This window comes from Anguilla anguilla, chromosome 10 (genome assembly GCF_013347855.1).
Source record: "Anguilla anguilla isolate fAngAng1 chromosome 10, fAngAng1.pri, whole genome shotgun sequence".
Taxonomy (NCBI): Eukaryota; Metazoa; Chordata; class Actinopteri; order Anguilliformes; family Anguillidae; genus Anguilla; species Anguilla anguilla.
This window is the reverse complement of record NC_049210.1, coordinates 42,954,963-43,020,335: the sequence shown is the minus strand read 5'-3', so window position 1 is coordinate 43,020,335 and position 65,373 is coordinate 42,954,963. Positions and strand designations below refer to the sequence as shown.

At 47.7% G+C, this 65,373-nt stretch overlaps 10 protein-coding genes across 17 annotated transcripts in view; 5 read left to right on the top strand and 5 right to left on the bottom strand.

Moving 5' to 3' along the window:
• smyd1b (SET and MYND domain containing 1b) overlaps positions 1–3,580 on the bottom strand; it is a 7,718-nt gene extending 4,138 nt beyond the window's left edge. The window contains exons 1-4 of the mRNA XM_035435582.1: positions 3,395–3,580; positions 910–1,086; positions 212–425; positions 1–67 (exon numbers count right to left, since the gene is read on the bottom strand). The exon at positions 1–67 is cut by the window's left edge and continues 64 nt beyond it. Coding sequence (XP_035291473.1) covers positions 1–67; positions 212–425; positions 910–1,086; positions 3,395–3,516 — 580 coding nt within the window. The 5' untranslated portion in view covers positions 3,517–3,580. The remainder of the gene's footprint in view (positions 68–211; positions 426–909; positions 1,087–3,394) is intronic.
• Positions 3,581–7,159: 3,579 nt separating this feature from the next.
• On the top strand, positions 7,160–18,140 carry LOC118237269 (leucine zipper putative tumor suppressor 3-like). The gene is made up of 6 exons (XM_035435801.1): positions 7,160–7,405; positions 12,031–12,609; positions 12,859–13,464; positions 13,790–14,110; positions 14,541–14,771; positions 15,003–18,140. Exons 2-6 carry the CDS (start codon positions 12,070–12,072, stop codon positions 15,957–15,959), a joined length of 2,655 nt encoding a protein of 884 aa, XP_035291692.1. The 5' UTR covers positions 7,160–7,405; positions 12,031–12,069; the 3' UTR covers positions 15,960–18,140.
• Positions 18,141–18,821: 681 nt separating this feature from the next.
• Positions 18,822–22,930, top strand: ubox5 (U-box domain containing 5). 2 transcript variants are annotated; one of them, XM_035435815.1, is made up of 6 exons: positions 18,822–18,986; positions 20,008–20,079; positions 20,641–21,931; positions 22,129–22,275; positions 22,466–22,662; positions 22,707–22,930. In XM_035435815.1, the coding sequence occupies exons 2-6, from the start codon at positions 20,026–20,028 to the stop codon at positions 22,710–22,712; spliced, it is 1,695 nt and encodes a 564-aa protein (XP_035291706.1). In that variant the 5' UTR covers positions 18,822–18,986; positions 20,008–20,025; the 3' UTR covers positions 22,713–22,930. The 2 variants fall into 2 exon arrangements, with proteins under 2 accessions (XP_035291706.1, XP_035291707.1); XM_035435816.1 differs by having other exon boundaries at positions 18,822–19,001; positions 22,466–22,930.
• A 274-nt stretch (positions 22,931–23,204) lies between these two features.
• On the top strand, positions 23,205–26,237 carry ccl27a (chemokine (C-C motif) ligand 27a). The gene is made up of 3 exons (XM_035379842.1): positions 23,205–24,072; positions 24,654–24,771; positions 25,201–26,237. Exons 1-3 carry the CDS (start codon positions 24,000–24,002, stop codon positions 25,313–25,315), a joined length of 306 nt encoding a protein of 101 aa, XP_035235733.1. The 5' UTR covers positions 23,205–23,999; the 3' UTR covers positions 25,316–26,237.
• A 135-nt stretch (positions 26,238–26,372) lies between these two features.
• LOC118206759 (YLP motif-containing protein 1-like) lies at positions 26,373–29,125 on the top strand. 2 transcript variants are annotated; one of them, XM_035379803.1, is made up of 4 exons: positions 26,373–26,698; positions 27,284–27,408; positions 27,640–27,992; positions 28,800–29,125. In XM_035379803.1, exons 1-4 carry the CDS (start codon positions 26,647–26,649, stop codon positions 29,077–29,079), a joined length of 810 nt encoding a protein of 269 aa, XP_035235694.1. In that variant the 5' UTR covers positions 26,373–26,646; the 3' UTR covers positions 29,080–29,125. The 2 variants fall into 2 exon arrangements, with proteins under 2 accessions (XP_035235694.1, XP_035235692.1); XM_035379801.1 differs by having other exon boundaries at positions 26,374–26,698; positions 27,224–27,408.
• Positions 29,025–33,116, bottom strand: LOC118206757. Its single transcript, XM_035379799.1, has 9 exons — positions 32,843–33,116; positions 32,217–32,451; positions 31,975–32,051; positions 31,672–31,760; positions 31,441–31,558; positions 31,048–31,184; positions 30,642–30,802; positions 30,140–30,257; positions 29,025–29,821 (listed from the first exon to the last, which is right to left on the bottom strand). Exons 2-9 carry the CDS (start codon positions 32,417–32,419, stop codon positions 29,558–29,560), a joined length of 1,167 nt encoding a protein of 388 aa, XP_035235690.1. The 5' UTR covers positions 32,420–32,451; positions 32,843–33,116; the 3' UTR covers positions 29,025–29,557.
• Positions 33,117–33,589: 473 nt separating this feature from the next.
• Positions 33,590–36,730, bottom strand: cenph (centromere protein H). Of its 2 annotated transcripts, none has more exons than XM_035379804.1 (10): positions 36,599–36,730; positions 36,009–36,154; positions 35,839–35,894; positions 35,683–35,728; positions 35,510–35,578; positions 35,031–35,087; positions 34,853–34,916; positions 34,564–34,615; positions 34,062–34,222; positions 33,590–33,798 (listed from the first exon to the last, which is right to left on the bottom strand). In XM_035379804.1, the coding sequence occupies exons 2-10, from the start codon at positions 36,128–36,130 to the stop codon at positions 33,706–33,708; spliced, it is 720 nt and encodes a 239-aa protein (XP_035235695.1). In that variant the 5' UTR covers positions 36,131–36,154; positions 36,599–36,730; the 3' UTR covers positions 33,590–33,705. The 2 variants fall into 2 exon arrangements, with proteins under 2 accessions (XP_035235695.1, XP_035235696.1); XM_035379805.1 differs by having other exon boundaries at positions 36,009–36,200; positions 36,599–36,725.
• A 126-nt stretch (positions 36,731–36,856) lies between these two features.
• On the top strand, positions 36,857–40,524 carry mrps36 (mitochondrial ribosomal protein S36). 4 transcript variants are annotated; one of them, XM_035379809.1, is made up of 6 exons: positions 36,857–36,962; positions 37,166–37,232; positions 37,599–37,699; positions 38,655–38,718; positions 39,170–39,387; positions 39,934–40,524. In XM_035379809.1, the coding sequence occupies exons 3-6, from the start codon at positions 37,649–37,651 to the stop codon at positions 39,949–39,951; spliced, it is 351 nt and encodes a 116-aa protein (XP_035235700.1). In that variant the 5' UTR covers positions 36,857–36,962; positions 37,166–37,232; positions 37,599–37,648; the 3' UTR covers positions 39,952–40,524. The 4 variants fall into 4 exon arrangements, with proteins under 4 accessions (XP_035235700.1, XP_035235698.1, XP_035235699.1 ...); XM_035379807.1 differs by having other exon boundaries at positions 36,858–36,962; positions 37,166–37,308; XM_035379808.1 differs by having other exon boundaries at positions 36,897–37,232.
• Positions 40,525–40,670: 146 nt separating this feature from the next.
• Positions 40,671–43,439, bottom strand: LOC118206758 (pyridoxal phosphate phosphatase-like). The gene is made up of 2 exons (XM_035379800.1): positions 42,590–43,439; positions 40,671–41,724 (listed from the first exon to the last, which is right to left on the bottom strand). Exons 1-2 carry the CDS (start codon positions 43,188–43,190, stop codon positions 41,393–41,395), a joined length of 933 nt encoding a protein of 310 aa, XP_035235691.1. The 5' UTR covers positions 43,191–43,439; the 3' UTR covers positions 40,671–41,392.
• A 485-nt stretch (positions 43,440–43,924) lies between these two features.
• mier3b (mesoderm induction early response 1, family member 3 b) lies at positions 43,925–54,159 on the bottom strand. Of its 2 annotated transcripts, none has more exons than XM_035435544.1 (13): positions 54,090–54,159; positions 53,283–53,307; positions 52,529–52,674; positions 51,777–51,911; positions 51,406–51,529; positions 51,007–51,080; positions 50,853–50,925; positions 50,288–50,433; positions 49,976–50,048; positions 49,785–49,879; positions 49,334–49,461; positions 48,869–49,020; positions 43,925–48,418 (listed from the first exon to the last, which is right to left on the bottom strand). In XM_035435544.1, the coding sequence occupies exons 1-13, from the start codon at positions 54,096–54,098 to the stop codon at positions 48,012–48,014; spliced, it is 1,587 nt and encodes a 528-aa protein (XP_035291435.1). In that variant the 5' UTR covers positions 54,099–54,159; the 3' UTR covers positions 43,925–48,011. The 2 variants fall into 2 exon arrangements, with proteins under 2 accessions (XP_035291435.1, XP_035291436.1); XM_035435545.1 differs by lacking the exon at positions 54,090–54,159 and adding an exon at positions 54,027–54,067.
• Positions 54,160–65,373: the final 11,214 nt, after the last annotated feature.

Here is a 65,373-nt window from a genome sequence, read left to right as displayed (position 1 = left end):
GAAACAGACCAACGCCCACTGCCTGGATGCCTCTTTGATCGCTCACCATAAACCCATTGCAGTTTATCTGATTAGAGAGAGAGAGAGAGAGAGAGAGAGAGGGAGGGAGGGAGGGAGGGAGAGAAGGAAGAAGAGAGAATGGAGAGATGGAGGCGTATTCAAAAAAGGAGAAGGAGAATGAGGATGAGGATGAAGAGGGAGACACACTGACCACTCCGAAGATGTGTGAGATGTCGTCCACCCTGTACTGCTTGCTGTTGCGCGGCCAGTAGTCCAGGAAGTTGTGAATGTCCACCTTGAGCTCCTTCAGGTCGTCCTCCGCCATGTCCGACACGTGGTCCTCCAGGTCTGTCAGGGTGGTCAGCTGCGTGTCCGACGCCACCTCCCCCTCCTTCTCCACCCGCCACAGGATCCGAGCCGCTAGCCTGCGGGACACACACACACACACGCCATCAACACGCTCACACACTGCACGTCCTCTTCGTCCTCCCTCTTCCCTCCTCTCCCTCCCTCCCTCCCTCCCTCCCTTCCTCCTTCCCTCCCTCCCTCTCTCTGTCCCTCCTCCCTCTCTCCCTTTTCCCTCACTCTCTCCCACCTCCCTCCCTCTCCCTCTCTGTCTCCCTCCTTCCTCCCTCTCTCCCTCCCTCTCCCTCCCTCTCTCTGTCCCTCCTCCCTCTCTCCCTCTCTCACTCCCTCCCCCTCTCCCTCCTCCCTCCCTCCCTCTCTCCCTCTCTTTTCCCTCCCTCTCTCCCACCCTCCCTCCTCCCTCCCACCTCGCTCCCTCCCTCCCTCTCTCCCTCCCTCCCTCACTCCCTCCTCCCTCCCTCCCTCCCTCCCTCTCCCCATCCCTCCCTCTCTCTCTCCCTCCCTCCCTCTCTCCCTCCCTCCCTCCCTCCCTCCCTCTCTCACCGGATGTTCTCGTTGGGCACCTTGCCGTAGGTCTTGACGGCTCCGCACTCCTGCTTGTGCTCGCTCCAGCCGGCCCGCTGGCAGGTGCGGTCGCAGTACTGCGCAAACTTGCACTGACCGCAGCGCTGCAGCTTCTGCTGCCGCCGGAAACAGCTGTGGCACACGTGATCCACCATGCTGCGGGGAGAGAGAGGGAGAGAGAGAGAGAGAGAGAGAGAGAGAGAGAGAGAGAGAGAGAGAGAGGGAGAGAGAGAGAGAGAGAGAGAGAGAAGACAATTATAAGGCAAAAAAAATATCCATGTTTTCTCAAAGCAGTGACAGAGGGAGGCGGGGCATTGAATGAGGGAGGAGGGGCAATGATAGAGGAAAGAGTGGCAGTAACAGAGGGAGGAGGGGCAATGATAGAGGGAGGAGCGGCAGTAACAGAGGGAGGAGGGGCAATGATAGAGGGAAGAGTGGCAGTAACAGAGGGAGGAGGGGCAATGATAGAGGGAGGAGCGGCAGTAACAGAGGGAGGAGGGGCAATGATAGAGGGAAGAGTGGCAGTAACAGAGGGAGGAGGGGCAATGATAGAGGGAGGAGCGGCAGTAACAGAGGGAGGAGGGGCAATGATAGAGGGAAGAGTGGCAGTAACAGAGGAAGGCGAGGCAGTGACAGAGGGAGGTGACTGACACAAGCACACACACACAGACACACACACACACACACCCATTCCTGAAGGCAGAAACAAATGACCTTGAGACTGTAAAACACACATGTCCATCAGCGGTGCTCACAGGTTGCTGTACAGGGTGAATGAGGACAGGAACTCGTCTCACTCAAACATGGTCTATCCAATTAGTGCACGGGGTATTTATGGCTATTACAGACCAACTCATTCAAGGTTTCAGGGGCTGATATTGACCCTGTGGGTGCGTTTGCTGTTTATTTGACCCCTGCAGTAAAACTGGAGCGTTTCCATCACGGGACAAAAGGTCCAAAATGTTAGTGAGTTGCGTGGGTGCAATCAATCGTTTTTTTATTCCTCAGTGTTTTTATCTCGCTCGTGAAGCCATGGCAGAACTTGAGCACTGGCTTGGACAGTGTTCCTGCACAGCCAATTTGCGCTTTGATTGAACGGACCCCCAGGGTTTCGGGCAGCCAAGGGGGGACTCCTGTACCTGTTTGAGAATGCTAGAACAGGTCAGGCACAGGTGGACTAATGCGCTGGCCTGCTGTCAGTCTGGACTCCCATCTCATGGGCTCACCACTAATGCAACCGCCAAATACCATAGATAAAAATGCCATGGATCCCCTCCATCAGAGCACCATAGATATCCTGTGACTAAAAACACACCACAAAGCGCTCTCGTTGAAGGGCTAAGGCTGTGGGTGGGTCTTGCAATACAGCCTTTTCATCTCGTCTCTCTGATAGGAGTTTCTCGTTCTCTGTAAGTGACCATTTTGTCATCTTCTCCTCCCCGTCCATGCGGTGGTCCCACAGGGCTCAGTTCTTGGGCCTATCTTTTTTTTACTTTCATACGCTTCCTATTTGTGAGATTAAGAGCTTCACCATTGTAACATGGAAGATACTCAACTGTACCTCTCCTTTAAACCTAATCAGCTAGACGGGTTTCCTTTCTCGCAAGACTGCTTCGCTGCCATTAAAGGTTTGGATGGCTAACAATTTCCTACAGGCAAACTGTGATAAAACCGAACTTCTTATCGGCCCTGATAGCATGACATCCACGGTACGTTTGAACTTCGGCTTGCTAGCAGATCTTATGCAAGATCTCGCTCGAAGAATTCACGAGTCATGCCGGACGAGTACATGAGCCTTGATCGGCGTGTAAAGACAGCGACTCCTTCCCGTTTTTTCATCTTAGAAATATTTGAAAACTTCAAAAAAAAACTGTCATCTCCCATTAAGAACTTGAATCAGTTACCCATGCTTTAACAACAATCCATGCGTTTCACACCGGCTGAATTATTGTATTTCTCTTTTCAGCGCCCTCAACAAATCAGCTGTGGAGAAACTACAATTAGTTCAAAATTCCACAGCAAGTTTCCTCCGTAGGACAAGCCACACAGCTCCCATTATTCCCGCTTTGGCCTCTCTGCACTGGCTACCAGTGAAAAATAGGATTGATTTTTTATAATATTGCCAGTCGCTTTCAAGGCACACCATGACCTGCCTCCCTTTTACATTTCTGATCTCCTGTCCCTGCATCTCACTAGCAGGACTCCTGGGTCACCAAGTGTGTGTGTAAGTATGTGTGCTTATGTCAGTGTGTGCGCACGTGTGTAAATAAGTATGTGTATATAAGTATGTGAGTGTGTGTATGTGTGTATGAGCATGATATGTGAATGCGTGTGTGAATGTGCATGTATCCAAGTGTGGGCAGTCACATGTGCGTGTGCGTGTGTAAGTATGCGTGTGCGTGTGTAAGTGTGCGTGTGCGTGTGTAAGTGTGCGTGTGTGTGAGTCGGTCGGGTCTGTCCCTACTTGTCGAAGACGACGGCGGCGAAGCTGGGCTCAGAGAACAGCACGTCCCCGGCCCACATCTCCTTGGCAGCCCGAAGGCCGCGACCCTTTCCCGGGGAGTCGAACACTTGCACGTTCTCCATGTTCCTGTCGCGGTTCGGAAAGACCCCCTGTGCCCCTCGGTCCTCCAAATCAAACCCCTGCTCATTCCACACCCCCAAGTCGCCCCCCCCACCCGTCTAAAATAGACTCCTGTCTTGGGCCGTACCACCTCCGGAGCAAACGTGGGGGTGGCTGGGGGGGTCCTGATGTGGAGATAGATCAGGGGGGAGGCGGAGGGGCTCTGAGGGTCTCCCACTCTGGGGGGGGGGAATTAGACTGTCCCGTCGGTATTTTTATCGGCCAGCTGTTCCTGTTCATCTGGGCGTGGTCTGCCTAAGCGTTCCTCTACTCTCTCTTTCACTCCCTTTCCTTTCGCTCTCGTTCTCGCACTTTCCCTTCCTCTTGCTCTCACTTTCTCCAGTTTCCTTCTGGACTCCTCTACCTCTTTCTATTTGCCCCTCCTTTTTCTTTCTTCCTTCCCCCCCCCCAAAACACTCAGTTTAGCGAGTTTTCCTTGGATATCTACCCCCCCCCCTTACAGTTTTAATAAAAAGTGTGAATATTGACTTTTTTTAATTAATTCAGCTTTTATAGTAGCCATTCAGTTCTGAGGCTTCCAACTGGCCAATTATCATTTTAACAACTGTCTGCATCTGCATCTACAGTCTGTCTGTGTTTACCTTATTTGTCTGTGTCTCTGTTTCCCGTCTGTGTCTGTGTTCAACATCGGTGTCTGATGTCAGTGTAGAGTAAGGACAGGGAAACCTTTAGCTGAAATGTCTGAGTGAACACAACGAAAAAGCACACAGATTACCTTTGACCTTTTGAGGTCAGAGGTCACCTGCACCTTCCACAGCCTGTGAAAGTCCCTTCCCTCATAAAGTAAGTGTGAGTTTGAGTAAGGCTCAAGTATTTCCTGTTTGGTCTTAAATACAGTTTACAGTTTTCTGCGAACATTGAAACACGAAAAGTGGATAGATACAACAGGCTAACCACACGGTTGGCTCAGTATTCTTTAGCTACAGACTGCACACACACACACACAGACACACACACACACACACACACATGCACAAATGCACACAGGTACTCACCCACAACACAGGGCATCAGTTCTTGCTTCAGTAGACGTAGGACTGTTGCTTGTGTTTATTTCCTGCATGTCTAAACACTGCCATCTACTGGTTGGAAATGTACATTGCAGAGTAGTGGTAGGTGGACCAGATTGGCAGTGGTGGACAGGCTTATTGTCATCACAGACATACATACACACCCCAAGAGCAGCGCCAGATGAGTCACAACATGTGTTTGTCACGTTCTCAGGTAGCAGCAGAATCATTAAAAATCTCATCATACAATAGGGAGTATAAAGATGGAGTAATGTGGGCTGCAAGTTTAAGTCCTGATAGGTGATAGGGGCAAAGCAAACCCAGATACTCAACTTGTGCCCCATCAGTTGGTCACCTTGGACACAGCGCCAGCCGTGAGAATCTCTGGGGAAAATTTCACGTTTAAAATTTTAAATAAATTTGCTTTCCCAAATATATTGTTGCCAATGGCATATACTAGACTTTCAGAAAAACAAAATCAAATATTGCCTAGTTCTGGATGATATTGTATGCAGTATATCCCTGGTAATATTTGGATCATTGCAATTCATTCAGTATTTTTAGTGTATCAAATACACACCTGATTTAGATCCATAAAATATGACATCACACTTTAGACATGCTTTCATACACAGTACTAGTGTGCTAAGTAGCCAGGACTCTGCAGACTGCAGGGGGTGTCTGATTGAGGTGTGAAAGTGCAGTTTCGTTAAGATGGGGTTCCTTAACCACGGGGTGGTCATTTTAAGGGCACTGACTGCATAACTGTGCTAAGCGGGTTGGATAATGAGAGGTTGCCTGCTTCTGTTTTGCTCTAGTAAAAGAGGTACATCTGGTACTCTCCTTGGGTATTCTAAGTACCCAGCTCTGTTTGACAACAAAAGCATTCATGTTTAACGCTGACTCCTTTCTTGCTGAGGCTAAGTGATCTTTTCAATAGAGCCTAGAAACGAGCGTGTTCCAAATATGTGCTCATCTCTCTCCCTCTCTCTCCCTGTTCTACAGCACAAGCACTTTTACCTCTCTCCATCACATGATATGAGCCAAGCTTCACATTGGATGGAGCACATCGCCATAGCAACTGTGACCCACTGTAAATGGCATCAGTGAATTTGTGAATGGAGAAGGAAGGCAGGGTTTTGGAAGATTTCCTGTGTGTGTGTGTGTGTGTGAATGTGCATATGTGTTTGTGTATGTGTGTGTGTGTGTGTGTGTGTGTGTGAGTGTATGTGTTTGTATGTGTGTGAGTGTGTGTGTGTGTTTGTGTCTGTGCATATGTGTGTGTGCATGTGTATGTGTTTGTGTATGTGTGTGTGTACGTTTTTGTGTGTGTACTTGTGGTGTATGTGCGTGCGTGTGTGTGTCGGTGTGTGCATGACTGGGAATTCCAAACTCAAGAGATGTGTGGAGAAAAATTCTAAATGTCCCTTCAGAACACTCTCATCATCAGATGCTGTATCTCAGGATGATATAACTCAGAAGACGTACCTCTCTCTCTCCACCTACACATCACATGATCTGCAAATACATTAATAAATTGTTTTTGAACACTGCAATTTTGTAAACAGGTTTTTTCACAGTCCATCACATTTGGACTAGCAAGGCCAGTAGTTGTGTAAGCACAACAAGACCCAAGTTGGGCGTATATTTGTATTATAGGTGTCTTTCCTGAAGACCTTGACCTCGGTGAGATCAGGCAAGTTTCCGACTCGTATCCCAGAGTAAAGTACCGTTCCAGCAGCGCGGTCAACAGGTACCCTCTCCTGCCGAAAACTCCCTCGCACCTCCCCCCTCTTTCAATCCTGTGTCCCTCTCTTTGCCTCTCTCATCTCTTCATCTTTCACCGCCATTTTCTTTCTCTACCTCCGTTCGGACTTAATTAGCCTGATAAACCAAAGAAATGTCTCAAACAATATGGAATAAGCAGTGTGTCATAAACCATATGGGGGGGGGGGGGGAACTGTGTCATAACCCGTATGAAATAAGCAGTGCTATAGACTATATAAAATCTGTGATCCAGGGACCTTTTTTACTCCCTGCAGTCCCTACAGTTTGAAAGGGGGGAGCCGAGGAAGCGTAGCGATATGGTGGGCACCCGGTGCGTCACTGCTAAGGAACTAATGCAGCAGCGAGCCAAGGAATCCCAGCCTGCCCGAGGTGAGATGAGGTCATCCTCACGCTCCGGTTATAATGTGCTCAGAAGGGCCAGAAACGAAACAGCCCACAAAGAATCCAAGCGCGCATCACAACCACGCCGAAATACTCCAACGCATATTACCCACATACGCAGAATTACTCAAGCACGCATTGCACACACATACACACACACACACACACACACATATGGACACAGAGAAACACTCAAGCACACATTACGCACAGAACTCAAGTGCATTTTACACCCACACACCGCAGTGCTTTTTCAAACGCTACTGGAGTATGGAACACAGGTACATAGACGATGTGGTCCAAAAGACAGACATCGTGTACAGACACCGTGGTCCAGGAAACCGGTCACGTGACGGGACTGAGGCAATGCGGCGGCGGCGCAGGCGCAGTGAGTCTAATCGGGAGGGAGGGAGGAGGTGTTGGCGTGCGCCGGGAGGCGGGACTGAGGTGGGTGTGTGGAACAGCTGATGCTCTCTCCATCATCCGATCGCAGCCACGGGCGACAGCAGCTGCGTTCGGAGCGACCTGCACGCACACCGCCTTCGACAACCGCCCTGCAACCTCCGAACCGGACCGGACCTCGGACAGTCGGCGAACCGGGACCGACCGTGGAAATTGGAATCACGCATCGCCGACGGTGGTGGTGAAACCAGTGAGTACACTAATGAGCGCGGAGCAACTGGACAGGGTGTCAGCTGGTGCAGAAATGCATAACCGTGAAACTGCCTTTTCGTTCCATTTGAAAATATGGACCGCTTCGTTTTCGCTCTCCAACAGACATTGCAGCGGCGCTGGTGATGAGGAATAAAGCTGATGCTCTAGGAGGGAGAGAGAGAGCGAGAGCGAGAGAGGGAGAAAGATATATCTTGTGTGTAGATGGGAGGGAACGCTGTATTTGTTAATATTACCCATCCGAGTGTAAGTAAAGAAAATGACGATGTAAAGATGATGGAGATATGAAAACGTCGCAGTGTGTGTATGCGTCTCTGTGTACGTGTGTGAGAGCGATTGTGATTGTGGCGCGTTCTCTCTCCCGGATCGAGGCACCGCGAGCGGCTGAGCGGTGGTGGTGGTCGGCGACACGCATTATGTAATGCGTTAACGGGGAAAAGACGGAGGAGAAAAAAAAATAGACCCGTTCATTCCTCCTCCCTTGCGGCGTCCTCTCTTCTGTTTTCGCGTGCCGTGTGTTAGGCCACCGTGGGGTCTGTGCGCCAGGATTACTGCCGTCGTATCGCATGTGTGTTTCACCGTGAAATTACAGACTGTGTATGTGTGCGTGCGTGTATGTGCGTGCGTGCATGTGCGTGTGTGTTTTTGCAGTGTGAGTGCATTAGTGTGTGCTTGTGAAACGAGGACGTTGAACAGTTATTTTGTAAGGGATGCTCTATCTACTGTGCATACGAGATGCAGCATGTAGTAAGCAGTGAGTGGGGCGATCAGCGTGTAGTAAAAAACGTGTAATGGGGGCAGTGTGCTGGAGTGGTTGTGTAAGGAGAGCATTGTGCAGTAGGTAACGTGTGAGTGGAGGAGTGTGTAAAAAACAGCAGTGTGTAGTAGTAAGTGTCCCGGTGTGTAGTAGAGGATGTGTAACGTCAGCAGGTGTGGTATCATTGTGGTTCAGTCACGCTGTATTGGGGACGGGTGTGAAAGCCGTGTCTTGGGCAGTGGATATTTTAGACGATCAGGTCTGAGGGGCAGGGAGCTGGGCCTGTGTACAGTGCTATGGGTGGGTGAAGAACTGCGAGCTGTAGCCGACATGGTGAAGGTTACTAAGATACCGTTGCCATGGCATAGGGAACAAGGTAGGATATTTTTAAGAGCAGTGACAAGCTGTACATTTACGGGACTAACTGCGGAGCCTGCAGGGCAGATTTTGATGTGAAGCACGCAGCAGACTGTGTCAGGTAGCGTACTGTGTTGTGTACACACACGGAACATACTACGGATGTTTCCGAAATGGAAGTAGAATTTTCACAGACGGAGCACACGAGGTTTGGGGTGACCCCCATGTATCACTAGAACAGGCTGATTCATGAGAAGGATGCACACACACACACGCACACGTACATGCCCACACACACACACACGTATACGACCATCGCCCTTCTGTTCAGCAATACAAAAATACTCCCCTTCTCACTGCCACGTGCTCTGGCAACATTGTGTGCGTCTGTGCATGTGTGCGTGCCTGTGAGTATGTGCATACCTGCGTCTGTGTATATGTGCGTCCGCAATACGTGTACGGTGCACGCAAAAAAAAATCTTTAAGGAGCGTGTTTGAGAATGTGTGTGTGTGTGTGTGTGTACTTGTGTGTGTGTGTGTGTGAGAGAGAGCATGCGCCCGGTGAGCAGTGTGGAAGGGATGACGTAATGCTTGTAAGACAGCAGAGGAGAGAGAGGAGGCAGATCGTAGAGCGAGGACACATGGCCACAGGCTGGACACCTGGGGGGGGGGGGGGGTGGCAGGGGCAGGGGGTGTTACACTATGCTGAATTTTGGGACCGAGGGGTTAACCCAGACAGCCCAGGCTTCCCAACCCCCTCCCAGCCAGCCAATCAGAGGGCAGCCTCCCTAGGTACAGTGCAGGTGAACTGAGCTAAAGAGAGAGAGGGAGGGAGGGAGAGAGAGAGAGAGAGAGAGGGAGAGTTAGAGAGAGAGAGGGAGGGAGGGAGGTAGAGTGAGGGAGAGAAAGAAAGAGAAAGCAAGAGAGAGATGCAACTACCTGCCATAGCATGCGAGACAGTGTAGGAAACCTGTTCAATGCTGGTGCAAATGCTGCAGTTGCATAAGTCATTCAATTTAATGTATCTATTTTTTGTTAAAATGTATAATTATATTCTTTTGTTAAAATGTATAATTATATCGTTTAATTGCAAATAGCATTTGCACATTATTTGACACCGTACCGTATTGCACATTTTTAATTGTGTGTGTTATGTCAAAAGCATACCATTGGTGTAAGTTTTAGTATATATATATTTGGTAATATATTCTAATGTGTCATGCAGTGAAGCATTTTTTAATTTAAAGAGGGGGGGGGGAGCAAGAGAAGGGGGGTGTGGAAAAAAGCCAGGGAAAGACAGAGTGGCGGAAAAGAGAAATGTTTTTTTCGTCTCAAGGCCGCCATTTCCACTTGTGAGGAGGGTAGTTCTGGGATTAATAAAATCTAATTCAACGACCTCCCTCTCACTTCTCTTAATGAGCTTGTGTGGCAGTTCTGTCTCTGAGACAGATTCACTGGGACGGTGTGTATGGGACAGGTTCACTGGGACAGTGTGTATGGGACAGGTTCACTGGGACGGGGTGTATGTGACAGGGTCTATGTGACAGTGTGTATGGGACAGGGTCTATGGGACAGTGTGTATGTGACAGGGTCTATGTGACAGTGTGTATGGGACAGGTTCACTGGGACGGTGTGTATGGGACAGGTTCACTGGGACGGTGTGTATGTGACAGGGTCTATGTGACAGTGTGTATGGCACAGGGTCTATGCGACAGTGTGTATGGGACAGGGTCTATGGGACAGTGTGTATGGGACAGGGTCTCTGGGGACAGGGTCTCTGGAACAGTCTGTGTGGGACAGAAAAAAAAAACAATTGTCAGGAAAAAAATACACTGCGTTCTATAACCCAGACTTGAACCGCAACAAAATAATTACTCCTGTTTGTTTCTTTGAGCCAAACGTCTGTCAGTGCCTGCCATACGTGTTGTTTATTGATCATATTCACACAAACGTTAGCATCACAAGATTCAAAGTAAAAGTGCTCAATTTGAATGAAAAGTCAAAAACGAGATGTCACGCTCTGGCTAGCTTGCTCAACATGAGTAAATTAAAACAGAAATCACTCCGAAGTTTTTAAAACATATTATTTGCCTGGGTGGCAGAAAATCTGTTTTGATCCGAAGGCCAAAACATTACTTGTAGCCTTTTTCATTCAGCTAATCCCACTATTTCATCCTGCTCCTGTCATAATAAAATTATGAGCGACATACATTTATTGCATTATTATTGTATGTTGGCATATTGTGGTAAAAATAGTTACTTTTATCACGACGCAATTCATTCCAAAGATGCAGCATTCCATGGGCTAATGTGACTAGTCTTGCAAAACTTTGAGAATATTCAGGGGTGGAAACTTTCCATGGGAATTAATGGGAATATAAGGGAATTAACTGGAATAAAAGGCAAATTGTGAAGGGTATTTGTGAGGGTCAAGTCTCTAAAGATGCTTCATTTTTTGTGGGGAGGGGGGCCTACCTCAACGGGCCTCATTTGATGTGTAACCAACTGAGACTTTAACAAAACACAGATATGTGTACATATGGACAGATCTCTCTATGTGCCTCTCTCTCTTGCTTTCTCTCAATCAGCTGCTGTCAATTCATTACATTACATTACATTATAGATTCTTAGCAGACGCTCTTATCCAGAGCGACTTACAACAAGTGCATTACAAAACTCAGAGACAAGCGCTTTACAACATTCCTGCAAGAGAGCTACAATAGGTATAACTTTGCAAAAAGTGTGAATTGTACCCCTTTTTTTTTTTTTTTTTTTTTTTTTTTTTTTAAATATATATAAATTCCCACCCCCCACCCACCTAGTTGTAGATGAACCTAACCTAATTCAAATTCAAATTCAAACTGAACATTATTGGCTTGACAACATGGCAGTTAACAAATTGTGTTTCCAAAGTAGTTCATTTACAAAATAGACAAAGTAGGCAAGCGACAATGTAGACAATGCTGCACACACACACACACACACACGCAAGCATGCATGCACGCACACCTCAGGTTATTGCTGTCTAGTGAACATTTTTGTTTGTTCTCTTCAAACAGGAGTGGGTTTTAACTTGAACGTTTCTTTTGTTATGAAGCAGGGCTTACATAATGTTCAAATTATTTCGAAGAGCATGGCCATGCACATAAATACATGTGCATACTGCATATAATAATTACATATAGTGTACAGCTGCAGGGGTTTGGTCTCCAAAATACAACCCCCTCTGTCTTGGGATATGGTTTTGATTTTCTTTATAAATATTGACCAAATACTGTAACAGCAGTGTAGTGGAGCTCAAATGGCGCTGGTTGGCATTTTTGTGTTGGTGCAGATGTCAGTTTGTGTTTGACTGTTAGTGTGGGTAAGTTGGTGTTAATGTGTTAGTAAAACAGCAAAACTGAAAATAATAAATATGACTTGCGCTCCTTCCCTCCCTCTCTCTCCCCCCTCCCCTCTCTCTCTCCTCTCCCCTCTCCTCCCCCCCTCAGTGGGCGTGGTTACTGGCTGGCATTGTGGGCTGGCTCAGTATGCCGGGTGTGTCCTGCGGGGGGCGGAGTGAGCAGAGCGTGATGGGCAGTGTGGGCAGTGGTGTTGCAGGCGAGCAGGAGTTCGCCATGAAGAGCGTGGGCACACGCACCACCCTCCCCCGAGCCCCGCCCACTTCCCGCCGGGGCCCCACCCACCGCAGCTGCAGCAGCGAGCGCGCCGCCCCCGCCCCCGCCCCCGCCCCGCCCTCCGAGACCACAGAGGGCGGGGCCTCCAGCGATGGGCGGAGCTGCAGCACCGACCGACCCCAGCTCACCTCCGACTCCGCCTCCTCTGCGATCGTCTCCAACGGCGACCGGCTGCCCTCGTCAAACTCCGCCTTCCAGAATGGGGCGGGGCGGAGGGAGGGGCCTCGGGAACGCGTAACCGTGGACACCTGCGGAAACAACGTGGGTCTCGGCAGCGAGAAGACGAGCGGGGGCGGCGGACCTGTGACCCAGTACAGGGAGGGCCCCCCAGTGGCCAAAACCGACAATCACAACCCTCCCAAAATCCTGCCCGTGTCCGGGAAACTGGAACAGGTATGGTGGCGTTGGTGTGGGTGTGGACAGTTCGCGTTTGAAGGTGTATTTTGCGAGTGTCTAAAATAACGGAATACTGAAGCGCTTGTTTTTTTGGAACTTAGAATTCACCAAGCATTCTGATTCCCAGTTCTTCTCAAGGCTGTGTGCCAAGTTAACCATAGCCTGTTTGTCTGCTTCCCCCTAACTCCACCCCACACCACCCCACCCCACCCCACCCTACCCTACCCTACTGTATCCCCTCTACAGAACAATGCTGGATTAGTTCGTCCATCAGCCTTCAAGCCAGTGGTGCCCAAGAGCTTCCACTCCATGCAGAACCTAGTGGGACAGAGTGGGGGGGCCGGTGGAGGGGGGCGCAACGTTGCAGGCGGCGGGGGCGGGGCCGCAGGCGGAGGCGGCGCAGGGAGCGGTGCTCCCCCGGCGCCGGGGGCCCACGGGGAGCAGGACAGCCCCGGAGGGGGCGGTGGCGGGGGCGGAGGCGGCGGCGGCGCGGGGGCCGGAGGGGGCCAGGGGGGCCTGTCGGACTCCGGGCGGAACAGCCTGACCAGCCTGCCCACCTACTCGGGCTCGGGTTCGGGGTACGCGCCCCCCCACGCCCTGCCCCCCCTCAGCGCCTCCACCAGTCACATCAACCGGCTGGGCACGTCGGCGGCGGCGCCCCCCCTGGAGAAACCGGGGTACCAGAACGGGCTGAGCGCCTCGGACAGCGGCCGCTCCTCCTCCGGGAAAAGCTCCTCCTCCTACCAGCGGCTCAGCCACCTGGGCGACGCCCCTCTGCCGCTGCGCCCCTCCCCGTCTTCCGACGACGTCATCCAGGACCTGGAGGACCGCCTGTGGGAGAAAGAGCAGGAGGTGAGGAGACGGGGGTCAGGGGTCATGGTGGCGATAATGGTGAGGATGGTGAGGATGATGACGGTGATGACGGTTATGGTGATGATGATGCTGATGATGGTGGTCATCATGATGATAATGGTGAGGATTATGAAGGTGATAATGATGAAGATGGTGTTGATGATGATGATGATAATGGAGGTGATGATGCTGATGATGAAGGTTATTGATGATCACAGTGATAGTGATGATGATGGTGATGATGATGGTAGTGATGATGGTCCGGATGATGAAGGTGACGATGGCACTCCCGATGAAGGCTAAGTGGCACGCGGGTTCCCCCCAGGTGCTGCACATGCGGCGGAACCTGGACCAGAGCGAGGCGGCCATCGTGCAGGTGTTCGAGGAGAAGCAGCGGGTGTGGGAGCGCGACATGGAGGAGCTGCGGCAGAACTACGCCGCGCGGCTGCAGCAGGTGTCCCGCCGCGCCCAGCGCATGCAGCAGGCCCTGCAGGCCCAGATCGCGCGGCTGCAGCAGGACAAGCGTCGGCTGCAGGACGAGATCGCCGCCCTGCTGGCCCACCGCGAGGACCTGGAGAGGAAGTGCCTGGACTACAGGAAGGAGCAGGCCGACATCCTGCCCCGGCTGGAAGAGACTAAGTGGGAGGTGAGGGGGGGGTTTGTCTGGAAGAGACCAAGTGGGATGTGAGCAAGGGGGTTTGCTTGGAAGAGACCAAGTGGGAGGTGAGCAAGGGGGTTTGCCTGGAAGAGACCAAGTGGGAGGTGAGCAAGGGGGTTTGCCTGGAAGAGACCAAGTGGGAGGTGAGCAAGGGGGTTTGCCTGGAAGAGACCAAGTGGAAGGTGAGGGGGGGGTTTGTCTGGAAGAGACCAAGTGAGAGGTGAAGAGGGGGGTGGGGAATTTGTTTGGAAGAGACCAAGCAGAAGGTAAGGTAGGGGAGGAAGGAGAAAGCTTTTGTTTGGAAGAGACCAAGTAGTTTACTACTTACCTTTTAACCCACATTTATCCGGAGTGGTTAACTGACAAATAAATATTTTCCACATACCGAAAACTGACTGCCCCCCCCCCCCCCCCCCAGGTGTGTCAGAAGGCCGGGGAGATCTCCCTGCTGAAGCAGCAGCTGAGGGAGAGCCAGGCAGAGGTGACCCAGCGGGCGGGGGAGATGGTGGCCCTGAGGGGCCAGCTGAAGGAGGTGTCGGCCCAGCTGCGGGAGAGGGAGGAGCTGGTCCTGGGGCTCAAGGACTCCTACAGCAACAAGAGCCTGAAGCTGGAGCACTGCCAGGGAGAGCTGAAGAGAACCCTGACAGAGGTCTGTCTGCCCCCCCCTCTCTCTCTCTCCCCTTCTTCATTTCACTCTCACACTCTCTATATCCACCTCTCCCTCTCCGACTCTCTCTTGCATCTCTCTTTTTTGCGAGCAGTCACTGTGGAGAACGGCAAGTTAATCTCTCTCTGCCTTTGTCCCTCTCTCTCTGACTCTCTCCCTCTCTCTCTGCCTCTCTCACTCTCTCGCTCTGCCTCTTTCTCTCTCTTTCTGCAGGTATCTCTGCTGAGGGATAAGTTGGGCGGGTTCGAGGCCGAGGTGATGGGCCTGAAGCAGGCTCTGGGAGAGCTGAGTGGGGGCGGAGCGGGCGGTGGGGGCGGGGCTAGGGGCGGGGCCTGGAGCGAGCTGTCCTCCCCCAGCAGCTCCTCGGGCGGCGCCCCCCAGGCCTCGCCGGACAACCTCCTGAGCCTACAGAGCGACGAAGCCAAGGCCCAGAGGCAGGAGGCGGAGCGGCAGGAGGCGGAGTTTAGACAAGCAGAGCGGCGGGAGGCGGAGCTTAGAGAGGCAGAGCGGCGGGATGCCGAACGTCAGGAGGTGGAGCGGCGGGAAGCAGAGCGGAGGGAAGTGGAGCGGCGGGAAGTGGAGCGGCGGGAAGTGGAGCGGAGGGAAGCAGAGCGGCGGGAGGCGGAGCGGCGGGAAGCCGAGTGGCGGGAAGCAGAGCGGCGGGAGGCGGAGCGACGGGAAGTTGAACGGCGGGAAGCAGAGCGGCGGGAGGCGGAGCAACAGGAAGCAGAGCGGCGGGAGGCGGAGCTCCAGGAGGCCGGCGAGCTGCGGCGGCAGCTGGAGCTCCTGCAGGGGGAGCTGCGGCTGGAGCGGCAGCAGCGGCAGAAGCAGTCGCTCACCTTCGCGCAGGAGCGTCACATCTGGCAGGACGAGAAGGAGCGGGTGCTGCAGTACCAGGCGCAGCTGCAGCTCAGCTACGTGGAGACGCTGCAGCGCAACCAGGCCCTGGAGCTGCGCATGGGCCAGCTCCACGACAAGCTGACCTCCTCCACCTCCCCTGCCTCGCCGCCACCCCTGCCCTCGCTCTCCTTGCCCCTCTCCCTCACCCTCTCCCCACCCCCCCCAGCCGAGGAGGAGAACCCCTCCGGCCCCGCCTCCACGCCCAACCAGCTGGCCCCGCCCTGGCCCGCCCACTCCCGCCTAGAGAGGATCGAGTCCACGGAAATATGACTCTGAACGCCCGCCGTCGCATGTCCGCACACACAGACCGCTCCCCTCAAGTTTAAAAAAAAAAAGAAACCCAGATACCAAACCACTCGGCTCTCAGTATCATCCACTAGCATCCACAAAGCCCACGGGGTCTGTCCGAGGAGACTCCCAGACAGGGGGACAGAGACAGACGCCAAGCACACGGACACACAGCCTACACCGTCGCATTAACACACTCACAATCTAACGCCAAACACACCGATACATTAACACACTTACGCTGACACACTCAGAGAGACGTGCGAACACAGACAGACTCACAGTGACACTGGTGCTCTGTCCCCAGCAGCACACAGAGACACCCCAGAGGGCCCAGGATCTCTGACAGAGCCCAGATCTAATGGTCAGGGACTCAGGGCCCTCTCTATACCAGCTGGTCAGAGAGACTGAGGAGGAGGAGGAAGAGGTGGAGAAGAAAAGGGGGCTGGGGGAAAGGAAGTGTGTGGGTGTGTGTGGGTGTGTGTGCGTGTGAGGAGAGAAACACTGTTGTGATGTGGAGGGACAGGAGCGTTCTATGTGGGATGGCGGAGGGAGGCGGACTTCTGCGCGCAACTGAGGGGTTGGGAGAGGAACAGAGAATTTCAGGGAGAAGAGGGGGCTTTTGAAAAAGCGTGGGGGTGGAGGTGGACACCGGTGGTCATCAGGAACATGGGAAAGCCAAGCTCCCCATCACCGCCAGTGGCTGCAGTTACTGAAGACAGACACCAGGGGGCAGTGCCGACACAGAGCTGACCAATCATACACAGAGACTTGACTCCAGGTCGACTTTTACATTTCCTTTTACATTTTGAACTGTGAAAGCAAACAGGACAAGAGAGAAACCTTGAAAGAGGTTCGACTTTGTTTGTGGATTGCTCTCGGGATGATTTTTGTGGAAAGGAGAGTTGAGGTTAGAGCAGGATGGCGGGTCTATGAAGCTGCTTCAGTATGTAAAGGCAGCAGAGACTGAGGTGCTACAGACATAAATATCTGTACTGTAGGGAATGAGTGTGTGTGTGTGTGTATGTGTGAGAGAGAGAGAGAACATGAGAGAGAGAGAAAGAATGCATGTGCTTGCATGTGTGCATACATTATAGTATGTTTGTGTGTGGATGAGTGTGTGGGCATGTGCATGTGAGAATGTAGGCACACATTCATGTATGTGTATTTGCGTGTGTGCGTGTGTGTGTGAATGCCGGTAAGTGTGTGCACTATTGTGTGTCTGTGTGTTTGGAGAGACTTTGGACAGTCAATCAGGGCGGGGCTGTTGGCATTTCTAGAACTAGGGTTTATTTAAAAGTTACAAGAGATTTCTTTTTAAATTATTTAAATGTTTTTAGAAAAAAATTCTAAACACTTACTGGTGTATATCTGCTGTGTGTGTTATTTTCAGTGAAACATTTCATCATTTTTTTTCCTTAAAGGAGAAGTTTAACTTCTAACCTGCTGTCTGCATTCAGGAAGAAGGCTGGGCTGAGTATGACATCACAACCAGGAGCAGCACAGACAACGCCACAGAGAAAGAGCAGGGGAAAGAGTGAGAGAGAGAGAGAGAGAGAGAGAGTGTGAGAGAGAGAGAGAGAGAGGAGATAATGCGGGGAAATTTTGTTTTAAGTTTTGCCAAATTTAAAATGAGAGAGACAATGCATAAGTGCTGCCCCCTCTGGTTGGAGGCTATAATTGCTGCTAAGTACTGCTGTCATGCTCAACTGCAGCCTTTGTAAAGATAGGTGCAATGGACATGGATATAGATATCATTGTTATTTCTGTGTATATATTTATTCCAGTATACTGATATATTGCGTGTGAATAATTTAAGAAGATTATTATTAACGTGAATGAATTAAACAGACATCTCAGCTTTTATTTTTTTTAACTAAGCAAATATATATAAATATATATCAACATAAGTATATTCAATTTTGATCTACCACATGGTACAAATTAAACAAACATATCCAAAAAAAAAAAACTTTTACGTCCATTTGTTTCCTTTTGTTGTTACTCTGAATAGATGTTTTTATCGTGAAGTTCAAGGGAAGAAAATGCTACCAATTGTTTCTTTTTATATTTTATTTTGGTATTTATGTTACTGTAATGGCTTAATGAAAACATACCCTTGTGAATATTCATTTACACAATAAAGACGCAAGTAAAACAACATTACTACATTTCCCAGAATTCTGTGAGTGAATTGGTTCCCTTCTTTTTTGTGATTATTTGCATACAGTCACAGAGAATGCTTGCTGTCAGACCCAGTTCCTATCTCATTTTAGGTTCAAAAAGACTTAATTCTACGTTTATATTTGATAATTATGTTTTGTCATATTCACAAAACCTATGTTAAAATATTTCTTTATTTATTCAATAAAATACTTAATTAAAGAATTAACGTCATTTCCAACTTTATCATTGTATATGCCGTACAGCGTGCTGGAAATATGGGGTTCATTTAGTGGGTGTCAAAATCAGCCATGTACTCTGCGAAATTCTGCAAAATGCTTCCACAGAGATGCTGCAAACGCTTCTGGAATCACACACCGGTTTTGCTACGGTCGATGAAAGATAAGCAAAACATTAAGGTGGTGGTGAAACACGATGATGTAAGCAAACGTTCTGATGTTAACGCCACCTGTTACATTTTGAGTACTCAATTTTTGGAGATTGATACACTGTATACAATGGAAATAGAATTAAGAATATCTTTTTAAGGTTCGTTGTCCGTTTTAAAATTTAAATTTCACAGTACCCCGTCAAAAATCATGAGAACAGGACGAAATATTCTCGTGAGTCCATTCGGAGCGTTGACACAAGGCGTTAGCTTTATGTGCGCGGCTCAGTTTGTCCCTGTAGAGCTGCCTTAGTACTTCCACTGATGCCTCATGCATCTGTCCCACAGGCCACAGGACTGTAGTTCTGTGATCTGTGTTCGTATAAAATCCAGACTGGATGAGCATGTCTGGGAGGCGATAGCAGCCCCTGGTGCAGCAGGACACCACCGATGTGCAGGTCGGTAGCTCGCAGGTAACACCAGCAAGCTAAGTAGCCACATGCTAGGCTACGTTCATAGCTAGCAGCCGCGCTTGTTTAGAGGAAATACAATGGGAACTTCCTAGCTACTGAAAGATAATTACCTTAGCTACCCCGTCTATTGAGCCATTTCCAGACGATGGTTTCTGAGCGAGTGAATGTTAATACTGCACAATCCCCCACCTGATTATCAAAAACTTTACATTTTTTGCTGCACACAACACAATATTGCGATACCAATGCACTACTGAACAATAGCAACTCAGTTGTTGGGTATTCAGCTGGTTTACTAAGCTCACGTTAAAAACGAGAGAGATTTGTGACACCAGATATTGGTGCTTTACGCCAAGGTCTGCAGGACACGGGGACATTTGTTTCGGGAGGGTTTACGATATCATCACTCCTCCACCACCTGCACGAGCAGTGCACTGTCATGGTAACACCGTCTAACCAAAATAGGGCGAAACAGGCAACAAAATGGTCGCAGCATGTTCACATTTTTAAATATTATTTCCTCCGAAGTGTCTTGTTAATCTACTATTAGTCCGCCACGACAAGGTGTCAGAAAACATAAATCCGTCAAGGAAAGAGAAATCTGTTCAGTCAAGAAAAATATCTATTTCGTGCCACCCGGATAGAAATGTCATGAGTGCTACAATCAGGCTTTCAGTGGCTTTTCATGTGCAAAAAAGACTGTCTCTGCAGGCACCCAGTGTGTACTATATAAACCATGAAGGCCACCCCCCTATTGCAAGGGAACTCATTAACTTCCTATTATATTATCTCTGTGTGAAAAGACCCCAGCACAGACGCGCAGGTTGAGTGCAAGTTCATGTTATACTTCATTATGAGGCTGTTTTTGGTCTAACTTATCAAATCGGGGAGTAAATGGTGCTTCAAAAGATGCCGTGATGAAGTCTTACTCGTGTGATCTTTATTTTGTGCTCTCACTGCCCCCATCTCCATCTCTCTCTCCCCGTCTCTCTCTCTCTCTCTCCAGGTTATACATTCTGCCGTCATGGTGGTCAATCTCTGTCTGCCGCACTTTGAGACCAGTGTGCATTGTAACAAAGTACGTCGATAAACTGGAGCTACGCGGTCGCCATTAACTCTGCTGTGCCAACACTTTTCAATTAACACGGCTGAATTATCACTGCTGCCATACACACACACAGCTTGAATGCCATGTGGTTCATAGTGTGTTATGGGTGAAGCGTTTAGCTTCATCTTTCTCTCTCTCTCTCCTCCCTCCCTTTCTTTCAGTTAGGCCAGCATGCCTCTCCCTCAGCCTTGTGATGTTTTTTTAGCTAGCAGCACTGTGTGTATATGTGCGTGTGTGTGTGAGAGTGCATGTGTGTGCGTGTGCATGTGTGTGTGTGTGTGCATGTGTGAGTGTGTGTGTGTGTGTGCATGTGTGTGTGTGTGTGTGTGTATGTCTGAGTGTGTGTGTGTGTGTACGTGTTTGTGTGTGTGTGTGCATGTGTGTTTTTGCATGCATGCTTGCATGTGTCTGAAATAGCCAGAGACCAACGTTTTTGGAATTTTGACAAATGGTGACTTTACTGCTGCACCTGTGTACACCCTACATGTCTGTTTTCCGTTTCCCTCTACCACCCCCCCATCCCCCCCCCAGCTGAGTGCTGACGGCTATGATGTCACAAACCTGCTGTCGGGGGACCCGAGTGTTCGTGGGCGGGGCTTCAAGCTGGAGTACTTCCTGCGGCCGCCGGTGCAGGTGACGCTGCGGTTCCCGGTGCAGGTGGAGGTGTGCCGCGTGGACGTGGAGCTGTGGCCCCCTGGGATGGACCTGGGCCAGGCGGCCCGAGGCCTGGAGGTCCTCACCTCCTCCGCGGCCCAGGACGGGGGCCAGTTCCTGCTGGTGGGACGCTGCAAGGTGAAGGACGAGGTGTCCGTCATCTTCAACGGGCCGCGCCCCTGGCCACGCCCGCCCTTCCCACCGGCCCCGCCCGACGCCCCGCCCGGGGCGCTGGGGGTGGAGTTGTGGAGCCGGGGGCCCAGGTCTCTGGGCGTCGTGACGCAGCTGCGCGTCAGCCTGCCGTATGGGGGGGCAGGGTCGCCCCTGGGGCTGCGGGCACTGGCCGTGTGGGGGCGGCCTGCTCACTGCTGCCCCCCGCTGGAGGTGGAGAGAATAGCGCGGGCTCACACGGACAGCTTGAAGGTGTCTCAGCATGAATCCAGATCCGCCACGCCCTGTCCCGAATCGCTGCCCACCCCAGACCCCCCCGGTGCCAAACCCCCCAATGACACCCCGGTCCCAGAGGAGTTTCTGGACCCCCTGACACAGGAACTGATGTCGTTGCCCATGCTGTTGCCAAGCGGTGCTATGATTGACAGCAGCACGCTGGAGACGTACCAGCGGCAGGAGGCCACCTGGGGGCGCCCTCCCAACGACCCCTTCACTGGGGTGCCCTTTTGCAGGGATGCCCAGCCCCTGCCCTGCCCCCTGCTCAAAGGCCGAATCGACCTGTTCCTGCTGCGGGGTGGGGGCGGGGCTGGGGGCGGGGCCACAGAGGGCCGACTCGGACGTGCGGTGCAGCAGGAACAGCCACGCCCCTCCAGACTCGCCGACCACCCCTCTTCTCTTACTGGGGCCCCACCTGCCCCAGATCCCAGCCACCCCCGGATTTCAGGGGACACTCCCTCACCCCCTCCCGTGGGGCAGGACAGAGGGGTTCAAGGTGGAAGTTCGGACCCTGTCAGGGGGCAGGTGAAGCTATCTGCCCCTGATCGGGGTGTCGCCTCTGCCAGTGGGACAGCGGGGTCGATCCTCTCCAGGAAACGCCCGCTGGAGGTACAGGGGAGAGGGGGGCGGAGCTCCGGGACTGGTGGAGCCCCTCCCCCCTCGGACTCCTGGACTACAGAAAAGAAGTTTCGGGAGGACACCCCTCCCCAGCCTGACTCCTGTGAGTGAGCAGGACCTCCGTGTAACCTGCAGCTCTGCATGATACTCTGCTGTGATTGGTCTCTCTAGCACCGACCGTGCTGTGATTGGTCTCTCTGGCTCAGGCTCGGCTGTGATTGGCCTCTCTAGCACAGGCTATGCTGTGATTGGTCTCTCTGTGTCTGAGCCTCTGTTGTGATTGGTCTTTCTGTGGCACAGGTTCGAGTAGCAGTTCCCATGAGCAGCGTCTGGCAGACAGCTTGGACCAGGCATTGAGCTCTGCCCTTAGAAACCTCCCAGCATTCACTGCTCACCAAGCCGGCAAATCATGTGCCACGGAAAGCCAGGGAGGCGGGACCAATACAGGTAACTCTGCACTCTTAACTGTTAATCATAATGAGCTGAACCTGCACACATTACACTTGTGTGTGTTTGTGAGAGTGCGCGTGTGTGTGTATGTGCGTGTGTGAGAGTGTGCGTGTGTATGTTTGAGTGAAATCTAAGGGAAAATAAAGGGCAGTGAGAATAATTGGCTTCTCTTATCTCTCTCTCTCAGGTGAGAGCAGGTGTGCCCTGTGTGCCTGCCCCCTCTCTCAGTACCCCTCCTGCCCCCCCGCGTTCCGTCTGCCCTGTGGGCACCTGCTCTGCCGCCCCTGCCTGTCCCTCCGAGCCCCCCCAAAACCGTCCCGGCCTCCTCTGCTCTGCCCCGCCTGTAGAGCCCCCGCCCCATCCAGCTCCATCACGCGTGTGCACTTCTGAGAGCTACAGGGACTCACCCCGCCATCACGTGTGCACACTTCTGAGAGCTACACGGACTCACCCCGACAACACGCGTGTGCACTCCTAAGAGCTACATGGACTTACCTTGCCAACAAGCGTGTGCACTTCTGAGAGCTACAGGGACTCGCCTTGCTAACATACGTGTGGGCCCGTGGCAGCACCCAGACTAAGTCCAAGTGCTCTACATTGTACTGTATCCACACCCACTTTCACTGTAAATAAAATAAAGTAAATACAGTTCTGTGTGTGTCTCTCCAATGCTCTGTGCTGACACTACCTACAGAACGCACAGACCAATCCGCTGTCTCTTACAATACCTGCAGAACTGTGCCAAACTGACAAATTTGAACAAACACAACTGCACCACAGTCAAATATAAACACCACAACTGTGTCATACTCAAATTTACACTACAGAACTGTGCCACTGTCAAATTGAAACAACTCAACTGCACCACACTGTCAAATATAAACACCACAACTGTGTCATATTCAAATTTACACTACAGAACTGTGCCACTGTCAAATTGAAACAACTCAACTGCACCACACTCAAATTTAAACAGCACAGCTGTGTCATACTCAAATTTAAGCAGCACAACTGACACACTCAAATTTAAACAACACAACTGCACCACCCTGTCAAATTAAACGCCACAGCTGCGCCACAAACAGTATGCCCACTTTGGAAAACACCCCTGTGCCGTTACAGTTGCCGTCGGCGCCATCACCGCTGTGGAATACTTCAGTTGCGGTTTGGCTGTGGCACACAGCTAATTATACAGTACCTGTCTCGGCAAACAGAGAGGAAAGGGAGAATATGCATGGCGGGATTTATTGGCCTAAAAAGAATGCACCTGAACCTGCTCAGACAGGCAGATCCACTGCTGCTCCAGGAACAGTGAGCCACCTGGGATTGTGTTCTCACGCTTCAAACAAATTTACCAGTTTGCCTTTCTGTTCCTGCTGATGGATGCCCTGGGCGTGTGGTCCTGCGACGTTTTGGACCAAACGAGCTCCTTGTGTTGTGGTAGGACTACAGTAGCTTCATTTGCCAAGCTCAACACACACACGCACGTCTTAGTATGGGCTACGGGAATTACATTCGTATTGATATATAAATCCTAAATGGATTAAATCTTAAATCCACACGCAGTGCAGTGAGCCAGAATGCCTGGGGTGATCCTGAGATGGGCGTGGCTGGCGGAAAATGGGCGTGGTGATTGGTGATCCTGAGAAGGGCAGGGTTTGGTGGATGTGGGACGTCCTGTATAAGTACAGACCTGATCGATCTCCTCCCTTCACCCCAGCATGGCACTCAGCATCCAAGCATTGCTCCTGGCCTTGTCCCTGCTCCTCTGGGTCTTCACACTCACCTGTGAAGGTAAGCTCACCTGTTCTTCCCCATTACCTGCTCCTCTGGGTCTTCACACTCACCTGTGAAGGTAAGCTCACCTGTTCTTTCCCAGTACCTGCTCCTCTGGGTCTTCACACTCACCTGTGAAGGTGAGCTCACCTGTTCTGTCCGCATGCTGCCCCTCTGCATCCTCACTCTGTGAATGCTGGGTCACCTTGAGTAGCTTGAGACACTAGCCGCGATTCATGTTGTCTTAGTTCATCAAGCAGAATTTTCAGCGAATTTTAAACTTTAAGGGATGTGCTGATGAGGGACTTTGTGAGAATGTTGAGTGAACAGCAGTGGGTGAGAGATTATGAAGTGCCACTGTGGATTTGATTGATTGACTTACTTGGGTGTGCCAGAATCTGATTTCAGCACACTGACAGACCATAATTATTCCTGGATTTATTAGTTAACCAAAGTCATGTAAACAAGTGTACCTGCGTAGCCAAGAAGCACTACGGGCAGCTGTCTTCGTGGGACCAGAAAAGGGTTCAGACGGCACTGACGAATTTTGCCGCCGAGGACACAAATTATTTTTTTCCCCCTCGATGTTCTGCTTTCAGGAGCCATGCCAAAATGCTGCCTCTACACGGATAGATCCATCACGCCAAGGTTACTGCGGAGAGCGGAGAAGATCGAGGTTCAGAGCAGTGGCGGGTTTTGCGACATCAACGCTCTAATGTAAATATACAGCGGCAGTACGGACAACGCTATTAGAATGGAAAAATCTCAAGCTATCCATCAACAGAGACCCTCTGGCAGACACAGATTTTACTAGCAGTTAAAATTTTATTCTTTTTAAAAAATTTTTACATACATTTAACTGTTTCCTTATAACAGGGACTGTTTTAGATTCAGTAACAAATTGTATTTCCCCGAGTCCACACCTCTAGGTTTAACCCTTTGACATGTATGGTTTTTGGAATGTTTTTTCAAAATTCTCTAAGTCAGTGTTCTAGAACTCCACTGCTTTCAGTTACTGGTAGTGATTGATACATCACCATTAGAATGTTCAGTTAAGAACATTGTAATGACATACTTGTGATCTTAAAGGGTTTAAGCATATGCATGTGCTACGGGTGGTAACGTCCCTGTCCTTCCCCGTTCCAGAATACACGTGAAAGGAAAGAAGTTCTGTGCGCACCTGCCAAAGAAGGAAATCCTGACGAAAATTCTGAAACGCAGGAGTGGCAAAAAGAGGATGAAGTCTCGTTTGGGCATTTAAAAACAGGAAGCAGGCCAGCCACGAGTTGTGGAGGCCACACAACACACCTATGTACCGAAACTGCGCCAGTTGCTTTCTCTGAACTTCCTGCTATCCCACTGACGGCTGGAATCCTGATGATTGTCACTATTTTCTTCTTTTTGCAATTTTTTTTTCTCCAAAATTCTAAGCCAGCGTTCTAGAACTCTATCGCTTTCAGTTACCAGTAGCGATTGTTACATCAGCATTAGAATGTTCAGTTAAGAATATGCATCTTAAACCTATGCAGTGTGTGTGCAGTATAAAGCCCTTTATTTGGCTAGGCATATATAGTATGGACCAAAAGTCTGAGGACCCCACCAAGAACTGATTGTTTTCATTATATATCAAAGGCCGATATAATTGTTAGACATTATGTTTTAATATTGTAAGTCAAAAAAAGCATGTAGGTATTCATTGAAGGGAAAAGTGTCCTCCTTTCATCTTGATTACTGCCTTCACTCTGCTAGGCATTGATTCTGCCATCTTATGTGATACCTCAGCTTCCATTTCATTCCTGCACTGTCTCAACTCCTCCCATAGATGATCTGTTATGTTACTGCTGATGCCTTTTCCCTCTTCAGCTGCTCCCACAGATGCTCGACTGGGTTCAGGTCTGGTGACTGTGGTGGGAATGCCATCCTAATAAGCTCACCCTGTTCTCAGTAATGTACTCTTCAATAAAAAGTGTAACTGAATTATCATAATTGCATTATTCTTTGACAAATAATGAAAACAACCAGGACTTGGTAGTATCCTCAGGCTTTTGGTCCTCACTGTATATAGTTTTAGGTACTGGGAAATAAGTTTGTAGACTGCACTACAAAATTAATTACATATAAATATATTTTACAGTTTTGCTTAATGGTGTAAGACTCTTACGTATTAAAACAAGACAATCTCATGCCCAGAGCAGCACCTGTGTGGTCATTTAAAAGTTTATTTGTGTGTGTTTTTTTTTTTAACAAGACAAGCCACCACGGTGACTCTTGGACTTTGAGGGCTAGACACACGCACAGACATAGCGTACCACCTCTCTTAGCAACCGCTGTTACCAGTGTGCCAGTTCACAACAACCTTACAGCTTACAGCCCAGGAATGCCACAGTAAATTTGTACCTCAACTGTGGATGATTTTTTTTTTTTTTTTTAAAGAGGCTTTAAATCGTTAAATACACAGAACTACATTCACAGGAGTGTGATAAAAACCTGAGTGGGTTGCGTAAGCTGTGTACAAGCTCGTTTCTGCGCGTTTCTTTCGGTTAAACAAAAGAAAAATCTCTCGGATAGACAGGGGACACTCAGTCGTCAGGAATGCTGAGGAAGTCAAAGAAGAAGGTTGCTTTCCTGGAAAAGCCACACGTTTGTGAGTAAGCTCACTATGTACTTACTGGGAAAGGTGATTTACTGATAACTAATAACCATGATTCCTTTCATGTTTTAGTACAGAAGTGACTTTTGTATAATGTAGGTCTTTGATCGTTAACCATAATAAAACAAATGCTTAATTAATTTGCATAAGAAAAATTAAATTAGGCGAATCGTAATCACAGATCAAGATTTCACACTGACTGAAGTCACAGGCTTGCAGTGCTGGCCTGAGTGCAGACTGTCACACAGTCACCACACCAGAAGAGCAAGGAAAAAAAAAAAAACAAGGAAAAGCTCAAAAATAAGATATAGAAATCAATAAGAGGTAAATGTAAAGATAAATAAAAGTGCAGCTTCCGCCCTACATTTCTCAAGGCATAAGATGTTGGGTGGAGTTTCTGCCACAAGTGCTGACCCCAGACCAGCGCAGGCTGTTTTTACAGAGCAGGTTTGGATTAAAGGGTGGTGTTGGTAAACTGATCTGGGATCAGCTGTTGGCCAGTGTCCTCTCCCCATGCAGCAGGAAAGAGGAGGAGCTATTTGGGAGGTCTACGTCTCCCGCCCCTGCCCCCCATGCTAGCGCCGCCCCCAAATCAGACACCTCACCCTGCCCGGGCACCGGAACGGACCGCTCGCCCCAACCTGCCCCCGAAGCTGACCCTCAGCTCCTCCTGGCCCCCAGCGCCCCCTCCTGGAGGCAGACAGGTGAACACCTGTGCACCTGAACCACACACACACAGACAGACTGTCCTACTCCTGCTCACCAGCAGAGGGCAGCACCGCAGCAGGAGAGCCATGAAACCTCAGGATTATTAAATTCAATTTTCAATACGTGAGCTGAGCACAGAATGACAGGAATGAACTGTCATGTGACTGCAGGGGGGGGAGGAGCTACTGCAGCTAGTTTATTCACCTCTGTGCATCCCGGATCTGCAGCTGCTGGAGGTGAATCCGCCGGTCATCGACTCGTCGTGCCTGGCGCCGGGTGCGGATCCATGGGAACGGCGTTTCCCGTGGCAACCCCGGAACGGAGCTGAGGGAAAGAGCGCTGCTGCATCTACAACAACGATCGCCATGGCAACGAACGCAGCAAACACAAGTGGACCGACCCGGCCTGGCCCGCGCCTCTCGCACGCGAACGCCGACCCCTCTGCCGTCTCTCCAGGGCCGGGACCGGCCCAGGTGAGGGACCTCATCCTGCTCCACCGGGAGGACTCCAAAAAGGCCAAGCAGGAAGCTGAGGAACTGCGCAGGAAGGTCCTGTACCTGACAGGGCAGTACGAGGACAGGTAAACACACCTGCGTCACTTCAGCAAGGGACACGGAACCAAAACATACTACTAATACTTACTACTACCACTACTACCACTACTACTACTACTAATAATAATAACGTGCATTTATGTAGCCTCTTTCTTGGACTCAAAGTGCTTTAAACTAAAGGCGGGAAACTCACCTCAACCATCAAACGCATTTACAGTGTGTATCCCAAACGGTGAAATCACACCTGACAGTTTTCATGAAACCAATTTGCCCAATTAACTTACAAAGACCTGTCATTACATAATTATCAGACCTCAGATTCCCCAGGAGTTACTGGAACACTGCCTAGCCCCCACCCCCCCCAAAAAAAACCACATCACTCAAAATCCTAAGCCAGGCAAAACTGGCTCTGATCCAAAGGTCTGTCAGAGTTGTGGGGGGAAAAAAACAAGACCATGTGATAACCCTGAATAATTTTTAATTGAGCTCATACAGTTGTTTTTTTCTGGGAACATGTGAAGGCACATTCAGCGCAGCCAATTCCAGAACATTCCAGTCAAGTTCCTTCTGGTTGTTTCTGAGAATTTCTGATTTTTTGCAACACTCCTAGTAAAGTGCGTTCCGGTCAGTTCTTGAAGGTTAATGGCTTACATACGTCACTCTGGATAAGACAAATGCACGCACACACACACACACACACACACACACACTGGCATGCACGCACACACACACACACACAGACACGCACAGACACAGACACACACATCACGCCGAAACACATAAGCGTAAATGTAAAGTAATTCCCGAGCATGAGGTCTCTCTCTGGTGTCCAGGGTGAGGGACATGGAGGAGCTTCTGGAGGCTGTCCAATCGGAGCGTGAGGAGGCGGAGAGGGAGAGGCAGGAAGTGGAGCAGCAGAACTCAGAGCTGCGCAGCTTCAACGCAGAGCTGCGTAGCCTCATCGTCCGCCTGCAGACATGCACAGCTCTGCCCCCCCCAAGGAGGGCCCAGTCCAGGGCCCCGCCCCCTGCCGTCGCCCCCCCACACCCCCGCTCACTCTGGCTCCGGGACAGACTCGCTACCCAAGGACTGGTCCTGGATCAGTTACCTTAGTACCATCGTGGCTGGGACTGGGGCTTGCCATGTTTGGGTGAACTGATCCTAGATGAGCTGTTACAGGCAAAACACCGGGGTGCCACATCATGAGATTTTACTCCCACTTCGACCCATGAACATGACCAACGCAGTGCAATCAGCTTAATCGGAAAACCCTTAATACAAACATCTCACATCAGAAAACACACAACCCCACACCACAAAACCAGGAGCCATGGCTGATTATCTGTAGATTACATAAAAGATTATATGAAACCCGTAACCATGCTGTGAGCACCCCCTGAGTTTTGGGTAAATGGCCTCTCCCACTCAGTGACTTGTGTTGCCACCCTCCATCAGTTCTGGGTAAATGGTCTCCCCCGATTTGTGTTTTATCTCCTCCTTTAGTTCTGGGACAAGTGACCTCTCCAACTCAGTGACTTGTGTCCCCCCCCATTAGTTTGGGGTACATGGTCTCTCCCAATTAGTGACTCAGTCAGTTCTGGAGGAGTGGTCTCTCCCTGGTAGGGGGGTCCACATAGATCTCCTTCAGAGCAAGCAGCAGCTGTAGCACAGGGGTACACAGGGCCGTGAGGACAGGCACACTGTAGTACTGCAGGTAGAAGAACAAGTCCCGCACTGGGAGCACCCCAAAAATGGTCAGTGTACCCCTGCTCAGTGGCGGCAGGCACCTCGCTTGCCAGTAGGTGGCGATGTTGTGGTACATTCTCAGGTCCAGGTCCAAAGTCGCAAGATGAGCCTGAAAAATTAAGAGAGATATTGTTAATTTTGCTTTTATAAAGGTGATGTTCCTGTAGACAGGACCTGACACACACAAAACTTAATGAATGTAAATACCCTAAATACCCAACTGAACCAATGTGATAATTACCCAGAATTCCTCACTCAACCAATGTTACAAATACACTGAATTCCCAGCTGCAGAAAATGGCTTCAGATGTGCAACCCTGTAAAACTCAGCTCCATTCCCTGAAACACCTATCCAGGCTGAAGGTCACAACATAAACTTCTCTTAGCACTACGCCCTCAAAATCTGTTTTGGTGGTGACAAACCCACCAGCTCATCCTGAAACCCGCGGACCGCCTCCTCGACGGCGTTCTCCAGGCGCTGGTACCACACGAGCAACCGCAGCATCAGCAGGGTCCAGGTCGCCGTGGCAACCAGCAGCAGAACCCTGCGGGGGGAGGGGAATGTCGTATGACCTCTGACCCCTGCCCGATCTAAAGTCACCAGTACCTCTACCCACCCTCTGGCTTTAGTTAGTGCAGAACAGCAGGCGTTCGGTTTGAGCTGTGGGTAAGTTAGAAAGAATACAGTTGCTGCTCTTGGCAATTTTTATGTTATTTGTGCCGCATTGAGAGGACATTGTGATGAGGTGTCATTATCATTAGAAGGTGAGCAGCACCGCACACTCAAACCAAAAGCACACTTCTGTTTCCACCGAACTACTGCAGCATTAAAGAACGTTTTTCTTTAAGATAAATACTGTTAGCGAATGGTTTCTGAGTGAAAAGCACACCTCCACGGTGTCGCAGGGGGAAGATGACCGTAATCTCACCACATCTTAATCCTTCTGGGGGTGAGGCGGCTCTTCTGGATGACGTTATCGGCCAGGTAGTAGAGCAGAGTGCCTATCGCACCGATGTAGAGCAGCAGGTAGAGCTGATAAGTGCCGTGTGTCTGCAGCAGCTGAGTCTCAAACTGCTTCTTTATGCTGTCCTGTTAAATGACACATGTACACACACACACACACACACACACACACACACACACCCACGCACACACACACAAACACAACCCACCGAATGTCACAGACTAAGTCACAGTCAGGGAAACCCAGGAGGTTGGTTGACAAACAAATAGCATTAAAAAACACAGATTTAAATGACTATAAAATCATAAAATATTTCTGCCACATTATTCAGGTTATAGAGTGACCTGGGGGGGGGGGGGGGGTGGCGCACCTGCAGATGGAGGAAGTGGGTGTGCCACACAAGCAGGGTGTGGTTCAGCGCACTCTGGGGTCCGTGGTGGACCGGATGTGCCGCAGTAAAGCCATTTACCGCCACCGTGTACCTATGCACACTGAGCAGCAGAGACCCTGCCGGCAAACAAGGTCAAAGGTTAAAGGTCACACTAATATAGGCCCTGTCACAACACAGAGTCTTTATGCTCACTAGACGCTCAAGCTCCTGCCTTCCAACCTGCCTCTTAAAGACAGGAGATTCAACAGAGCGTCCTCAGTAGTGTACTTGTTCACAGGAGGCTAAACACACTCTGATGCAAGAGCAGTAGCACTAGATGCATTGTATTACCCGAGCTGTGAAACATCAGTAGGGGTGGTGTAGTAAAATTACCATGTAAATATTTGAAGATGAGGAAGACGCCGAAGGACACGGTCACGCACCCCAGCCCCAACGTGACGCCCTCCTGACCGGTCAGCCGCATGCGGTCCATCTCCGGCCACATGCTAACCTGTAGGAGACCAGGACCCGGGAGAACAGCCAATCAGAGCAAGAGCCAGAGCGTCCTTACCCCACCTTCCACAGCCAGCCCAGGCTCAATTTAGTCCCGCCCCCTAGCCTTACCCCGCCTCCCACCGCCAGGCTGTCCAGGCTCTCTTTAGCTCGCTGGTGTTTCTCCTGCAGCTGCCTCTGTCTCTCCTGCAAACTGGGGCCTGTGACACACACACACACACACACACAGGGTGATATATATTTTTTGTGACAAGACTCCCGACTGGAATCTTCCTTTCCAGGGTGACGTTGCAGCCAATCATGTGCAGAGTTCAACAGGTGAATGAATGATTGCAATGGCCAACTGCAAACACCAATGAAACAGCAGTAAAGCCCACGCCAGGCCTCAGGACCACCTGCAAGCTATTCCCGTACCTGGAGTCATTCTCAGATTGGCAAGGTTGGGACTGACAGCCTTTTCGGATAACCTTTGACTCGACTCTGAGCTTGACCTGGTGGAAAAAAAAGAAAGAAAAAAAGTATTTGAACCCATAAGGCAGATGGTAGCTGAAATATACACACAATTACACTGCATCCACGCGAGACAACATTAAACCGCATGGAATGTCTTGTATTGAATGCAGTCTCCTGTGACAGTCGCTTGAATGATTGCTCACGTCATTAGATTTGCCTGGGTCCTCGAGATCAGGGGTGTAACGGGACGCATTCGAGGGGTGAGACTTAAAGTCCTTTGCGGGGTCCCGTAGAGGTTCTCCTTCGCGCCTTCTCTGCTCCGACGCCGACGCTGTTTTAGTTCGCGTAAAGCCTCCGGCTTCCTTTGCGCGGTAGCGTTACAGAGGTCCCCCGCGTTGGAGGACATCGTGAATGGTTCACTCCACCGGTCTTTAGTGTCTGTAACAACACAGATGCAACAAGAGCGTAACATTAGCAACAGTATGTTAGGTCATTTAGCTAAACACTCTCCTGTGAAGACACTTATCATCACACAATATCAGAATATATCTCCCAATGGAAAGAAACAATGCAACGGAAAAGTCCGATAAATAGTTTATATATGCGAGAATAGACAATTAAATATTGAAGTATTACATTCGTATTATACATCAGTATCAACGGTGCTGCGGCTGTATTCGGTCACTTTTCGCCAAGAAATTCTGATGAGTTTACCAGCTAACGCTACACAGTTTGAACACTTTAGACAATACTGGCCAAATAACTAGATCAAATATCGCGCAATAATAATAATAATACACAACCACATAACTGTGAAATTTCAGATTACCTTGAGTTTAGATTATTCATTAGCACCGCTCTGTCCACGCTTCCGTCTTTCGCCCTTTGGTCTCTTACAGCGTTTAAATTTGCCTCTGCACAGGCACGATCAGACGCTGGTCGTGTGGTCGGTCTCTATCGCAGACCTGCGTGTCGTCTGATCGCTGAAACGGTGCTCCATTGCTCTAACCTTATTCTTCGGTTCAAACTTCCTGGAGGGTTGTTTTACTACGGATTTTACCAAGCATTGCCGTCAGGTGGCGTGGTTTCCGTTTGCAGGACGGCTTCCAACATTCAAATCAAAATACCATTCCAAATATAGATTTAGCAACATATTTGAAACATGGAGAAATAAATTGTGCATTCCAAAAGCGTTCAGTGAATGATCCATATAGAGCGTTTTTTCAATACGTTAGGATTACAAATGTACTCTTTTTGACAAACATTTTTACCTCATAAAATCACTGACCGTCAAATAATTAGTTGCACGAAAGTCATTTTAAAGATTACCTTGGCACAAATCAGATGACCTGTTTATGCAAACAACAGTCACGTCAGGTTTAATCTCCTGCTGATGAGGCTCTCCAAGTGTAGAATGTGTGCTTTACATCAACAGTAAAGAATGCTAAATTTATTTAATTATACATGAATAAAAATAAATGTCAAAAGGGGGGCACACACCCTATAATGACTTCACACCAGCTGTATTCAACAAAGATTTTAATTCACTTCTATTATTATTGATTTTTTTTTTTTTTTTTTTACAAAAGGGTTGCAATATAAAGCTAACAAAACAATATTTGAAGACGGACATATAAAACGGTTGTATAAATTAACATTTTAATCTGACAGGTGGAGAAAAAGCGGACGCCTTCAATCGGAATCCGGCATGCTCTCCAGCCCAAGGGCGATGTCTCGGAGTTTGGGGTCATCTCTCCAGTGGATCCTGCTGGCCAGGATCACTCCCTGAGGGGAGGGGAAGACAGTGAGAGAGGGAGGGAGAAAGAGAGAGGGAGGGGGGGAAGAAAGAGGCAGGCGGAGGTTGATCACAAAAACAGAAAAGCTACATGACATCATAAATGAAAATCCCAGAACAGCATTAAACATGATCAGTATATACCCGCAAGATGTTCTGCGTTATGGTGATCAGTATTTACCCGCAAGATGTTCTGCGTTATGGTGCTCAGTATTTACCCGCAAGATGTTCTGCGTGAGTGTTCAGTATTTACCCGCAGTACGTTCTGTGTGACCGTGGTCATTTTCTGGTACTTCTCCAGGACGGACTGGGCTTTCTGCAGGACCTTGCTGTACTTCCCCTCCTCCGGATGCTCCCTCACCCTCTTCAGCTCCTCCATCTCCCTCATCTTCTCGTGAGTGAGCCTCTTCAGTTCTGCATGCCCGGCAAACACAGTTCAGCGCGAAAAACATCAACAAATCCAGTAATTGTAAAAAGTGTAAGTCACTCTGGATAAGTGTGTCTGTTAAATGCCTGTAATGTAACCTCACATATAATATTGGCAGTTCACTGATAAAAGGGCAATACAAAATAGATTGAATGGAATTGAATATTCACGGACCAAACCTGGAAAGATTTGGAAATTCTATTCTATGAGTTCAGTGAACTTCATAATGCATTTTATTGATGCATACGTTTTATGATATCACCGGTCATTGTGATTTTTTACTCTCTGTGCATGACTGTGAGAACAATCACATGCTTGAAGAACGTACCAAGCTTCTGTTTCTGCAGCCCAATGATCTGGTCCTGAAGTTCACGTGATTCCTGTAGGAAAAACGCCAGTCTTTCAGGAAAACACAGTCGTACAGTAAAAGTCTGCAGGTGAATTTAACAGGGGGTAGCAGCAAAAGCGCTGAAACAGGGCAGAGGCTGAACAGATTAAACCAGCAGAATGAGACAAAGTAACAGTGAAACTGACGAACAAAGCAACAAAGTAAGAGTGTGACAGAACAGAAACCGAGTGACAACGTAAAAGAGTTACGTGGCGCCACGTGCTCCCACCTGCTGAAGCTTCATTATTTTTGAGCACAGGTCCTGCGTGTATTTGGTTGTTGCCCTCATTGCACTGTGACACAAGAGACAGAAGGAGGTTATGCAGTGTACAGTATATATGCAGCCATGCCCCCTCCCACACACACATACAAACACACACACACACATACACCAGTTCAGTACTCACTCAGCCTCTGTATCACTCTGCTTCAGTTTATCAGAGACAGCCTTCCAGACCTGCATTCTGCAAAGCACATGTTATGACATCATTAATGCTGCAAGCATCTACATTACAGAAATAAAGAATTTTCATTTTTATATACATTACAGCCACAAAATCCTACAACCTGCAAAAAATGCTTGAATTGTTAGATAAAGGCAGCTGTATCCCAGGTTATTCGGCCGTACCAGTCTCATTCTATCCTGAATGAATGTGTGACCCTCACCCCCCAAAAAAGAAGGGGCAGCGTTCTTAGGTCATTGGCGCTACCCAACCAGGGGTTGAACCAGGTTGAACCAATGACTGCCTGCACCTGAGCCGAAGCCACAAGCTAGCCAAAATCCTGCTTAAAAATGCCCAGACACCTGAGTGACATACCCGTTTAAGGATGCACAGGACACCTGCTGCACAGGTAACTCTTCATTACCTGCTGAGGACACACTCACCTGTGCAAGGCCAGTGTCTTGTTGCAGTGACTGATTTTAGCCTCCTCAATCTCATTTTCATATTCAGACCTGTGGATTATACATGTATTTTAGCAACATACCATTGTTTTAGATACTTATGGTCATTTTAAAACACTTCAATTCTTTCAGAGGAAAAGAAAAAAGAAACATACTCATCTTTTTCTGCATCTGAACTTTCTCCATGGATTTTACTTTTACCTGATTGGGTGACAGGAGACATATTACAAACATTTTGAAAATGAATAAGCATGTCAGTGATTCATGACAGAAGAAATGTATGCAATTATAGAGATGGAAAAGCAACCTACTCGCTCTGATTTTTACCATCATTTCAAAGCACTGATTAGACATCTGTTCCTTTATCCTGCAATAAAGAATAAATAAACAGTCAGAAAACTACAGCACAGACTCATTTTGAGATACAGCACTGCATGTATAAGTTACTTAGCTGCCATGACTACATCCAAAATTATATTACCTTAGTATGTCTGTGTTCGAATTCTCTTTCTTTCCATTCGGAACTTCGGGCGCATGGCAACCCATCAACGCCACCTTCTCCAGCGCCAAGGCCACGTCCTCAAGCTCCCCATAGACATCCATAGCGTTTAGGATCCTGGACGCACACTAAGCCACCAAATCAAATGACAATAAAGACGGGAGAAATATCCAGCTGCAGTCGGAAAGTTGCACAACAAATGCATCACCATGCAAATATTGAATGTAGTTTAGTACAATCTATATCTAGAGGCAGCGATGTTCCTCCTGGCGTGTGTTTTGCTAGCAAGCTGATAAACCGTAAACAGAGCCTGATATCTGCTATTCTCCTATCATTATTGACTTATAAGCAAATGCCAGACAGTTTTTACTGCTGTCGACAGCTGTCTGATTAACTGTCAGGTTACATGGTCTGGTAAGCTGGTAAACTCGAAGAAAATTATTTTTTAAAAGTATAGTGTCCACATCCCACTAGCTAGCAAAGCTAGTTAACATAAGCGAATAACTCAACTTGTAAATTCTAATAAAAGGTAAATCATTTCATTTAACGATAGCTCGAAATATGTTTGTTACCTTTCCCCGGTACAGAATAAATCAGATAGTTATTTTTTTCTCTCGATCAGAACAACCAAAAATCTAGTTTTTGCCTTTAGAATACAAGTCTCCTCTCCTGTTAGTTCCGCAGCAGGGCGGTGTGTTTATGACATTGGGCAAACACGATAGGTTGGGGAACGGTCTCGGTAATGACGTAATAAAATATTTATATTTTCATTGGTCAAATTCACGTCAATTCTTGGATGAGGCCTTTTCTGTTCTGTGATAGGCCCTCGCTGCAAACTGAATCTGCCGCCAGGAAATTGTCACTTGTCATATGATCAGCCAATGACAGGGAGGACAGCCAGGTTTCATGATCGTTGCATTCGCAGTGATATTAAAGGTAGAGAGTATATCCGTATTTGCTTTCAGTTTACACTTTGCTTTCAGGGTTGACACTGAGCAAGCGTTGTTAAAGTGGCTAATTGCGAACGCCTTCTCTGTCTTCTACTGCTCTTTACATTTGGAAGACATCTCAGGAGATGCATAGATGTCAGATGAAGGATGCTGATGTTTTATGTCTTATAATGCGCTACTGCTTTCTAGGTGGCGAAGGTTATCTCCATGGCGTTATGCCCAGAAGCTTCTACACGACATCTTCAAGTATTAAAAAGTAGGATGATATCTCACTAACTGCGCTTCAGTCGTATTTTTCTATAGACAATTTCCGATTGACATTATTGGTACAGGTAAGATTAATTTACTAACTTTAGCTGATGAGCTACATGCTCTTGTGAGTGTGCAGTCTATTCTCCTGGTATTTCCAGCATGATTAGTTAATGTTTATTCGAATACAATGGTACGACAGAGGTAAGGTTGTGTTCAAACTGCCAGATACCTCCGTAAAGCCCTGATAGGTGCAGAATACTAATGTTGCTAGCTAGCTGCTGGTAAACAGATCCTTTAAAGATGCTAAAATTGTACCTAAACCGTTTAACAAACAAAAGATAAAAACAGCTCCCCCTTCTGTGCTAATCAGGAATAACACCCAACTGAGGTGTAACCCGGAAGAAGAAGCCTGAGGTCGCCATGGGGAGTAAAGTCAGTGGCAAGATGGCCGCCGCCGGTAGGGTCGTTCAGGTAAATGTGCGACTCAAAGTAGCCAAATTCTTCATGTGTCATCAGTCAAACAGGGTACCAGAATGTGCATTTTATTCCCGTTGACTGAATATAAACCAACGGGGTCTATAATTTGCTTAAATGTTGTCATGACATACGGGAAATGTTTAACGTCCTTGTAAGTCAGGGAATAGGCACCCAGCAAACAGCTAGCTAGCTAACCACAACCAAGAGAGTAGCTAGCCAGTGGACTATCTAGGCAACTGAATAAAAGTAGGGTGTCTAACATTTATTAATAGCCAATGAAGCTAGCTAACGAAAGACAATTTATAGTCAGTGATTCCACTGTTCTGTTTTCAAATGGGACAAAAAGGAAACACCGAAACTAGTTGTCAGGTATTGGGATGAAAATTTTTCGGACCTAAACATTATGTCAACAAGTGTCCGCCGTGATGATTTGTTCATTGGGGATAATGATAGATAAGTTACATTTTACGTACGGTATTAATGGTGGATAATTACGAAATTGCGGACATTCTAGTCTGATTCGGACTGGCACAGGGAAGCTGATCTGACAGTTAGCTAGGTTTGGGTTATGTCCCCAGGGTAAATCCTGACCTTCCTGTGCATGAGTGATGGCCCCCTTTGAACTCGGTAGCCAGCTATAACTGACCAGCAGGATATTTGCAGTGACCAACGCTGCATTTTGAACTTGCATTTTGAAGTCTAGGGTATACTTTTTAGCTACACCGGTTGTTTCTGGCTTGCTTTTAACTAGCTAATTGCTTCATGAAACATTTTTTTCATTTTGTTTGCAACATAAATGCTCTTAGATCTTTGGTTTGCTGCATCTGTTAGTGGTCAGTGTTTCGTTTACTTTTAAGATCATGCTTTTGTGACAAACCTTCATGATTTTTCTTTCTGTGACATGTTGCTTTCCCTTTTTTGAATATTTTCTTTCCTTAAATATTTACAGGTCGTACGGCCTCACGCACCATTAATAAAATTCCCAAATCGAAAGGATATACCAAGGCCAAATGGTAAGACTGAAACTTAACTGTCAACATTACACATTTATTCACATTTGTAGTCCACAGCTGTGTGGTCTACATTGTAGTATCTAAGACTGCATGTCTTGTGATTGTTAACAAGGATATATCCAAGGATAATCAAGTAGATTTCTGGGAAAATCAGGCTCTTACATGCTGTTAATGGAATGGGATTCATGAAAGGGTGTGTCAGTGCCTGCAGGTTTCTGTGGTTCCCTTTCAAGGAGTAGCCAATTTTGGATTTGGAAACAAGGTGTGTGGGGTCTTTAGCCAATCACTGGGTTAAATTAAGCACTTGATTGCTGAAAGTCACTGCAACACTGCAGCCCTCCAGGACTGGAGTTTAACCTGCAGTCACTGCGGTCATCTAGGACTGAAGTTAAACCTGCAGCACACTGCCCCCTGCAGGACTGGAGTTAGTGGGTCTTTGTTTTTGTTTCAGTCCAAGAGGCACTGAAAATGGTGGCTGCCGCCTGCCTGCCAGAAACGCCACCCGTGGCGCAGACCTCAGCACCGTTGCCCCCGCCCTCTACGGCGGGGAGGCCCATGGTGACACTCAGCCGGCTGCCTGGCAACCCGGACACGGTTACCACGGTGACGGACTTTCCCCAGAGATACCGCAGGAGGCTTCTGACCATAGAGGAGATGGAGTTCATACAGGTGGGTGCCACACCAGAACACGGAGACAGGACATGGGCTCTGTGAACACCTGAATGGGTGGAGCTGCAGTGGTGACGGAAGCTTGTGTGTGAGAGCCAATTAAAAATGACTTTACTCAGCAACACAAAGGTGAGCTCTGCTGTGGTTGGAGGGTCACGGCCTGTTCCTGACCACAGTGTGCATTCAGACTTCTGGCTCGCAACAGTGACATCGACACCTTCTGCTCCTGGATGCCTGGCGTGTGTGTGCCGAATTGTGTTGCTTAATTGGACTAATTGCTGAATCACCTGTAAGCCTTTCACTGGCGATTTCCTAAACTACACACTGCAGTAAAAAAAAAAAAATTCTTGAGTACTGGTGTGCTGTGCTGCAAAAGCACAGCCGTCAGCTCAGCTTTACCACTCTCAGACGTGTGACTGCAGTCGAGCAGAGTGACCCTGGGGCCAGTTCATTATGAGGACAGCTAGCACACTGGAGCAACTGGAATGGATTGCACTGACTGCTGTAAAACTGAGCTCTAATCCCATTCTGTTTGTCTTTGTGCAGCGTGGTGGACCTGAATGAGGGGAAGATCCAGTGTAAATCTACCAAAGTCCTTATCTGTGGAAGTCTGTTTGTGTCTGGGGAGCCCAACCCATCGTCGTGGGCGCACTGCGTTGTATATTATGGCAGAATATAAATAAAATAATTTAATTTCTGGGGGAAATTTATACACAGTTTATTTTTAAAGGTGTTGATTGTGGTATTGCTTCCCCCTTCTGAATGCATCCAAGTAAGTGTCTGTCTGTCGCTTCATTGTTATCCCACAGAGTTCTTAAGGGAATATGGAACTGCGTCCTGCTGAAAGTGGAGAGTATATGTCACGTTATTTTACTTTTGCTTAGAGACGCCTGTTGGTGGCAGCTTAGAAGGAATGGAAGGTTTTCTCTGTAACTCTCACAGTAACGCTTTAAATTGGCTTTAAAGCCGATTTTCCTGGGTGTAGAATAGCCATTTCCCCGCACTGGGACTGGAACCCATGACCTCCTGGCGCAGTCTCAGGTGTTCACCATCACAGTACATATATGCTGGTGCTTTGCATAATGTTGCACAATTTACGCTACACCCCGAGAGACAGGGGAAGCAGAGGCTGAGTGGGACAGGAACTAAATCCAGTCTGATTATACCAGCAGCCACTCGCCATTCTGCTGCTGGCTGGTCTGGGCAGTGCAGGGTTTAGTCTGGCTGGAGAGAGAGGGCCTGTGTTCCGTCATGCAAGTGTTTGGACAGAGCTAATACAAGTTGGATCTGTGGGATTTATTTATTAAAATTGTTTTTTTGTTTTTTTTGGGGGGGGAGAGGTTTGGAATTTTTAATCAATAAAAAATGTATAAATGAGTGTGTGAAATGTGTCGTTTTATGATTCGGTTTGTTCAAACTGGTTTAAAACTTTCTTTAAAAAAAAAAAAAAAAAGAGAGAGATTATTTTACACCCTACAGGCCACACAGTACTACAGGAGAGCATGACTGTTTTACACCCTACAGGCTACACATAGTACTACAAGAGAACCAGTGGCTATTTTACACTCTATAGGTCACACGGTACTACAGGAGAGCCAGTGACTATTTTACACCTTACAGGTCACACACAGTAATACACCAGGGCCAGTGGATACTTCACACCCTACAGGCCAGTCACAGTATTGCAGAAAAGCCAGTGACGATTTTATACCCTTCAGGCCACACACAGTACTACAGGAGAACCAGTGGCCATTTTACATGAGAACATATGTAGTATTTCATATGTAATAAGAGCTGGTCTGTTCTTTTTGTATGGTTTATACCTCTGCTACACTCAGCTATTTTGATTGTACTTCACACATTTTTGGGAGGTATTTTGTAACTAAAAACATTTTAGTGTACTTTGCTGGTTTCTGTGCCTTAAAGAGCCTTAGTTGTTCCCACATGCCCAAAAAAGTCTGACCCGTGCCGTACAGGTCCCCCTGTTCCAGAAAGCTGCGGGGAGTCACCGTTCCTCGTCCAGAGCCGGCAGGAAGTCGGCGACGGTGTCCACCACGTAGTCGGGCACGCAGGCCGCCTCCTCGGACGCCGGGCTGTCCCTGTACCCCTGCGCCTGCTCCAGCGTCGACACGCCCGTCAGCGTGAGCACCGTGTCGACCCCGCACGTCCGCCCGAACAGGATGTCCGTCTCCAGGCGGTCGCCCACCATGACGGTGCGGGCGGGGTCCACCCCGAACCGGCCGGCGATGCAGTCGAACATGAAGCGACCGGGCTTGCCGACGACCGTGGCCTTGCGCCCCGCCGCCGTCTCCAGGGCGGCCGCCAGGCTTCCGGAACCTGTGGAGCGGGAGTGGACCAATCACAGCGTGAGAAACTGCATCGCAAAAAACGTGCAGGTTGGCACATCGTGGCACAGAGATAGCTGTGGGGTGTTCTCTGAACATCCTGGCTCCTAAAATGCAAACATACCCTCATATAAAGGCGCAACCACAATAAGCCAGGATTTTTAGTCCAGGTCTACTTAGCTTCAACACTAACCAAACACAGCCATGTCCAGCTTCAGTACTAACCTAGCTTCAGCTGTTTTACAGGAGTAGCCAATTTTGGATTTGGAAACTAGGTGTGTGGACTCTTCAGCCAATCACTGACTTAAATTAAACACTTAGTTGTTGAAAGTCACTGAAATACTGCAGCCCATCAGGACTGGAGTTAAACCTGCAGGCTTTGCGGTCCTCAGGGACTGGAGTTTAAGCTGCTGATGCTGGAGCCCTCCAGTACTAGTGTTAAAGCTGCAGACTAGGGCCGGTTCCGAATTGAGTATGGCTGCTGGAAAATGCCCGAGTGGCAATATTTTAAACCAAAACTGTCACAAGGCATGTATATCCACACAAAAGTGAACAAGTACAGCAGCTTGGAGCACGTTTGGCGATCTACAACAATGAGATAGACGGTTCTGCGCACTAATACTCACAACCTGTACTCAGTCTATATTGTTTATATGAATAATGACGTTACGGTTTCCCTGCAAGCCTTTATTTGCCAACATTTTCAATACCGTGATATTCGTGCGTAAACGCCTGACGCGGGGGAAGCTCCATTTATCTGTAATGCAGTACATTTTGGACTTGAGACGACAAATGCATTCAGCGTTGGTCATTGCAAGACAACGTCCAGACAACGGCTTAATGCAAAACGGGCCAACCTGGTGACACTCTGCCGCGTGGAAGCGGGTGCCAAGGGTCTCGGTCAGTAGCCAGAAACAGGCAGTCGGGATCGCGCAGGTAGCAGCAGGCTTTCGCCAGTTTAAGAAAATTCAGTTTGTCGTCATATCCGACCAGGACCGCCTTGACGTCCGAATCTAAGGGGCAGTCGTATATGGTCGCGCCGGGAATTTCGGGTTCTCTCCCCACAGCAGGCACGCCAGCTTCGTGCAGCTCCGTATACACTCCGTCGCCGCCGATGACATAAACCTTCCCTTGAACCTTGGCCACGTCTCGCAGGTAAACCGCCGAACAGTAAGCCGAGCTCAGGATGTCGCTTTGGACGACGTCACTGAAACCCAGTCGGGAAAACTTCTGCAAATAGCCGTCCCTCGGTCGGGTGCAATTGTTGGTAACGAAGAAAACGCTTTTGCCTCGCTTCTTCAACAAACTCACCACCTCCGGCGCGCCCACTACCGCCTTTTCGCCATTCCAAATCACCCCATCGCAATCGAAAAGCACGCAGTGTTTCGTATAAAGGAGATCTTTTAAATGGGTTCCAAGGAGCCTCAGGCAACCATGGCTTCTAACAGCGCCTGCCATCACAATTAAAGCGCTTTCACCGACTGTCACTCTGTCCAACCCTGTAAACCAGGGGAAATTACGTCACGGGCTATAAAAATAGAGAATGGCGCTTTCTAAACGACCTCTTTTTTTCTACCCGATTACTAAACTAAAGGCACATCGGTAAATAAGCCCATACGTAAGGAAGGTTTATTTGCACCTCAACATCAAGCCTTCGCTTGACATTAATCGCCACGCCCCCACAATGATATCCGCTCACAGTGCTATGGGAGCCGAGCCACGCCTACTCACCGCACTGATCCAATGAAACAGCGGTGCACGGCCCGTCAATTCAGGATGGTTGAGCAAAGCTTAGTCGCGAGCGTTCCGACCACAGCCCCCTAAATACTTTTGGGCTGGGCGTTCGCCATAAAAGTAGCACGTCGCTTAATGCATGATATAAATATGTATCAAATCATTAAAATGTATTAAAAGAAGCAAAGGGATTTGTCAGATTTGAAATATTTTATCCTACCGATCACTGTGTTCTGATTCCTGGAATCCAGCCTTGAGTTGAATAGTTTCGTCTATTGCCAACTCTTCAAAATGATTTATTACGCACTATGCACCTCTGTATAGCCAAAATGCTGCAGATATGAAAGTGAAAATAGTAAAATAATTTAAAGTTAAACAATTTTTTCAATTTAATTGTGAAAATAGTGAAGTTTAAATATAAGTCTAAATGTTTTAACAGCAAATGAAACCGAAGAATACTCACAATATTTCCAGGTTTATTTCTGGATCTGTACACCAGGTATTAAAGAAGAACAAAATACAAAATCCTCAACAAAACAAAAACAATTCAGTTTATGTACAAATATTTATAAACAATAAAGATTTCCTCTTTAACATTTCAGATATTAAATGCTGCTCTGATTGTCTAATTCTGGCTATATAAATTTATGTTTTACTCACAAAGAAAGGTTATTTTTCAAATTAACTGAAAACATCTCAACTGCAGTGGCGGTTAAGTTTTCCTTTTCATCTCAAAAACGAAATACAAAAAATATAGAGAAATTAATATGGTAATTGGAAGAAAAAAAATCGAACCCACATTGAAGATTTCTTTAAAAAGTCACATTTAAGATAAATTTTCTGGGGGTGGTTTAAAATACAGGTACTCTCCTAAAGATTTGTTTCATTAGGATACATTCTGAGCATTCTTTTTTTCTACTACACCTTTGTACAAACTTTGGATAAAATAAATAGGCCGTCACTGAGTCACTGTCTTTGTTAAGAGTCAGTCAGAGCTGCAACTTAAACAGCTTGATAGTCTGCCTTCCCGCTTTACCCCACGTACTGGGACAGTAACGAACATCCTTCAGATTTACCCTGCAGTCAGCTGTTATGTTAAGGACAGTTTAACCAAAAAAAAAATAAAATAAAATAAATAAAATTAAAATAAAATTTACAACAGGAAGCCAGTCAAGGAAACAAAATAAATAAGACTACTGCTACAGACAGAGCAGGACTTGCATTTAGCCGTGTAGCAAACATAGTGAGATGATTTCAGGGCCTGTAGTCACAAAGAAACACAGAGCAAGAATGCTGACTGAGGATCAGTTTCTTCCCAAATCCATATCCTTATCTCCTATGAGTGTGAAGGCAAAACTGGTTCTAGATCAGCACTTTTGAGTACAAGCCCCGGTGTCAGACAATCTCGCTCACAGGTCATAGTGGCATTGCAAAGTGGTCCCGCATTGTGTTTGACATGCAAACCTAGCATCAAACCCAATATAGTGTTTACTGTTCAAAAGAGTTACTGCATTCCAAACAATTTAGACTCCACCCACAGAAACCAGGCCTCAAGAAAGCCACACCCCCTTTATCAACATCTCCACAAAGCTTCAGAAGTAGTGATCTCAGATCAGTTCTGCCTGTTTTTTTTTTTTACCAGTGAAAACTGATCCTACATCAGCACTTCTACTCCGAGACACTACGAATATGGGCTCTGGTCACTAAAGGAGAAAACAAAATAAGAGTGCGCCCCCTGCTGGACAGCAATCAGATCTCAACTTCTGCAACAACCTTTAAGTGCACACAAGTCTCACTGACACTCCAGCAAGCAGCATACAGGCTGTATTTCAGCGAATCAAACAAAAAAAAAAAACAAAACAAAAAACAGAACAATCACTTAATACTTCGATAGGTAAAGCAATGTTTAGTGGTTTTCTTCAGTGAAAAGTCCCATCTAGCATGCATGGATAAATGGTTTTCTGCTGCAGACAATAATGAAGATAAAATAAAAAGTCAAACCGTCATGTCTTTTCTGTACATATTTACAAATTATTGCCTTATATCAACAAGGAATTTCAACAAAATCTTTGAACAGAAATTCACAAGTTTATGAGGTCAAATACTTAACTTTTTAAAGACTACCTGATGATTATATACAAATGCAATTCAGGGGCCACCTGCCTGCATGGGAGGGGGGGGGGGGAATAACCTGCCACAGTGAAAACACCACTGACCTCACCAGCATTCTCCATAGAAATAGAATTACTAGCATGGTTTAAAAAAAAAAAAAAAAAAAAAAAAACCATAAATCAATTTACATAAGTGCTGGAGGGCCACATCGGATTGGATCGAATTCATATATTAATATTAAAATGCAACGCTTCACGTACCATAGAGGCTGCTATTACACTAGTACATTAAGTAATTTTCACATACACATCATTTTTCATAAGGACTTTCTGCAGAAGGGTATTCTGGACAAGCTAATCAAATAGAACTCCACCAATCTAGTAATTCTACAGCTATGCTGACATTCCGCAGTGCCTCTGTTCTTCCTGACCGGGTTATTCTGGCTTCAGGTCCCATCTCAGAATGCATAGATAAATTAAGTAAACATGAATACTGCATAAATTAAACTGCCAACTATGTCCTCTCTGCCTTTTTCTCCTAAAAAGCCCCAAGACAGTACCCACCATGCCCTGTTTCTCAACTGTAATCAGTTGTCAGGAAAGTCTAGAGCTTGCCTTTAGACATCGGAACCAGGCTGCAGTACCGTTTCGCAGGATTGGTGTTCGTTTCTCTAGTACCATGACAAGGGATTGGTGTTCATATCTGTACTGTCATGACGTGTGACTGATGCACGCATACGTGTCTGTGTCTATAGTTACGCGATGCGGGCTTGCTGTTCGTGTCTCTAGTACCATGGACGCAGGACTGGTTTTCAGGACGCCATTGTGACCCGATGTCAGCAAGGAGATGGGGCTGCAGTTTCATGGCTATGTACAGGTGTACACTTAAGATTCAAATAACATCCCTGTCCCCAAAAACAAAAAACAAAAAAAAACAATTAATGGGGACTCATTGGAATAAAGATGAACATGCACATGGCTCAGCTTAGACAGTCAAAATAGTCTTATACACACAAGTCTCTGAGAAATGTAAAACGTGCCCATTGGTTTTTTAGCAAAGTTGTTCAACTGTACACTTTCTACAAAAAAAGGCAACACAATTTACTTACAAGACTAAGGCTAAAGTTGTGATGAGCTTGGCGCAGTCCACTACGTATTCTTTGCAATAAATACACACATAGCTATCCACAAACCAGCACACATTCACCAACACTGTTTCTCAGACATTTTAAACAAAAAAAGAATTACGCACAATAGTTCAGTCACGGAGAAACTTCAAAAGCAAAAAAAAACAAAAAACCAACTTTGAGTAGAAAAACATGGGTTACTGGGGTAGTCACGGTATCAACCTTTGCACTGTTTCAGGGAAGAACATTTTTTTGGGAAAAGCTGTCAAAACCAGTAAGTTAACCATCTGACCGTGATGATTACATTCTTGGAGGGACCTCATTTTGAATTCTGGCCCGTTTCTACAGTGCGGTGTAAAGCTGTGATCTGAGCACTCTGCTCACTTTTCTTGCACGAGCGACCGGGAGGATTTTACTCGTTCTCTGAAGCGTCAATCAAGGAGACCTACGCCTTACAAAAATTAGGCCACAGATAGCACACAGTCATAGTCGCTAACAGAAGAAAATCTCTTGACGTGTCAGTTAATGAATCCATTTTTTTTTTTTAAATGCTTCAGGCTGCCCCAAAACTACGTTGCGCCCATACAAACAGACAGTGAACGTTCTGGATCCAGAAATCCATCACTCATTTGGACATAAGCAACTCCCCTTCCTCGTGTAAGACGTCAAAATGTGCCGCACGCAGACCGATGTCTCCCACAAGGTCTGGCGATGCCGTTCTGTGGTTCTTCCCTCTCCCAGACAGAAAAAAGCCGTAAACCAGGACGTCTCGACGCCCCCAAGTGCGTGCTCGGGAACCCCACGTTCAGGACGTCTCTGCAGGGTCGAATGTAGGGGTTCAACACAGAGAGAACTGGGGCCCTCCGACAAAACGCTACAACCGCCAGTGTCTAAGCACAGCCAATCTGTGACCTGCAAACTCTCACCTTCCAAAGTACCACGTGAAACAACAACAAACAAAACACACATAGGAAAAAGGGGCGGAGGGGAGAGCCGTTTCCATTGGCTGTTCCGCGCGGAAAATGCTGTCATTGGTGTAAAGAAGCGGCGGGGGGACTTTTCCTCTTCACGTCCCAGACGACAGACCATCCACATTTAAAAACTGAAAAAATAAAAAAACCCAAATGGCTATATTTTCTCTTGAGAAATCAAGATTTTTAAAGTTCTATACGATAAAAGACATCACTGATGTCATAGTAAAAAAAATATTTATATATATTCATATATATATATATATATATATATATGTACACATTTACTCTAAATAAAAACTGAAATGTTTTCCAGTGAGTAAAGAGTGTAATGCGTCACTCGGCCTGTAGGGCGGCGTGCTGCTGGTGTAACGAGCGGAAACCGTTGGCCTCGCCGCCGAAGTCCGTGACGGAGACCGCCATTTTGGTGCCGGCGAGGCGGTGGGGGTGGCCGCGGGGCTGGTAGTCCACGCCCAGGTCCGTGACCGACACGTCGTTGGCGAAGGGCTCGGACAGGCCCAGCTTCAGCCGCCGGGGGGGGGGCCGGTCGCGGGCCTTGCCCCCCCGCGGGTCCGCGTGGTAGAAGCCGGCGTCCAGCATGTTCAGGCAGTTGGCGTCGCCGTTGGGCGCGAAGCCCAGAGCCTCGTCCCGCCCCAGCGCCCCCTGGTGGTGTAAGCTCTCTAGCGGCGCGAACCCGAACGCGTCCCCGGGACTACACACGGTGGCCACACTGCCACTCAGAGCTGAGAGGAGAAACAACATCACGCACACCGTTACCATGACATTACAATCATTATTACACCTTTTTTTTACTTGCTGTCGTTGTCGTTACTTTCTAGCCATCATTAATATTGTCATTATGATTCTCATCATTTTTAGGGGTCCAAGAACAGTAGTACTGCTATTGTTTGTTTTCCTGTTTATTATTATTTTCTCCTGCTCCGTCTAAACTGTTCGGCTCTTGCTGACTGCGCTGTGCTCGAACCCCTTTAATTACCGCTAGCATCGTTATGATATTATTATTTTTTTTATCGCTGTCGTCATCACAAACATTACCGTTACAGTGGAGTGATAGCGGTAAGGAATGAGCCGCCTGTAGCGGAACATGACTTCTACAGAGCCCGCTTCTAAACAGAGTACAGAATGTGGGCCGCACTGACCCCCGACCCCCGACCCCCGACCCCCCGACTCACCAGTGAGGTCGCTGGCGGTGATGGAGTTCAGTAAGCTGAGCTGCTGGTCAGCGTTGGGTTCCATCCGACCTCCGACCCCGCCCGGGCACACTGACCCCGCCTCATCCACAGCCAGACCCTCTGCTTCGTCCACCAGCCTGTCCATCAAATCCCTGAGGGGGCGGGACCAACACGGAAACAGGAAGTTATGTTAGACAAAGTACTTTTGTCACAACGCATTTCAACACCTATGCCACCCAAAAGCTCTGTATAAAGTACAGCTGTCAGAGGAAACTGGCAGAGGGAAAAATAAGTAAAATAAAAATGATTGTACATCCACCTTTTTGGAAAATAATATTTTTGGGCGGAAAATGATTCCACAACTGCGGGAAAGGTTAGGGCATGGGGGGGAGGGTAAAAACAGTCAGCCACGCCCAGCTGATCAGGGGTGGGGGCATTTGGGGGGGTGTAAAAACAGCCACTCACGTCACTCCCGGGTAACAGCTGTACTTCTTCTTCCCGAAACGGGTCTGCTGCACGAAGTAGTCGAAGCGCTCCGACTTCTTCCACATGTAGTAGAAGGCCACGCACTCGGCCACGGACCGGGTTCGAACCTGCACGCGGCGGGCGACCGAGGCCCAGGCGAGAACCAGAGAGGAAGCAAAAGCAGAAGAAAGAGGTCACTTCCTGCACAGATTCGGGTCACTTCCTGTATAGAGACTTCCCAGCTAACAGGGCACGTGACATTCTGTCAAGGGAATCATTATTATTGAAAATAGCACCAATAATAAAGCATTTTATTAAAACAGCACTTCTCTCAAAGTACTTCACAACAATTAATACAGCAGGAAAGTACGAACACGGTGTACAGTGATGTGAGCAAATAGAAGTGCCTCCTAGTGAGAGTGTGGTAGGTCTGTCCCACAGCTGGCCTCACCTTGTGTTTCTGTATGAGGTGGAAGTTCTTGTCGTAGATCTGAAGCGCGTGCTCAAAGTTTCGGCATTCGTCCTCCGTCCACGGAAGCCCCTCTTCTGGAAGGACAGAGAAAAAATGGGCTCGCGTTTCTCCACGGGAGGGGGGGGTGGGGAACAGAAAGACTCACTCTCCCAGCATCCCACGCAACTCACCCTTCGAAGACTTCGCGTTGCTGCGGAGTGCATCGTGGGTATTGTAGTTACACTTCATGAGTTCGTACAGCGCCTACAGGACAGACAGAAACACTGACGTGAAAACAGGCTTCCAGAATTAGATTAGAAGGATAAAGAGCCTAAGAAAGAGAGGGAGTGAGAGAAAGAGAGAGCGAGACAGGGAGCAGGAAAGAGAGAGAGAGAGAGAGACAGAGAGAGAGAGAGAGAGAGCGAGCGAGCGAGGCAGAGAGGGAGCAGGAAAGAGAGAGAAAGAGAGAGAGAGAGACAGAGAGCCCAGGTGTTCAGGCGTACCTGCTCGTTGTCTCGTACGTGTACCCCCGCTGCAGCACCAGTGGTCTTCCCCTCAGGCCGTAGCGTGGCCTCCCACAGGAAGTCCCGCACTTTGCTCTCCGCCAAAACGCCGGGCTTCCACAGCAGCTGGTCTTCATCCTCATACACTGCAACACCGCCGCAGGACGTTACACAAACGTTACACTGCCACTACACTGATGTTACACTAATGTTACACTGCCACTACACGAACGTTACACTGCCACTACACGAACGTTACACTGCCACTACACTGATGTTACACTAATGTTACACTGCCACTACACGAACGTTACACTGCCACTACACTGATGTTACACTAATGTTCCGCTGCCAAACGTGAATTATACTAACATTATATCACCATACAGGACATTACACCAACATTCCCTACTATACAGGCCTTATGCTAACATTACACCACCAAACAGGCATTACACTAATGTTACACCACCACACAGGACATTACACAATCATTACACCATCCTACAGGCATTACGCAAACAAACCACGTTGCCCTACAATTCAAGTGACCCCCAAAACTCACCCTTTTCGTTGTCGCGGTAGTGGCACAGGCGAGTTGGGACTTCAGCTTGGTACTCAGACCCCACCATTATCTCCTGCAGAGAGAGAAAAACAGTGAGGGCCAGTTCATCCATGGCCACGGGTTCGAGCGGGGCTGCGTCTGCAGAGAGACTTGCCTTTCTGGAATCTTCCGGGTTAACCCCGTCCTCTTCCCCCTCAGACTCCTTGTCTCCGTCATAAATTGTGTTGGCTGAAACCATGGCAACAAAACACAGTGAGAACACAGAAGCGTTTTTGAAGAAGCCCCGTCGGGTATCGAGTTTTCAGATTATCCGTTAGTTTGAGAAACGGACAATATAATTTGATCTGGCAAACTGGCTCTGTGTGACCATGGGAATGTTGTCTCGTCTCTCTCTGCCTTCCCCCCCTCCCCATTAGCCATTAGCCATGAAAACCACTAGATTCAGAACATAAACACACTTTATGTTCTCCTCGAACCCTACTGCAATCTGCATTTAGAATCCATATTTCAGTCCAGGGTGGACCACTAGCTCTTCAACTCCAGCAGGACTTACATCTGAGGGTTCGAGGGAAGAAGTCGGTGGCCTCGTGTGATGTCACCGAGGGGGTGAGGTCATCTGCCGAAGACTGCGCCTCTTCCTCGTAGTCCCCCGAAAGCAAGTCTTTCGCGATTTCCTCCTGAGGATGAGGACACGCATTACACACACGCACACAACAAACACGCACGCACACACTATACACGCACTATACGTTCACTGTACGCACTCACTCACTCACTCACTCACTCACTCACTCACTCACTCACTCACTCACTCACTCACTCACTCACTCACTCACTCACTCACTCACTCACTCACTCACTCACTCACTCACTCACTCACTCACTCACTCACTCACTCACTCACTCACTCACTCACTCACTCACCTTGTCTAAGGTCATGTCGGGCAGCTCGTCGGGCAGCTCCCCTGACGACTCGTCCATGCTGGACGCGGCCGCCGTGCTGACAGACGCCTCGTAGCGGTAAATCGCCAGCAGCTCCTCCAATGGCATGTTACCTTCCTGTAACCAAGGAAACGGCAGAAACCGCCACAAACACACATTAAACATAACCGCTGTATTATCTTTACTAAATCAAAAGTGGAACTGTTGTGTTCGGTGAGGAAGAGCTGCCACAGGTGCGTAAAGGGGGAAAAAAAGGCATACGCACTCTAATATATTATAGAATATAACATATAATATATTATTACATAAAAGTTGGTACAAAATTACATTACAGTGAAAAAATGTGCGAGTGCTAAGTGCTACACAGAGCTCGGGCAAATGTTTCAGCTACATGCTGCAGTTCTCCGAAATATAAGTTAGTATTATCTTCACCATCCATGTGGATTAAGCTCATACTGTTTCTGATCGTTATTAAGAGCGCTGGGTCAGGAATATATACACCATAGATTTAATCTATTTGGGTTGGCGACTGACCAGCTTTGGAGTCTCAGGGTCTACTCTAATCTGGTGCTTGAAAGTGACAGGATGGTCTGCACTTGTGCCTTCGGCTTTGGTTTGAAGCATCCATCAAACAAAAATGTAAATCAATATTCTACAATAAATAAATAAATATAATTCAACATTTCTTGAGAGACATAAGCCACAGGTGGAAGAAGAGAGAAGTGCTAGGCTACCTTCTCCAAATCGGCGATTTCTGCGCCAAAGTTCTTCTCTCCGTCCTGAATCTCTTCGTCCTCCAGAGTCTGTTCGTCGTCGTATTCATGCACCAGCATCTCGGCCGAAGGATCGAAGTCGTGATCTTCCGAAGACAAAGAGCCGACTGCACAGAAAAACACGCAAGTAGCAACACACTGCGGGTTCGCTGGCGTACTTGGCCTCAACATCACCAATCCTCCATTCAAAAATTAACGGAATATAGGCCTATCCGCATATGAAGCCACTTGAGACTGCTAATGTTGATGTTATTGGTGTCTGGGTCATTCTTAACCGTTTGACACATGGAGTACACATGGAGTTTAAATGAATTACTGCTACGTCAGCATAATAATAATTCATTTTAAAAAAACTAAGATATGAGCATCGAAAATCCATTTCAAAATTTAAATGTGCAATAAACCATTAATCGAGGACCTGTTGATTCAGATCTTCAGATTGGCACATTTAGATGTACTATATGAAGACCAATCTCACTAGCATGTACATATTAAAAATGAAAACAATCTAAATGGACCACGGGCTGGAAACAGTAATCGACAACAGGTAACGTCAGTGATCCAACAGGTTTGCTCCTGTAAAATACTGTAGCTACAGCTCAGTCCAGCGATTTATTTTTATTAACTAACAGCATTTATCAACGGAAAAATTCAAACAAAACGCATAAAATAGACGGCTGGATGAAAAACGTTTGAAATAGGGAAAAAAACTCACCTGGACTCGAACTTCCAAAGGAAGCCTGAGGAAGAGAGAAAAAGGCAACGAATGAAAAACAACATTTTTCCGTAATATTTAAATTCTCCAAGTAGCCTAACGTTTAGGCGACCACAACCACTGTTGCATTACAGCACACAGCCTGCTATGCTGTCAACCCATCATCAGAATTATGAAATAATTAAATAAATATCTGCGCTCCGTTTTTCCGCTAGGCGATGGCTATTTTCACGGATACTTGCTAACCGCTTCGTGTCGGGAGACTAAACTCAATGTCAACGCACTACCTAAATCGCGACATGAAAAATCACGATAAATGCGTCTGATGTTTGAGCCGCGTAAGCGAACTGGCCATAGCGTCGGCGCTCACAATTAAGCTAATCAAGCAGAGCCGAGAGCGACCATAAAAACAAACACTCTTTCGATTTGCGCGGCCAGCTGCAGCGGATTCTCTGACCAACCGCCCGCAAAGATGTCTTCAATATGATCGAATAATAAAAACGCGTTCATCGCAATAAATGCACATAAAAATACATTTTTCCCAACTGGTGGGGTTTTCTCCATTGGGTTGACGAAACATTCTTGCAGTCTACGATACATACGCAGCGGCCTAGCACCGCAGGATCCCGCTATACGTTTACACATATTTCACAATTTTATCCGAGTTAATTTTGCCACCGAAAACAATACAAGACACATATGAACCTTAATTAACACAATCAGTTAAATTAAACTCCATTGTACCGGTTAGAAATTTTTAAAATATCCATTTAAAATCTGATGCTCCTTCCCTGTTTCCTTTCTTACCTCCGCCATATTGGTACCTCTAGGCTAATAAGCGGAGTCCAGCCCGGTACCCGGATCGACTCGGTGGACCAATCGGAAGCTCCGGCTCCGCTCTTCGTGAGAACTTTCAAACTGCGCTGCGGGAGAAGTGCTACGGACAAGAGCTGCATTTCAGATTTAGTCTCACCTTCGTCTCATTTTATCCGTAAAGCCTTGCGGACCTGCAGGTTTTTAAAAAATGTACACCACAAATATGCGGGTGTACAAAGTCAGACTAGATATAGACGAGCAGACGCAGTGTGTTTACAATAACCAGCTCCCGTAGTCTTGCTTAAAGTCGCATAATGTTTTCGGGAAGTTTCATTTAGATCAATGTAACGTGACAGAACTGCATTCCTTGAAAAAATATGACGTAATATGTAGCCTTGTTAAATCATCACACATTCTAGGTAGCCTACTATTAGACATGTGCAGCGGCATTCAACTAACCTGAACCGATTCTGGCTACATTTAAAAAAACATTGCATGCACATTGTTGACTTGCAGGTTACCAGTAGGTTTGGGGAGAACGAGGGAGACATGTCAGTCACCCCAAATATTTTCATATGAATTAACTGATCCTTGCTAGTATGCTTGCGAGAGTTGATGCTTGACATAGTCCAACAGTGCGTCTCCCCCAAAGTTCCAGTGAATCCTACACCTGTGCGTGCATGCAGACAAACACTCACCAATACACTGTGCTGTTGTATGGTGGCTGTGTGTGCTGCAGTGGTTGCATGTAATGTAATCCAACGTGCTGTCAGATACAGGTCTGAAGTATTTGGCCTTCGTTGTTTAAGAAAATATGCGGGCTTACCTGATCTTGTATAACACACGAATCACACGCGTTGTTCACATATCCGTCATATAGACTGTATATCAGCATAGCTACAGAATGTTGAGCTTCAATGCAGTGGCGGGGTGGAATTTCCCTTACAACAGCAGTTTTCAACCTTTTCTGATCCAGGGTCACCCACCCAGGCTCAAAAGCACCCAGGAGAAGCCCATTATAAGTTCAAAAGGGCTATAAAAAAAAGAAAAGTTTCATATTTTGAAATATGTTCCCACTGGTCATTGCATATCAAGTCTGGCCAGTGAGGGGCCCTCTACAGTTACTCTTATGGACCCCCCTGTGGAAAATCCAGGCCTTAACAACACTGATCATGCAACAGTATGGGTAAATGAGGCGATAGGGGGAGAGAGAGAAATTAGCATGCTACAACTGCAAGATTAATGAGGCCTTCCAAATGACACCATGACCTCCTTTGTCTATGTAATGTGTATACTGGTTGCAGAGACCTTTTTGGGGGCAGGTGCTCAAAGTGGGATAAGGGCCCACCAACCTTGAAAAACTGTTTTACTGCACCCAGTTATTGTAGAGAATATATTTTGCCGAAGTGAACGAATGAAAATTAAGGACAGCAAGGATATCAGATCAAAGGGGCACATCGGACTCTTGGAGGGGCAGGTGTATGCAGGTTCTTATTTCCAACAATCATACCTGACTCAATTAGCTAATTAACTGTCACACCAACGCGACTTTACTCTTAGATTAGACTACAGTAAAACATTTCAGACAAAAGAATGGTTCTCATTCATGTCAAGAAATTTTGTTAAATTGCCATATCGCATAAATAATTATTAATTAAATGACTGAAAGCAAATGTCTGAGTGGAATCCTGAAACAGATCTGACTCTAGAAAGCCATATATCCCTGAGAAATGCATTTCAGACTCACGTTCGATATATATCACAGTTTCCTTGCAAAGGTTATATTTTATTACAGTAATTGTTCTCGTAACAGTCACAGGTGTCCAGCTAATGAATCACTATGCAAATCTCTCCTCCCACCAAACTCCTTTGCATCTTGTTCTCCTCAAATAGACTATCTTCGCCGTGCGACTTCCTCTGTCTCGCTCCCCTCCGGCACTTTAAGGCTTGTTTGTGCGTCATACGCCTCACCATCCCTTCTGACTTTGTGAACGGCCCCCAACTGCTGCATACGCCCCACCACACACACGCACACACACACACACACACACACACACACACACACACACATCACGTACATGCACACACACACACTTGCACACGCACACACACTCGCACACACACATCACGTACATGCACACACACACACTTGCACGCACACACACATACACACACACACACGCACTCTTACTCACTCCACCCACACACACACACACATCACGTACATGCACACACACACACACACACTCGCACACACACACACACACACACACACTCGCACGCACACACACACACACTCTCGCACACACACACTCTTACTCACTCCACCCACACGCACACAGACCCCCTCTCAAACTCACGTGCAGATGAGGAATTTAATTTCTAGAGAAACGCAGATGAAAGTATTTTTCTATCTCTGTTTCTGTCGGACCAATAAAGCTCAATTGAAGCTTTATGAGTCAGATGGATTTTTTCTTGTCATGAGTTTAAAAGCTTTTCCATCATGTTTGTTCGTTGTCACGCCTGAATTTAAATTTCAGTTGAGTGTGTGTGAGTGTGTGTGTGTGAGGGTGGTAGAGTGAAAGCTCTGATTATTCTCTCTGCTCTTGTTCATCTAACTCACTGAAAGAAAAGTTAAAATTGGCTTTGTGAAGTGGTTTGGTGATGTCATTCCATGAATAACATTGCGATACGCAGTTATAGCATCATGCATACGGCTGGCCTTTGGCTTTAGAAGCGATTTAAGTTGAGGCACTGAATAAGGGTGACTAATCATCAAGCAGTTCCCTGGTCCCAAAGGCCTCCACGCAAATGCCTGGATTTAGAAGTGTATCCAAAAATAGACAAATCGCTCTAAAAGCAGCCATCAGCAGAAAATACATCGCTGGTAATTATCTTCGTCATTATTGCCATCGTCATCGTCACAATTACCATCAACATCATTATCATCATCTTATTTTAATTTCATCAATTGTCTGAGCTTTGGAAAAAAAAAATATATCCATAGTATTAGGATAAATTGTAAATCCTAGAGGTGAGATTTTTACTATAAGCCCCTTGGGGTTTCTTACCTCTCCTGCATAATCCCTGCTATGTTTGTTGTTACATACTTTTGGTTTATCACTTACTTTGTGCGAATAAATAAATAAATAAAGATTCATCAGCTTAACCTTGATCATCATCTTCATCCCAGCTGGTTTCATCCCACTAAAGATCCTGGTGCTAACCCCAGCAAAGCCCCCTGCCCCTGCCCCAGCAAAGCTCCCTGCCCCTGTACCTGCCCCTGCCAAAGCAAAGCCCCCTGCCCCTGTACCTGCCCCTGCCATAGCAAAGCCCCCTGCCCCTGTACCTGCCCCAGAGAGAAGGAAAGAGGGGGTAATAGAGGGTATATAGAAGTATGCTTCTGCGTTACCCACTGTCAACACTTATGAGGAGCCGCAACACCTTCCACAGGTCGTGATCATGAAAAAATAAAAAATAAAAAATAACGTAGCATATGCTTAGGTAGACTCCCATCTCTTTATTTTACATTCTTTTTATTATTTAACTTCCTAAACATGTGGAAACCAAAAGTCCAAACTTTTTAATATTCTTGGTGTTGCGCATGTTGTATTGAATTCTCTGCATCTGCCGCAAACTAAATTTCTTGTTGGCCTCTCAACACGCCACCAGGTGGCAGTATGATGTCACAGATCGTCTATTACATTCGTTGCCGTAAAATTCTGCTCTCAGGCTAAGTTAAATGCTGGCAGTCAAAGCCAAATGGGCATTTTCGGCGGTGAACTGCGAGTCACGTACTTCTTCCCTGTCAACACAGCGTTCCCGAGAAAGTTACCGGCACGCTATCAGTTGGACACAACGGAATGGTCAGTGCGAGATCAACTTTGATGGAGTACTTTTAACTCTACTTGTAACCAAAATGTAGGAGGCTCAAGTCCTGGGTATGACACTGCCCCTGTACCCTTGAGCCAGGTACTTAACCTACATTGCTGCAGTATATATTTAGCTGTATAAATGGATGCAATGTAAATAGCTGTGCAAGTCACTCTGGGGTAAGAGCATCTGCAAAATGCCAGTGATGCAATGCAATGGATCACGCCAAACGTGTTTTTTGTTTTTTTTACATTCAGCAAACATATTCCCACTGGACCCTTTTTACAACGACCAGCTGAGCAGGTCTGTGCTTTTAAAATCCTACCTAACCCCCTGTCATGTGAGTCTGGCCCCCTTAGATTGCAATGGTGTCCACCTGTCACCTTGCGCCCCCTCACCCACCCACCCCCCACACACCCATTTTCCATCTCCAGTAAAGAAGCTTGTTATTCCAATACTCCGGCCTGTTAGTGATTGTTTCCCCCGTGCTGCTGGAATCCCACAGTCAGACACGTGTTCCACGCATGTGATTGTGGAAGGGTGCCCTCGCTCCAGTCTCTGGCAGACGCCCCCCCCCCCCCCCCCACCCCCCGTACACCCCCGCAGTGAGGCAGGAACGTGCTCTCTGCAGCCGCATGCCGGGGGGCCTGGGAAATTTTAATGAGACTCAGTGAGTGATAGCGATATTCACTCCATAAAGAATAAAATACTGTAATATTCGCTATATAAAGGCAAAAATACTGTAATATTCGCTATATAAAGACAAAAGTACTGTAATATTCACTGTACATAGAGAACAATACTAACACTCATTATAAAAAATATGATATTCACTCTGTAGAGAAACACTGTAACATTCACTATATATAGAGAAAAATACCGATGTTCACTATAAAACAGAGCAATACTGTAATTTTCACTCTATACAGAGAGAAATGCTTGTAACAGGTAAGGAACAACCAGCTGGGAGTGATTATGCAGTTGGCTGTTGCGGCTGAATCTGAGCAGGCAGAGGCGTGTGGATATGGCCTCAGTCTGACGGAGTAGCAACGCTCATCCTTCGGCTGTCGGTGGCGGGCAGGTCATGTGACCGGGAGTGTTAAGACGGGAACACTAACACCGAGGAGACAGAGCGTGTACGTGAGAACACGCGGGTCTGTTCTGCCACACACCGAACGCGTCACACACCTGTGCGATTCTCTGTGGGGATGCTCACCTGCTCTGCATAGGAGGGAAAGCATGACTGTGGCTGAACTGATGATAAACGATAACTGCCTGCAAACTGATTTAAAAAAGGTTCAGAACAAAGGACTTTGGATTAAGGCCGTGTGTTAAATCGATTGGATCTAAGACGGTTTGAAAGGATAGCTGGCATGTTCATGGGATAGCGGCAGTTTCTATCACCAACCTTTAAAAACCTTCTATTTTTCTTGACTATTAATAGGCCTACTTATACAGCATAGACATGAAATACAAAGCAGCATCAAATACAAACATCAATAAGAGTGTGTGTGTGTGCGCGTGTGTGCGAGTGCCTGTGTGTGTTGGTGTCTCCGTGTGCTGCACTAAAATACACCAAAAAGAGGCCGATTCAGTTCTGTAATTGAACCACCTACATCAGCCATTATCCCCCAAGGGCTCCTCTGGCATTACAAAAAAATGTAAAAATAAACATGCCTTTAATGTGTATTTATAGTCAGTGTTGTGGGATAGAGTGAGACATGGAGAAACGCGTGCGTTTCTGCTCGCGCCTGACGAAGTTTCAGCCGCGAGGAACGGCGTTGCGGCGGGGGGGTGGGGGCGAAGCTAAGCTATCGGTCCGCCGCAGGGCTGCGGTCTCGTTTAATTTATGGAAATCGTCTCCGTGCGGCGGTCACGGTCGCGGCGGGCGGCGGGGCGGATGTGAGTGATGAAGCCTCGCCCCGCGGCGCTGACGGCGGTAATTACACGGCGAGGAAGCGCCGGCTTCATTCGGGGCGCTATCGACCAACAACAGCCCTGCCCGTTTCACCGTATTACATCACATACATTTAACAGATGCTCCCGTAAGAGCAGTGGTGATATAGCCTACACCAGGCTAGCATCACTCACAGAACGCCATTAAAGCTCCAGTATAAAGCTAGATGCAAAAAGTACAGAGGCAGTGACATGAGTTTTGTTGTTATGGCTCTGTGGGCTACTCCAGCACTTTGGATTTGAAATAAAACAAAAATATGAGGTTAAAGTTGAGACTGTCCACTTTAATTAGAGGGTATTTACATCCATATCTGGTGATCTATGAATAAATTACAACCCTTTTAATACATATAAAGTAAAAGAACATGATTGACAAAACAAAATTGCATCACTGTCCGAATACTTTTGTATTTAACTCTCGTTGAACTATGCCAACCTTGAACTGTGACATAGTCATGATTGTTATTCATGATTATTCTGCAACATAATTGACACTACCCATAACGCACCACAAAAACAATGTATCAGAAGCAGTGTAATATGTTCAAGTGTCCAAAACGGGGCTCATTTTTAAACTCACTCATTTGTTTTTTTTTTTGTTCCCAGCAACACAGGCTTCAGTGGTGTCTGTTTGTGTCACACTGGGAGAGGAAGCCGAGTATGAGACATGGAGACTGCAGGTTTGATTCCAGTCCAGCAGTATGCTGTAGCTGTGCCACAGATTCTTCGGACACGGCGGATAACTCAGCTCTGTTCCGAACAGTGACAGTTCTGTCTCCCTGCCTTTGGAGCTGGAACATTCCAATCTGATGAATCTGAAAAGTCATTAGGGGAGGAGGGGAGGAGGAGAGGGGGGAGGGGCGTGGTCAAGTACAACACCAAAAACAGACATGCACATCCCATCTCAGGTGCGGGTGCGAATTGAGAAAGTAAGCGTGCGATTTACTCACAGTGCAAACTGGGGAGACCCAACAGAAGGCCCACAGTGGCCGAACGGCATCGGTATTTATGTCTTAGACATTTTCTAATAAACAGGCATAGCTGGAGCAGAGAGCTGTGGGCCCTACTTTTTGTATTCGCCGGTACATCAGTGTTGTAACACTGCCGCCGGAAACTCCCGTCACCAACCAGAATCTTTTGCAATTAAGAAACTCTTGTAGTTAAGAAGCACAGAGGACAGAAGAAACGCAGGAGCCGAGCGTCCGTAGAGCGTAAAGCACCTGCGGTTGTGTCCTCAAGTCCTCAACCCTTATCCCGAGCCTCAGTCGCAGATCTGCCTGCCGCAATTTAAAAAATGTGTCATGCCGATGTTTTACATGGCGGTGAATAATATTACAGCTCAGAGCACGCATTAGCAGCCATTCAAACAGCAGCTGTAAGTGCGTCATGGCCTGGAGTTTCATTACAGTCCTACGCCAAAGGTGAAATGAGGCAGAAAAGTGGGGTTCAGACTAAAGTGGTCGAGTTGTCGTAAGGTTTAAAAAAAAAAAAAAAAAAAAAAAAAAAACCGGTTCGTCTTTGTCTTTCAGTGCCATCATGTTCCAGCATAGTGCTGGTCCATCTGTTACAATTCACAAGTGAAAATTCTCATTCCAATGCGCAGTCACGCTTGTGCCACAATGTTCATTTCTGCTTGCCAGAATCGCTGGTGCTTGATTTTTCCATCTCCAACCAACCACATTCAACAAAATGTCATGCAACATATTACTTTCAGCACATCGGTAATGTATGTAAAACCATGATTAGAAAATGTACTCATTAGCGAATATTGGAACAATTAAAACTCTTGTTGTGGGAGGGATGTGTGAAAAAAAAAAACATTTCAATAACCATGTGACACAGGTAGTCAATACTAAAACCAATGTGACACAGTTAGGTCTGCAGTGTATGGTAGTCATTGGGGCTGGTTTAAAATAAAGGTTTGAAAGGAACGTACAAACTGCACTACACTTTCACCTCAAGCAGTGCTACACCTACCAGCATTCTGGGAACATTCTGTCTCGCTCGGTTTCTCTCTCTCTCTCTCTCTGCCTCTGTCTCTCTCCCTCTCTCAGTTTCTCTTTCATGTACTTGGAGAAAATCCAAGAGGCTACAAAATGTTATCCTGATACCCAGACCCAAAATGTATATTAGCACCTTTTTTGGCACAGATCCAATGAATGAGCAGGCAAAGGTACAAACCCATTGGTTAATTCTGACCAGTCATTTCGGCTGAATCAGTGAGCACTGGTCAGTAGTACTTTGCCAATAAACCCTTGTGATGCAGATTTCATTGGCATTAGTAACTGTTATAATGTCCAGATACATGCCTATTTATTTACTTATTTATTTAAAAAATTTAAATAATAAATTAATAATTAATAATAATAATTGGTTATTATTAACTTAGGGTGCACTCTAATCTGGCAAATTATTGACCTTTAGCGACAGTAATGATGGCCTGTTTCTAGATTATTCTAAATTCTAAACTTGCGTAAGCTTGGCTTGGTGCTCGGATACCCGATATCAAAAGCTCACTTCTCACGGTGAATAAACACCTGCGCATTCAATCCCATCTGACACAGTGCACAGAAAAACCTGCTTGTTTCTAGATCAGATGCATCTCCCCCCCGTGATTGCTCTTCACCCGAGTGAATTCAGAGACGCAGAATGGCATTCTTTTGCTCATACTCACATGTGACCTAAGAACAAATGTCACTGGCTGTCTGTGTGAGTGAGCAGTCCCCTGCAATGTAGAGCTAATATTTTATCAAATATTTTATCCATTTTCTGTACGTGTGTGTGTGTGTATGCCTGTGTGCATGTGTGTGTGTGTGCGTGTGTGCGTCTTCACCCACACTCGTAGAAATAAAGAATATATCGGCGATAAGGTCCAATGTGGTTTCCATAGCAACTGTGATGGGGGCAGTGACGAACAGCCAGGTACGCATTCACAGAACGCCGGGCTCGTGGTACGGGTTCGCCCGCTCCGCTGCCTCAGGTGAAGGGAGGACACGGCCTGTCCTCCTCAGATCTCACCGTCCGTCCGTCCGTCCGTCCGTCCGTCCGTCCGTCCGTCCGTCCGTCCATCTGTCTGTCCGTCCGTCTGTCTGTCTGTGGCACATCGCAGCTCTCTCACTCCCCTGCCCGTCGGACGACCGGCTGATGCACACGAAGAGCGCACCCACAGGCCGAGCCGCTCTGCCCCACTTTCTCTGAGCGCAGTGGGACCCGCGTGAGGGTCTGTCTGAGGGCTCGGGTTCGTCCCGCGTAGTTTGGGTGTGAGACCCGCCACCGGTCCCCCTCCAGCGGCACGACCCGCGTGCCTGGCGCCCACGGGAACCGCTTTAGGCCATCAACCCGCTAAGTGGTTCCCCAGGTCCGAATCGAGGGGAGAGAGCCGAAAAAATCGAAGCGCTCGACAAATAACCTGAGAGAGAGAGAGAGAGAGAGAGGGTGGGGGGGGAGAGGAGAGGGGGAGGGGGACAGAGAGAGACAGAGAAAGGGAGAGAGAGAGAGAGAGAGAGAGAGGGTGAGGGGGTGGGGAGAGACGGGGAGAGAGAGAGAGGGTGGGGGGGTGGGGAGAGACGGGGAGGGGGAGAGAGAGAGACAGAGAAAGGGAGAGAGAGAGAGAGAGGGGGGGTGAGGGGGTGGGGAGAGGGGGAGGGAGAGAGAGAGAGAGACAGAGAGAGGGAGAGCATGAGTGAGAGAGAGGAGGGGGGTAAGAGCAGCTCTCCCTGTTGCAACTGGGGGCACATTTCAATCCGAGCTGCATTGATCACATGACGGTGGGGTTGGGTGGATTTTTTTTTTTCCGATCGGTTATCGGACTGATTCTGACAACCATAGCTCACATTCGTGTGAGACGACCTCAATCTCAAATGAGAAACATCCCCCACTTATCTCTGCCCCTCTTTCCTTCTCTCTTACACACTCACTCTCTCCCTCTCTCTCGCACCGCAGACATACAGTATCTATGGCCAACATTAATCTTGTAAAATTTTGTGCAATTTTAAAATCCCTTCTGGGATTCAGTTTAAATCTGGAACATTTTATGAAGTTATGCCAGTGAGAAAATAAACGCATTTCATGAAACTTCTGCGCCACTGTTCAGAATGTTCATAAAAGGTATGGTGCATTTGCATTTCCTGTTGTAAGTCATCTTCCTGTTATAGGCCAGAGAAGTTGTGAGTGCAGCCGTAGGCGTGTGTAAATGTCAAGGCATTCTTTATGCGCAGTTTTAACCCTCTGAGTTATCCATGCAGGTCAGAGTCGGGCGTGAAACCTAGGTCTGTGTGGTGGGCGTGGCCTTCAGCGAGTGGGACACTGTGCGCGAGGAGGCTGTGTTCATGCGGACTGGGAAAGCAAGGCTTTCTGGGAGGAGCTACCGTGTGCTGTCAGTCACCGAGCCCGTCTGAGCCAATCCGGAGGCTTGCTCTCCGGAGCGAAGAGGTTTGACTGGTTCAGATCCGGTGGTGATTGGTGGTTGCAGGTGGTAGCCCCGCCCATCGTGGAGTTCATGCACTCTTGCCCTCCCTCTGTAAGGTCAAGCGTGCGTGTGTTCGTGCGCATGCGAGTGAGATATTCCACTTTCTTCCCTCAGAAGTTTTGTTTCCGAGTTCCGTTTCACTGTTTCTCTCGGGCAGAATGCGTTTCTCTCTTCCTGAGTGAGACCAGTTACTGCTCAACTGCTTAATCCTTTCAGTTATTTTTTTCCTTTTCATTTATATTTTTGACCCCCTGGTTTCCTTTAGAATTTTTCACTTGTGGCGTCGGGTAGGCAGCGATTTAAACCCACTTATCATTCAAATCGGCTCTTTATCTCAACAGCGCAGTTTAGCTCACCTGTTCCTTTATGTTTTAACTTTCCAGCGTCACACTTCGCTGAAATGTTGTAAAAGAGGGGTGACTCACTCTTGGAGCTGCGTAAGGGGGCGCGACTGAAGCAAGGATGAGGGCCCCCCCCCCCCCCCCAGCGGGGTGTGCAACCCGCCACCCCCCCCACCCCCACCCCGCCTCAGCAATCAGGACCATTCAATTTAACTGCCCCATTAACCCAAGCGAGTGATTCACTGCCACAGCCCTCATTAACCTGAGTGATTGGGATGGCGGGTGTGCCGCCTGCCAAGTTTCCCATACCCATACAGCACCCCGATACCTCAGTACCCCTCAGGGGTTTTTCCCTACAGAAATAACCGCGATGGCCACGGACTCTCAGCCCTGAAGAACATCTGTATCTTCTGACCTCATGTCAACGCATGGAATTCAGCTGCAGCTTCACACGACCACACAATGAAGCCCCAAACTTGGGTTGTTTTTTTTAACGTTTTTCTCCTTTTTCCTGCAAATTTCATCATCACAAATGATTCAGTCCCACAATCAATAATTCTCCCCTCTGGACATTTAGCAGAAATAACAACATCTGATGAATGCGGTCTGATGTAAGTAGCCAATTGCAAGATGCTCA

What these genes read in the sequence shown, in the direction of transcription:
- mrps36 (XM_035379809.1), top strand. Translation starts at nt 37,649, where the DNA reads ATGGGGAGTAAAGTCAGTGGCAAGATGGCCGCCGCCGGTAGGGTCGTT. An exon ending in CCGCCGGTAGGGTCGTTCAG is followed by an intron (nt 37,700 to 38,654) that starts GTAAATGTGCGA and finishes AAATATTTACAG; the next exon opens with GTCGTACGGCCTCACGCACC. An exon ending in GGATATACCAAGGCCAAATG is followed by an intron (nt 38,719 to 39,169) that starts GTAAGACTGAAA and finishes TTTTTGTTTCAG; the next exon opens with TCCAAGAGGCACTGAAAATG.
- LOC118206758 (XM_035379800.1), bottom strand. Translation starts at nt 43,190, where the DNA reads ATGGCAGGCGCTGTTAGAAGCCATGGTTGCCTGAGGCTCCTTGGAACC. An exon ending in ACGCGGCAGAGTGTCACCAG is followed by an intron (nt 41,725 to 42,589) that starts GTTGGCCCGTTT and finishes CCCGCTCCACAG; the next exon opens with GTTCCGGAAGCCTGGCGGCC.
- LOC118206759 (XM_035379801.1), top strand. Translation starts at nt 26,647, where the DNA reads ATGCTGAGGAAGTCAAAGAAGAAGGTTGCTTTCCTGGAAAAGCCACAC. An exon ending in CCTGGAAAAGCCACACGTTT is followed by an intron (nt 26,699 to 27,223) that starts GTGAGTAAGCTC and finishes CTCCCCATGCAG; the next exon opens with CAGGAAAGAGGAGGAGCTAT. An exon ending in CCCCTCCTGGAGGCAGACAG is followed by an intron (nt 27,409 to 27,639) that starts GTGAACACCTGT and finishes CCGGATCTGCAG; the next exon opens with CTGCTGGAGGTGAATCCGCC.
- LOC118206757 (XM_035379799.1), bottom strand. Translation starts at nt 32,419, where the DNA reads ATGTCCTCCAACGCGGGGGACCTCTGTAACGCTACCGCGCAAAGGAAG. An exon ending in ACCCAGGCAAATCTAATGAC is followed by an intron (nt 32,052 to 32,216) that starts GTGAGCAATCAT and finishes TTTTTCCACCAG; the next exon opens with GTCAAGCTCAGAGTCGAGTC. An exon ending in CCCACTTCCTCCATCTGCAG is followed by an intron (nt 30,803 to 31,047) that starts GTGCGCCACCCC and finishes GTCATTTAACAG; the next exon opens with GACAGCATAAAGAAGCAGTT.
- LOC118237269 (XM_035435801.1), top strand. Translation starts at nt 12,070, where the DNA reads ATGCCGGGTGTGTCCTGCGGGGGGCGGAGTGAGCAGAGCGTGATGGGC. An exon ending in TGTCCGGGAAACTGGAACAG is followed by an intron (nt 12,610 to 12,858) that starts GTATGGTGGCGT and finishes TCCCCTCTACAG; the next exon opens with AACAATGCTGGATTAGTTCG. An exon ending in TGTGGGAGAAAGAGCAGGAG is followed by an intron (nt 13,465 to 13,789) that starts GTGAGGAGACGG and finishes GGTTCCCCCCAG; the next exon opens with GTGCTGCACATGCGGCGGAA.
- ccl27a (XM_035379842.1), top strand. Translation starts at nt 24,000, where the DNA reads ATGGCACTCAGCATCCAAGCATTGCTCCTGGCCTTGTCCCTGCTCCTC. An exon ending in CTTCACACTCACCTGTGAAG is followed by an intron (nt 24,073 to 24,653) that starts GTAAGCTCACCT and finishes TTCTGCTTTCAG; the next exon opens with GAGCCATGCCAAAATGCTGC. An exon ending in TGCGACATCAACGCTCTAAT is followed by an intron (nt 24,772 to 25,200) that starts GTAAATATACAG and finishes TCCCCGTTCCAG; the next exon opens with AATACACGTGAAAGGAAAGA.
- cenph (XM_035379804.1), bottom strand. Translation starts at nt 36,130, where the DNA reads ATGGATGTCTATGGGGAGCTTGAGGACGTGGCCTTGGCGCTGGAGAAG. An exon ending in TCGAACACAGACATACTAAG is followed by an intron (nt 35,895 to 36,008) that starts GTAATATAATTT and finishes TCTTTATTGCAG; the next exon opens with GATAAAGGAACAGATGTCTA. An exon ending in CAGAGTGATACAGAGGCTGA is followed by an intron (nt 34,917 to 35,030) that starts GTGAGTACTGAA and finishes CTTGTGTCACAG; the next exon opens with TGCAATGAGGGCAACAACCA.
- mier3b (XM_035435544.1), bottom strand. An exon ending in CCGACATGACCTTAGACAAG is followed by an intron (nt 51,530 to 51,776) that starts GTGAGTGAGTGA and finishes CCTCATCCTCAG; the next exon opens with GAGGAAATCGCGAAAGACTT. An exon ending in ACCCGGAAGATTCCAGAAAG is followed by an intron (nt 50,926 to 51,006) that starts GCAAGTCTCTCT and finishes CTCTCTCTGCAG; the next exon opens with GAGATAATGGTGGGGTCTGA.
- ubox5 (XM_035435815.1), top strand. Translation starts at nt 20,026, where the DNA reads ATGGTGGTCAATCTCTGTCTGCCGCACTTTGAGACCAGTGTGCATTGT. An exon ending in CCAGTGTGCATTGTAACAAA is followed by an intron (nt 20,080 to 20,640) that starts GTACGTCGATAA and finishes TCCCCCCCCCAG; the next exon opens with CTGAGTGCTGACGGCTATGA. An exon ending in GGGAGGCGGGACCAATACAG is followed by an intron (nt 22,276 to 22,465) that starts GTAACTCTGCAC and finishes TCTCTCTCTCAG; the next exon opens with GTGAGAGCAGGTGTGCCCTG.